The sequence below is a fragment of the Mirounga leonina genome, unplaced genomic scaffold (genome assembly GCF_011800145.1).
Source record: "Mirounga leonina isolate KUSES-001 unplaced genomic scaffold, KU_Mleo_1.0 Mir_418, whole genome shotgun sequence".
In the NCBI taxonomy this organism is placed as follows: domain Eukaryota; kingdom Metazoa; phylum Chordata; class Mammalia; order Carnivora; family Phocidae; genus Mirounga; species Mirounga leonina.
In genome coordinates, this window is record NW_023270739.1 from 25,604,297 (window position 1) to 25,676,385 (window position 72,089).

The following is a 72,089-nucleotide window of genomic DNA, read 5'->3' on the forward strand; positions in this document are numbered from 1 at the left end:
ATTCATAACTGTTAGAGTTTTTAGTTTAATTTTGATAAGAATACTATAATAAATTATAATTATAAAAACTGATTTAAAGAGCTTTCGTGTTTCCAGTTAGCATAGTTCAGAAGACATTTTACCCAGAGATGGTGGGGGTTGATAAGAGATAACACTTTTTAACTTAAGAAATAATAATTCTGGGAGCGCCTGGTGGCTCAGTCGTTAAGCGTCTGCCTTCAGCTCAGGTCATGATCCCAGGGTCCTGGGATCGAGCCCTGCTCAGCGGGAAGCCTGCTCCTCCCTCTCCCACTCCCCCTGCTTGTGTTCCCTCTCTCACTGTGTCTCTCTCTGTCAAATAAATAAAATCTTTAAAAAAAAAAAAGAAATAATAATTCTGAAAAATGAAAGTTGTGTAAAAAATAAGGAAAAAGGTTCAAACTTCAAGTTATAAAATAAATAAGTCACAGGAACGCAATGTACAGCATGGGGAATATAGTTAATAATACTGACCTTCGTATGGTGACAGGTGATAGCTAGATTTATAAGGGTAATCACTTTGTAATGTATATAATTGTAGAATCACTATATTGTATACCTGAAACTAATATAATATTGTATATCAACTACACTTCAATAAAAAAATAAACAAAAATTTAAAAACCTTGCCTACCTGAAAAAAAAAAGAAAGAAAATACTGTATTATCTATAATTTGAACACTTGTAAAACATTATTAATATCGTGGTGTATTTCCAACTAGTCTTGTGTGTGTGTGTGTGTGTGTATAGGCACGCATAAACAGAGTGAAGAATGGGTGTCATATTCTCTCTGCTGCCTTCTGTCAACCTCTTCAGCTCTGAAGTTTATCATGTCTATTAATTTGCATTCCCTAATTCCTATGAGTGACAGGCATCTCAGGACTGAATAAAGACTTCTTGAAGGAAGGAAGAGCAGGTTCTTAGGAAATGTTGAGTAAGAGAAAAGTCAGGAAAACTCAACAGCAGTCACCCACTGAGCGGCAAGAACAGCGTATCAGACAGCCGAGTGGGCAGTAAGTGGTAACAGCTCCAGAGTTGACACAAGACATACCGAAAAAGCACCAGTACCAACTACTGTTTCCACCAGTAGACACTTTGGTCATATGACGAAACAATCATCCACGTGGACTTCCTGTGCTTTCCTTGGATTTAACGTATTTCTAGACTAATTTGACCCAATGAAACTGAATGGCCACACAATATAAATTTTGAGACTATATTTTCTTTACTTATATCTTGACTGGAGCCCTCCTTTGTTCTGGAGAAAGAGCTAGACAGTGGACATCCAAAGATAGGAAACTAAAGTGTGATTTTTGCCCTTCTGGAATTTAGCTTTGTGGAAATTAAATTTGATAATAAATAAACACAAAATATTCAATGAGAAAAAATGTGGAAAAATAAAGCAAGAGGCTTTGGGAAAACAACAACAACAACAATAAGAATTCTAGCTTGGAGGAATCAGGAAGGCCTCTCTGAGCCATAAGTGACTGGTGGTGGTGTTTTGAGAGGGCGAGGAAAGTACATATGAGACGAAAGGAAACAACAGGGGTGAAGGACTTGAAATGGAAAGAACGTGGTACAGTGGAAGAACTGAAAGACTAATGTGACTGAATCTTTGGTGAGCAAGGACCATGGTGGGACAAGGTAAGGTTGGAAAGGCACTAAGCCACAACAGAAAACATATTTCAGCTACATTAATGATTTTTTATTTAATTCCAAGCATAAGAAAAGATCATTGCTTTCTTGTAGCTATCAATGATGTTATCAGAAGATTTTTAAAAATAACAACAGTATAAAATGACACATTTAGACAATTTTAAAGAAACTCAGACCATTTCCTTAAGTAGAAAGATAAATTCTATAGTCCTTTAAATTGAAATTTCCCTAGTTGTATTTAACAGGTTGTCTATATTTTCTCTTGCAAAAGAGAAGCATTTCTGATTTCTTGAGGCATTTACTTAGTATTTTAAATAATAATAAAAAGACTAGGAAATGCAAATCAAAACTACAATGTGATATCACATGTTCAATGGCTAAAATCAATAACACAAGAAACAGCAGGTGTTGGGAGGATGTGGAGAAAAAGAAACCCTCTTGCACTGTTTGTGGGAATGCAACTGGTGCAGTCACTGTGGAAAACCGTGTGGAGGTTTTCCAAAAAGCTAAAAATAGAACTACCCTATGATCAGCAATCTCACTACTGGGTATTTATCCCCAAAATACAAAAACACTAATTCAAAGGGATACGTGCACCCCCATGTTTGTAGAAGCATTATCTACAAGAGCCAAATTATGGAAATAGCTCAAGTGTCCATCGGCTGATGAATGGATAGAGAAGATGTGGTATATATATACAACAGAAGATTATTCAGCCATCAAAAAGAGCGAAATCTTGCCATTTGCAATGACATGGATGGAGCTAGAGAGTATAATGCTAAGTGAAAAAGTCAGTCAGAGAAAGACAAACACCATATGATCTCACTCTTATGTAGAATTTAAGAAACAAAACAAATGAGCAAAGGGGGGGGTAAGAGAGAGAGGCAAAGCAAGAAACGGACTCTTAACTCTAGAGAACAAATTGTTGGTTACCAGAGGGGAGGAAGGTGGGGGGATGGGTGAAATAGGTGTCGGGGATTTGGAGTACAGGTGTGATGAGCACAGAGTGCCGTATGGAAGTGTTGAATCACTATATTGTGCTTCTGAAACTAATATTACCCTGTATGTTAACTACCTGGAATTTAAATAAAAACTTTAAAAAATAATTTAAAAAAAGGCTAAATAGAATTAAATCTTTATGTTTGGGATCTGTATTACCCAATATACCACATAGTTGCTTTTATAAACATTTCACCAATTATTAATAAACTTACTAAAATTCCATTTTAACTCTTTCTTAGGTGTATATTTTTCCTTTTATCATCTATCATTTTATTAATGGCTTCGGCAAAGATATATGAAAAAAACTGAAGTCTAAAATTAAACAACAATAAGAAACCGATGAGGGGAACCAATGAGAGAAAAACAGTGGCAACTTATAAAAGCTGCATTGAATGCTATCTCAAGCTGCAAACATCAGAGTCAAATGAATGTTTGAGGCATAGAAAGAGTGAAAGTTGGATGATGTTTTGGGATGAGAATCAAGGTTGGAGCAAAAAGCCAATTCACCTACACCAGCTGTAAAGTCCAAGGCGAAAAACGCATCATCTTGTAAACAAGCACATGAATTAACTTATTCAGCTCGGGACGAGTGATTTAACCAAGTTAGACAACATAAAGTAACTTCAGCCAAGAGAACACTGGATGTTAACTGTAACAGAGCCAACAAACATCAGAGTCAGAAAACGAGGGAGCAAAGTGTTAAGACTGCTGGCATTTATATATTTATGCAGACATAAAGTTAGAAGTGAGGCAATATTCTGTAGTAGGAACACCATAAACATACTGTGTGCCTCGGTTCTCAGCTCTGATAAAAGCCTCTTTTGATTTCAAATGTTTTTCTTTAGAAGAAAACATTTGCTGAAGGAGACAAAATTTCTCAAATATATATATATATATAATTATATATTTTATATGTGTATATAAAATATATAAACACACACTGTTCTATACACACACACATATATAAATAATATAATGTGCACAGTGTGTGGGTGTTCCCTGCAGATGAATGCAGGGACCCATCCGTAACTAGAGGCAGTAGTAGTAGAGGGGGTTGTAGCCATAGTAATATTTACCTCATTTTAAAACGTGGTCTATCCTTAATCCAGTATGATACTGTATTTTTCATTTAGGTTCTCACTACACCAGGAGAATTCCATGAAAGTGTATACCCCAAGTACAGTGCCTGGGGTCCACAGGCACACCTCATTTTACTGCCCTTTGCTTTATTGAGCTTCACAGATACTGTTTGTTTTTTTTCCCCCTCAAATTAAAGGTCTGTGGCCACCCTGCATTGAGTAACTTTATTGGCACCGTTTTTTTCCAGCAGCATATTTTCTCACTTACTGTCTCTGTGTCACATTTTGCTAATTCTCACAATATTTCAAACTTGTTCATTATTGTATTTGTTACAGTGATCTGTGATCAGCAATGACTAGTCACTGAAAGCTCAGATGATGGTTAGCAGTTTTTAGCAGTGAAGTGTTTTTTTTGATTAAGGTAGGCACATTGTTTTTTAAACCTAATGCTATTGCACACTTGGTAGATTACAGTACAGCGGAAACATAACTTTCACATGCGTTGGGAAACAAAAAAAAATTTGTTTGCCGTGCTTTATTGCAGTGGTCTGGAACCAACCCTGCAATATGTATGAGGTATGTCTGTAGTAGGTACTCCAAAAATAAGGGAAATTAGTGAGGAAATTAATATATTAATATTTTTTTGTGTATGCGAAATGAAAAGGCTGGATTTTTTTTTAAAAGACTGAATTTTTGAAGAACAGTTCTAGACTTACAGGAAAATTGAACAGATGGAGCAGAGATTCCCAGATTATCAACCTTGTACTCCTTTATTATAATATCTTACATTAGTATGGGACATTCATTATAATTAACGAACCAATATCAATACACTTGTTATTAACTAAAGTCCAAAGTTGACATTAAGGTTCACTATTGGTGCTGTACAGTTCTGTGGGTTTTGACAAATGCATAATGTCATGTATCAATCACTATAGTATACAGAATAGTTTCCCTGCCCAAAAAAATCCCTGTGCTTCACCTACTCACCCCTACACATGCCCTCTAAACACCTGGCAACCACTGATCTTTTTACTGTTTTTGTAGTTTTGCCTTTCCCAGAATGTCATATGGTTGGAGTCATACAATATGTCGACTTTAAAGATTGGCTTCTTTCATTGAGCGTATTCAATTTTAATCCAAGTCTTGTTATGGCTTCATAACTCATTTTTTTAAAAAAAATATTTCAATAATATTCCATTGCATGGGTGTACCACAGTTGATCCACTCACCTTTGAAGGATATTTTGAATGCCTCCAGTTTTTGGAGAGTATGAATGAAACTGCTATAAACATAGTGCTCCTAGCTCCTTCCTCCCATCCTTTTCAGCATTGCTATCATTCATTTTTCTTGTCCCTACACTACATTATCCATTGTCCATGCACATTGTCTACTTCTTCCAATAGAGTCCTTAACATATTAACTATATTTATTTGAGATTCTCCATCTGATCATTTCAAATTCTATGTCATATCTGAGTCATGTTCTGATACTTGCTTTGTCTCTTCAGACTGTGTTTTTCTTGTCTTTTAGCATACCTTGTAATTTTTGGTTGAAAGTTGGGCATGATGTATGGGGTAATAGGCACTGATTAGTAATTAGGCTTTTATTGTGAGGTTTTCTGTTAATCTGGCCAAGAGTTGGGTTGTGTTCAGTGTTTTCCATGGCTGTAGGTGCCAGAAGCTTTAGTTTTCTCTAGTTTCCTCATTGGATGTTTTCCCCAGCCCCTGTTGCCTTTGGGTTTCCCCTAAGAATTCTTTCTTAAGTACAGTCTGTGTTTTGAAGTTTCTCAGTTCTAACCTGTTGTTTTTATGTCGAAGCCCTGTTAATATGCCGATAAGGTATTGGGGGGGTATGCATTTTGTATTTCTATAGTTAAATCTCAGAGATTTTTAGTAGACTTTAGTCCCTGGGAATTATGCCTTAGTGCTTTTTTTCTCTTTCTCTTTATGTGGGACAAAGAGGCTAGCAGGAGCTAGAGTTGACTGATTGTCCTTCTGTCAAGCCAGAGGGGCCTCTGGTAGAATATCCTCCCATGGAGAACAGGCCTTTCTTAATATTCCTTTGGGCATACTTCAAAATATTTACTAAAAACAATAGAAGAGTGGCCAGTTTAAGGACATATACAGGAAAGAGAAAAATAATAACATTGACTAGAGTGAAAAGAAATGAAAGTGTGAAAAAAGAGTGAAAAAAGAGTGAAAAAAACAAAATGAGTTTCAATATGATGTAATTGTTATTTTAGAAAAAATGATTACAATGAATTAAATGGAAATCAAAATTCAAAGGCAAGCTAGAAGAGATTTGTGCTGAAATTAAGAATAGTAACTAATCTGCAAGTGAAAACGCATTCTTCTCTTGGAAAGACTGATACAGAAGCATAATTGTCAAGCCATCATTTGATGATGTTACCAAGGCTCAAGGTGTAGAAAACATCTTATAAGTCTCCAGAGGAAAAAAGAAAATGACCTAAACAGTGGAAAATAATTGGTGTGGCTTCAGACTTTTCCACTGCAAACTTTTAGAGCCAGAATACAATGAAGCAATGTCTAGTGTCCTAAGAAAAATGTGACCTAAGAATATCCTACCAAACAATTTGTCCTCAGAGTAAAAAGTTCACAGACACTTTTCAAACATGCAAGGTCTCAGGGACTTTGGCACATATGAAATGTTTTTGGGGAAAAAAAAAATCTGGAAACAGATATAGCTAAAAGCATTGTTATCTGTAGATACACAGAGATAACATTTTGGGTGGTGAGCATTTGGATAGTTATTTTCCCTTTTTCTCAACATGTATTTAGTACTTGAATTTTTATAATGACAAAAATGTATAATTAATGCCAAAATGATAAGCTTTTTAAAAAATGCAACATAAAAAAGGCAAATACAATGTAATAATTCAGAGTCCAAATTATGATTAAAAAGCATTAACAGTGTCTATAAATATTATTATAATTATTATTGATTAAGCATGAGTAATGTGAAAATTATACAAAAACATAGTATTCCATAAGCTATACATGAATCAGAGATTTAATGGTACTACTATAACATCTTGTTTGTCAATGACTTGTTGACACGTTATGTCAATTCTTTGAGAAAACAGATAAAAATAATAAATTTAGGAAAAGCCCTCAGCTCATACAAAATAGGTTTCAGAAAGTCCCGCACTAAAGTTCAAAGACTTTCACCACTCATGATTCATTTGCTCTTCTTTTACTAGTCCTTGCTGGAAACCACTCCTTACCCAGTTCACTGCAGGCTCAGGGGTAAAGCATTCGGCCTGAGATCTAAGTTAGTTCTTTAATTTATTCAACAAATATTTAGTGACTGCTTTCTATGTGCTTATGGACTAGAAATGCAGCCATAAACAAAAGAGATGTATCATGTTTTTGTGAAGATCACATTCTGGCGAAGAAAATAAAGAAGGTAACAATCTCTGCAGGAATGTCAAATAGATATAAGGGTTATAAAGAAGTTGGTTCTCTTTTAGACGGAGTGGTCAGAAAAGCAGGGACTGAAGAGGTGACATTTGAGCAGAGCCTCGAATGAGGTGAGGACTCAGCTGAACAGACACTAAATTCCCTCAACTCCATTTTTTAAAGTGATTAATTAATTGGGGCTCTTGTGTCGCTCAGTTGGTTGGGCGTCTCCCTTTGGCTCAGGTCATGATCCCCAGGTCCTGGGATCCAGCCCCGCATCAGGCTCCCAGCTCAGCAGAGAGTCTGCTTCTCCCTCTCCCTCTGCTTGTGCTCTCTCTGTCTCTCTGTCTCTCTCTCAAATGAATTAATAAAATCATTTTTAAAAAGTCATTAATTAATAATTATAACTAATTATGTGCAGGCAATTTGATCAGAATCAATAGCACAAAAGGTAACATTTTCTTAGGTTACTAGAACAAAGAACTCCCCTCTTTCCCCCTGGATTTTAACCCAGAAAGATGTAAGATATGGACCAGACATAGTCACCTCCTTTGTTTGGACACACTGAGAAGGATGGCAACAAACAGAACTTCTCCGAAAACAGAGAAACTTGTACTTTTCAGTTACTTGGGTCAATAAATCCCCTGTTTCCTAAGTCAGTTTGATTTGGAGTTTTCTATACTTCTATTTGGAAGGAGTCCTAACTGGTATGAAACTCTCAAATTCTCATCAAAATTCTGTACCATATATCTTTGTATGTGACACAAGAAAGTCTTAGCAGAAAGTAAATGCAAAACTTGCTCCACGAAGCCCATGGGCAGTGGCTTAGAAAGTGTTAAGAGACAGCTTGGCTAGTTAGCCAAACAGAAAGATGCAGCTCAAAAAAAAAAAAATAGAATAGCCAAAACCATTTATCATAAACGCAACTAATCCTATATATTTTAGAATAGCCCAAGCAAATCATAGTAGTTTATTTTTTTATTTTTTTAAAGATTTTATTTATTTATCTGAGAGAGAGAGAGCACAGGCATGAGTGGAATGAGGGGCAGAGGGAGAAGCAGACTCCCTGCTGAGCAGGGAGCCCAATGTGGAGCTCTAGCCTGGAACTCTGGGATCATGACCTAAGCCGAAGGCAGACCCTTAACAGACTGAGCCATCCAGCCACCCTCATAATAGTTTATTAAGTAATTATTTATTACTTTGAATTGCTATGCATTTGATTTATGCAGTCAATCATTAATTGATTCATTCAAATAACACTGAGCATGAATTGTGAGCCAATGACTGTTTTAGACACTAAGGATACAATTGTGAATATGACCAGTAAATTTTATGCATCATGGTGCTTATATTCACCTGGGGGAGATCTATCTATCTATTATCTATCTATCTATCTATCTATCTATCTATCTATCTATCTATCTATCTATCTAAAACAGAAAAATATAATAACGGGTTGTGGCAAGTGCTATGAAAAAAATCCACAATTGTAGCATAGGCATTAGAGTGTGATGGAAAGGAAGACGGTCCATTCTGATGGGGAGGGGGCTAAGCAGGAAAGCTCCTTTGAGGTGGTATTTATGCAAAAACATGAACAGTTTAAAAAGCTAGCCAACCATTCTAACATAAAGGGTGACAACACTAAGTGCAACGCTTTGAGGAAGGCGCAATCAGGTGTGATTCAAGAACAGAAAGGCCATTAGTATGCCTGTAGCAAGTGACGGAGGGAGTGGTGCTTGATCTAAACTTGGAGAAGTAGGTAGGTTGTAGTTGATGGGGAGCTTTTGGGGACATCGTGTAAGAGTTTTAATTTTATTCAAAGAGAAATATGAAGCCACTGAATGTTTCAATGAAAAAATATGGAGTTTTACATATTTACATTTTAGATGACCCCTGGCCGGGGTTTGGAGACCAAATGGTAGAAGCACAAAAGGGGAAGCAAGGAGACCTGGTAACGGGCTTTTTTGATTGTCCAGATGAGAGAGGATGGTGGAATGAGATACACAGGAAGTAGAACCAACTTCTGATAGATTAGATGGAGGGAAAGTAGGGAAATGGAAGAAATCTACAATAATTTTAAGGCTCTGGACTGGAGCCAACTGAGAGGGACGTGATATCATTTAGTTAAATACCAAGAGCAAAAGAACAAAGTGGGTCCAGAGCACAATGTGATGGCCCAATAACGGATCCAAATGAAGATGTCAAGTCCAAGGTAATCCATAGCATATAAGAATCTGCAGCTCAGAGTGAACGGTGAGGACAGGAGATGTAAAGCTGGAGGATGTAAACAGAAGGTGGTGGTTCAGTGTTGTGGCTAAGAACTTGGACTTGGCTGCCAGACTGCTTCAGCTTTGATTTTGGCTCTGCCTCTTACTGGTTGAAGTCACTTAACCTCCCCAGACCTCAGTAAGTGAGGATAATAAACAATGCCAGGTGCATTGTGAGCATTCAAAATGTTAGTTAGTATTGACATTATTCTTGTTTTGTTGTAATTGTAGCATGGAAGTAGTGGAGGGCACTCAAGGGAAAAGGATAAATAGAGAAAAGATGAATCATTGGACTAAAACCAGAGGCACTCCAAAATTTAAAGGCCAGGTAGAGAAAGAGGTGGCTGACAAAGGAACAGACAAGGCATAGCCAGTGGGGTAAGAGGAAAACCACAGTGAAACCAAAGTTGGCTGCTAGGACAGCAGTTAAAACAAAGCCAGAAAATTACCTATACGGAGCCCAAACTGCAGGGGAATGGAGAGTGAACAGAAACAGAGCAAGGGGAAATAGGCAATGAACACCATTTGTTTGGGAGTTTTTTTTTCTATAAAAAGGGTCATAAAAATAGGACAGTAGTAAGATGAAAATGTATTTTATAAAGTTGAGGCATAATTTCAGATGTAGAGTGAATCAAGTCTGCAGACACAGCTTTGGAACTCCGCAGTGTTTTAAAATAATTTGACTCTGAATGTCTTTAGACTTACACATGTATTCTCAAAGACACTGCTGTAGCCACCATATTTTTTTTGCATTTATTTACTTTTTTATGTTCAGTTAGCCAACATACAGTACATCACCAGTTTTGTTTTTTTTTTAAGATTTTATTTATTCATTTGACAGAGAGAGACACAGTGAGAGAGGGAACACAAGCAGAGGGAGTGGGAGAGGGAGAAGCAGCCTTCCCGCGAAGCAGGGAGCCCGATGCGGGACTCGATCCAGGGACTCCAGGATCATGACCTGAGCCGAAGGCAGTCGCTTAACCAACTGAGCCACCCAGGCGCCCCCATCACCAGTTTTTGATGTAGTGTTCAACGATGTATTAGTTGTATATAACACCCAATGCTCATCACAAAACGTGTCCTCCTTAATACCCATCTCCTGGTCACCCTGTCCCCCCACCCCCCTTCCTTCTATAGCCACCATTTTTTACCTTCATTCAGTTCACTCGTGTTAGAGGGAATTCCTGCCTGAGTTTTGCCCAGAGTATACGTGTCTGTATGTAGAACTGACCTAGCAGAAAGGGAGATGCTGGGAGGGAGGAGATAATTAGAGAAGCACAGATCTTAAAAAGAGGAAAGAGAATAAGATCCTGGGCAACATTTGGGGAATTTACTTTTAACGTCTTGCTCTGTCACAGAAGGAGAAAACACAGAGGATGCATAAACATGCAGGTAGATTGGATGGCAAAAGTTATAGAGTATTTTTCTGATGACTTCTACCATCACTCTAATGACTTTCTGTGAATAGAAAAGGAACACGGGAAGTTTGAGAGAAGAAATGTTATAAAATAGACATGTTAGAATAGTAGATCTGTTGGCCAGGGTTGAAGATCAATTTAAAGAATTTAAAGTGACACCAATCATTGTTGTGTGTGATTTTCACTAGTAATATACAGCTCCTCAGATGCAGGAGAGAAGAAAGTTGGGAGCAGTATTCAACTAAAGTTGAGGTTTTTCCAGGTAAGTATGATGGAAAAAGAAAGAAAAAAAGAAGAAAGCAGAAAGTGCTTGAAAAGGTATAAATATGATAATGGTACTTCAAATCTAAAGGAAAGGAGAGATGTAAAGATAAGAGATGTAATGAACTATGGAAAAGTGGTGGAGGCTATGGCAAGAAAGCAAAAAGAGAAATGATAATAGTGCCCCATTAGTAGGGTTAAGTACTATTTGGTGATGATGAGCTAGAAGGCATGACAGTGATGGTGAGTAGCTGGGTAGGAACGTGGTAACTTGCCTGCACATGTAAAGCTAAAGGAGCCATCACGCCACCACGATAGATGGATCATGTACACGGAGGTTGGCATCCCTGGAAATAATGACAGGATCTGAGTAGAGGGTAAGAGTGAGCCACGAGCTAAAGTTGACAACAAGAGGTTTGGCTACATCAAGCAGTTGATGACAGGGAGAGGTGACTGGTAGTGAAGCCAAATGCCATGAGTTTCAGAATGGGCAAAATTTTTGAAAGAGTAAAGAGGACAAATCATTTGGAAGAAATAGTGTAAAACCAGAAAAATTGCTCCATCTTTGAGTTATGTGAGTGAAGAATAAAACAAAAAAAAATCAAACCCGCCACAGCAGCAGAAAACTTTTTCGGGAGACAGCCAGATTCTTTTTTTTTTTTTTTTTAAGATTTTATTTATTCATTCGAGACACAGAGATACAGAGAGAGAGAGAGCAGAGGGAGAGGCAGAAGGAGAAGCAGGCTCCCCACTGAGCCAGGAGCCGGACGTGGGGCTCGATCCCAGGACCCTGACTCATGACCCGAGCCGAAGGCAGATGCTTAACCATCTGAGCCACCCAGGCGCCCCCAGCCAGATTCTTTTAAGATAAAAGAAGCAAAGGGACATTTTCCAAAATGAAACTGAGGGCAAAGGAGAGCTTGCAGATGGCAGGTTAGCCTTGAAAGATTCTGGAGGAGGTGATCAGATCAGATGCGGGTTTATGGTCCAAAACTCCAGGACTCCTACTGATGAGTACAAAGTCTCTAAGGCAACATGGGGATTCTTCAGAGGAAGGTAGCTAATCATTTCAGGGAATGGTTTTATGCCTTATAATCAGTGGGGTGGGATATCTACACCCTCTTGTCGCTCTTACTGATGTGGCCTTTTGGGGCTGAAGACAAGGACAGTTGTGTCCGGTCCTCAGAGGGCTCCTCTCTGTTCACCACTCTACAGAACAAAGAGCATCATTGAAAGAAGACCATTCTATTTAAAATTAATTCCATTTATGCAAGCAGGATGACGTTTAATTAATTTTGTTAAGAATTGTAGTCAAAAGGATTTGTAAACTGTTTTGGGGCTTAAAGAGATAAAGCTAGAAAGCCTCAGTTACTATATAATGCACCTCGTCTTAATAACTGATTCCCTGAGGGTTTCTGATAACCAAGCTCAGGCTCTATTAAGAAAATTATCATGAAGCTAAAAGATATTTACCAAGGATAAGAAAGGCCGGACCTGGTAATTAATCCTTCTCACTATTAAATAGAAATTAGGTCCTCATGAGATTGTTACAAATTTGAGCTCCCACAGTTCAACATAGATTTTGAAATATTAGAGAGAGTCCAAAGAAGGCCAAGAGAAAGGACTTAAAAATTATCGATATTTTATAAGGAAAAGTGAAAGGTTTATCTATTTGGAAAAAAAAGAAAAGCTTCAGGAGTGATCATTTCTGCCTCTAATCCTATATTAGGATAAGGAATTTAGTTATTAAATTGTTGTGAAACAATTGCATTAGTAGACAATGTTCTGAAGCCTAAGAACAATGTCACTTAAACCAATAGGTCACTAAAGGATAGTGTGAAAATGTTATTTCTGGAAATAGAATCTTACAGGTTCAGCCAGAGCCTTTCAGAAAAGAAGGGACTACTTAGATGTCAGATGTGTGCAGAGTATTAGATTAAATAATGGAGGCAGATGAAATATTAGGTATTTTCATGGATATCCTATTCATCTATTTTTATCCTAAAGCACCTAAAAGAGCCCAACACATAGTGACAGGTAAACAGCCTTAGGATCTAAGAAACCGAGAGACACCACCGCCTTTTTACCTTCGCCTGCATCCCTCAGATGAGCTCAGTAATCTGGGAACTTGACCCAGTGTGGTTTTCTCTTTATTTGGGTCCCATGTGACACTGGATAGCTTAATGTTTAAGTGTCACCCATCTGTGAATGGAGAACTCCTCTGATGGAGAAAGTGTTGAGAGAGTTAACCACATATAAACTCCTCGAACACACAGTGAGGGGGCATTCCTGTGACAGAGCCAGCGTGGGAACTCGGATTCAGTCCTCTTTCCAGAAGTGCTTCTGAAAGTAGCCTCCATATCATATGACACTGCAAGGAGGCAGGGAAGGCGTCCCTACACCAAGGATGGTCTCTCTGCTGTTGGAGAGGTCTTGGTAGCTTCTGTACTTCACCCAGAATCACTGCTTCCATTATAAATTAAACTGGTCCCAAGAAAAACAATGCACACTGAGCACAAATCATGTAGACATGTGGAAGCAGGTGTGGGTGATGAGGATAATGACTGACAGCGCCCTGAATCCATAAGCAAAGAAGGTTAGGGTGGGGAGGGAGGACGGCAGGGAAGGAGGTGTGGGAGTCCTCAAGACAGACTCTCTCCTCCATCATTGTGCCCTAATACAGTTTCAAAACTCAATACAGCTATTTGCTTCAGGTCAAGGAAAAAGGATTCCTGATGCACAGGTTAGAACCAGACTCCTGGATTTATGGAAAGCATGCCAGAAGCCAGAATGCATGACACAAGTTTCGTCTTCCTCTAGAACTTTTGCAGTGTGAATGGAGGTGAAGAATGGAAGTTTAATATAAACGTATTTTCTCTCCAAATCTGAAATAAAGCTGAGTCTCACAAACCATGCCAGGTACCAGGAGCCTACAACAAATCTTGTATTCTGGGGAAAAATGTTTTTATGTAATTTGATTTGTTTGGCTCTCATAGATAAAAGGGAGAAAAAAGCAGCCTTTCTTTTCTTTTCTTTTTTTTTTTTTTCAAAACACTCAGATCATATTTGTGCTGTTTCAGGACTTTTTTTTTTTTAAATGGGCATGCAGAGGGTTTATTGTTTCATTGCTCTCAGAGCATTCCAAGCAATCAAAATAATATGGATTTTTTTTTTTTTACTTACCCAACATTAAAACAGGTACGACTTTTGCAACCTTTATTGAATTTCTGTTAACATTAATGAAAAGTGACGAGAGCAATTCAAGACATGCAAGGAAAATTATTTCTTATTAGCACAATTCTAAAATATTCATCTATAGTATCACTGTACACATTAACTTTTTCTTAACCTGAGCTTGGTTATCAGTGAAGTAACCTAAGAAGTATATCCATCTTCTTAACTAAAATTAGACATTTCTTAACTGGTTTTCTTAACATCTGACATCTATAACTCGTTGTAGATGAAATATAGTAAAACCAACTTTTTCCATTTAAAATGTTTAAGAGGACACATTGGCAATGAGAACTCCTTTAACATAATTTCAAGAGCTCTATACACTATGTCATTTGGATTCTACTGCTTATTTTGAGTGACTATAAAGTAATTTGGGGTCTCTAAAGACTGAGAGGCATTTCTCAAGGTTGGCTTTTCCAAACAGAAAATTGAGTGTTATAAACTCCACCTCCCACAGACCAGAATTCACAACCATTGGTCAGGGGCAAATATTACCGGCTCTGCGTCCTCAGTCACTCCGTGCCATTTCACCAAGTAGGAGCCAAAGGTAAGTTTTTACACTTGCTTTCTTCTTGGGTCAGAGACTTTTTTTTCCTCCTATAATAACCTTTTAAAAAATAATTCAATTTGTTTTAATATCTCATGGTGAACTTGGATGCAATGGATTGGGTTAAAGTTTGCTATTTTATATTTATGTTATTCTTGGAAAATCCAAAATTTTGAATTAGCCCAAGAATTAATAGCATCCAGTAAAATAGTTGCTCTTAATAGTCAGGATAGATGCCAATAAAATTATAGTAGTTTCCAATATATTCTTAAAGCAAGTGCCCTGACATAGACCATGTTCCTTGCCAGGATAGCTAGGCACTATTGATTAGTATTGATTGAAATATTACACAACAGAAGAAAAAGGGGAGATTTCAGGTGTTTAAAAACATACTGATGATCCTATGGGAATTAGGCATTTGGAATGTCTTTTTAACATCTATATTTTAAAGCTTTATATAAGCATAATTCTCAAAATATCATGACATGGTGTGAAGTGCACAACAAATTCAAAGTCTCAACAAAGACACTACATTAAATACTCGTATAGTCACTTGAAGGAAGAAACATCCTTTTAAAGCTAAACATAGAGAGGTGTTCTTCATAGTTCCAGGCTTTGCACAGACTTTCTTACTGCTGATAGCTCTAGAGGGATATGCACAATGCAAGTAAACTCTGAGAATGTAGACACTTAAAATCAAATACAGAGTATAAAGCGAGAAAAATAATCAGCAAGTGCATAATTACTTTGAACAATGAAAGTTGCCAGAAATGTAGAAGGAAACTATTTTTTCAAGGTTAGTGGTGGCCCCTGTGAATGCCTCCCACTTGAAACGGGAAGAATGATTCCTGGAAGATTTGTAAATCACACCGGTTGATTAAGTAGGACTTTGTTGGTGACTGTGAACAGCGGTTCCAAATGCCCAATCCTGCAAAGAGCCCTGCAAAGGCAGGTAAAATAGAGCCTTGGCTTATCCAGTGTGAATAAAAAAAAAATGATTCGAAGAAAGCATAGGAGGGAATAAAAAGGAACTCTTTGTACTGCTTCTTTTTCTCAGAGGGATTTCATATCCCTCTGCCTAAACCTGCTTAATAAAGACTTTCTTTCAAGTAACTGAAGGTCATTTTGTCTGCTAGTGCATTCAAGTTTAAAAGTAATATTTATCATGAATTCCCTTTTACGTGTGTGCATACGTACAAACACCAGAGGTTCTGTTCTTGAAGTAACCTAAGGAGTGTAACCAAAATACAAAACCTTTAAAATTAGACACGCTTGATAAAAAGTTTTACAAATGCTTTGCTTCCTCAATAAAGGACCACCAGGTAACATTTTTGATAGGCCCAACTTAAATGTTTAAAATTAAACATGAGAGTTTTTTTTTCTTAAACTAAAATGGATTCAAAGGAGCACATACAGAACTAAAATAATTAAAATTATAAATGTTATACATATATTATACATATATACATATTTATACATATATAACATATTATACATATATTATAAATATAATTAAAATTATAAGATTTTGATTGAATCCTCCCAAAAAGCAGGATGTTATCATGGAAAATAAGAATTGTGCTTAACAAAGAATTACAAAACAAAAGAGTTTTTAATCTTATGTGTGTGGAAATCCTCCTCGAAGGAAATCTTGCCAAATAGTATCTTTTAGACATGGATCCTTGATTCTGAGTTTAAAGCTTAGATGGCTATTAAGAATTGAAAGAAAACACTAAGGACTAAAGGGGAAATAATTTTCTTTTCTGTTCTATTCAGTTAAGAATAAGTTTTGAAAAGTATCGCATGAAATATTAATGTGTATGTATATTAAATTATGTATGCATTAATGATAGCCAGAGGCAAGAAGGAAGTAAAAAGGAAAAAAAAAAAAAAAAACCTTCATTATTTTGACTGGAAAAAGCCATAGGCTTGAAAGTGCAAGAAACAGTTATGAGTCCTAGTTAGGTCACTAGCCAACCCTGTTTTGGTTTCCTCATCTGAAAAATGGAGTAACAGTAAAATAGTTCTCCTCCTCCTCCTTCCTACTCCCAGTTGAAGAAAGAAACTTAATGCTTAGTAAAAGGTAAAACTCTAATGCACAAGCTTTTGTGAATAAGTGCATGACAATATTTCCACATCCTATTTTCTCTGTGTTTCTCTATGAAGTAAACTTAATTTCACCGCAATTACACTATCTACGTAAAAACATGGATGGGTTTGTGATTAATTTGAGCATCGTATCACGAGTCTTCCGAATCCATACAATTTCCTGTGTTATGTTTATAAATGATCCGTGTAAAGAAAGCTACCGGCTTGAGTTCCACAGCATTGACATTTATTTATCATTCCTATTTAGTGAAAAATATTCATAAGTTATCATCAATTAAATATTTATACATTTTGGCCTTTTTTGATTAGGAAAGCTTGAAAAATGAAAATGTTGGCAAGACTCATTCTGGGACTTGTCATCTTCAATGCTGCTGGGACTGCTCCAACTCTGGAACCCATCAACTACGACTCAGAAACATACGATGCCACTTTGGAGGACCTGGATAATTTATACAACTATGAAAACATACCTATTGGTCAAGCTGAGGTAACTGATTCCTCACTCTTGAGACTTTTAAGAGCATGAGTATGGGGAATTACTGAGATGCGTTCCTTTCAAATAGATTTTTGTTTATGTATAAATAGAGATATTCTATCTTAGTAATTTCATATGACCCTTCCCTCAGAATGTATTCAATCTGTTGGAGGTTAACATTAGGACACGCTTTTGCTTTCTCACAGTTCACTTCATTTCCTTTATATCTTCTCACAAAATTAAAGCCACAACAACGAAAATAGTTTCTATCAAGTTAAGACAAGAGAAAATTAAAGGAAAAAGCAGTCAGTAAGGAAGAGTGGAAATAATACACATGCAATGATGAGGAAGTTGGGGAAGTTTGGGGCAAAGAAAAAAGATGTGAGATTAACATAAACTGGAAGAAAATAAAAAGAATGCAAAGAACAGACAATGATTTGGAACTCCACTGTATTCCAAGAGTGGATGTGCTTTCTGAAATGACTGATTATCTCTCAGCAGTAATGCAGACATTGGCAAGGTTACAGCCCATTACATAAATCTGATATGACATGTTTCTAATTAAATGTTAGACTTTTTACATAACTAAAGCATACAGACTAATTTTCCTGAATCAGAAAACAAACAGACCTTGAAATGTTGGCATGTAATTAAAGTACAACATTGACAAAAACTAATTAAGAAGAAATCAACCAAAAGAGAAATTACATCACCTATACGGGATCATAACATATTTTGGGCAGTCATTCAAGTGCAAATCTTCTTAGAATAATTACTTTTGATAACTAGGGAAATAAAATATTCAGACAAAAGCATATATTTAAATGGAACTTAGCTATATCTTTATTAAGAGGATAAACGTTCTCATCATTGTTTATGTTGCCTGATGAAATTCAAGAATCAAATTTGCACAATACTTTTCACATCTTCTCCCCAACTCCATTTTCCTTTCCATCTCCCTCTCTTTTGGCTTCAGTCTCCCCTCACCCAGGCCCCACTCCTTTTCTTTCTCCCTCTTTCTCTTTCCTTCTTTTTAGTAAAGTTTTAGGGTTATCAGAAGACCACTGTTCTTCTGCAAACTTGTAACTCTATTTTCCAAGGCCTTATTCACTGTTTGATTCATTTTGCTGTATGTCTTCTATTATGTTAAGGGTATTTTCTGTGGAGTTTATGGTCATTAACACCAGTCTTGTTGTATGTGATCTCTGCATCTCCAATCTAATGCATCAGTGAAGAGTATAAGGAGAAAATTTTTCAGTGATTAACTCATCTGCCCTGCTCCTTTTCCCATCTTGCATAAATATTTTAAGAAAAAAAAAGACTGCATATGTCTGTGCAGTTATCTACCAAACTAAATATTGTAGTTTAAATTTACTTGTCATGCCTCCAAAAAATATTTTATAGGATCGAGGATCAAACTCACAGGTTTGGTGGGTACCAAAAGTAAGTCCTCTGTTTTTAGTAGGCCTGGGGAGTGGACTTTAGGGAGGGCTCAGGCTGCCCTAGATAATATTGTGAAGGAGAGGAGCTTTATCTGCAGACTTCTTTAAAGCCATTCCTTGCTGTCAGAACCCCTTTTTACTGCACATTCTCATGAGATTCTGAAGTTCTTTTTGACATCAAGAAATTTAAGCTAATAAATTGAATCTATAGAAAGATGATTTAGTATACAACCCTTCCTCAGTATTTGCTTATTCTGAAAGAGCAACTTCTTACAAGGTACCAAATATGTGGCATTGTATCCTCTTACCTCGTTCAAGCATCCCTAATTTTCACACTGGCTTAGCCAAACTTAGCATCCTTAACAACTGCGGGATCCAGAGAGCTATTAAATAATCTCTTGTTGCTGATTGAAATAGGTAAGTCCTCCTTGATTTAATAATCTTTTGTGATGAAGTCATCATCAGAAAACCAGTTTATAGATACATGATATACATATATACATATACATATACCTGTGCTATAATGAAAACATAATACATTTGAAAACAAACTATGCATATTTTTTTAACTTTACCAAGTTGGTCCAGTAGCAAAAGTCAATCAGCCAACCCACTCACCCACCACCTATGAAACAAAAAAATACAAAAAAAATGTGACATAATACATAAAATGACATGAGGAACAAAATTCAGAACTTCAGCTTAGATCATAACAAAACATTAATGTTAATATTATTCTTTGTTTACAGACAAAGAATATACAATTCCTTATAGAAGGATGTGAAATAAAGCCAATAGATCTAGTCATGTGAGTGGATTCTAGAATACAGTTACTCATGATATGAGTTTCTTGAATTCAGTCTTGGAAATTCAGATTCTGGCAACTCCTGATAACCTTATTTGTCTCATCTTTATAAATTAAGAGCAATTGTTCTATATGTTCTTGATCCTCTGTGATACTTTTTGTATGAACGCTGGTAACATATCCATCTAGGGGACAGTTGATGAAAAAATTCATAGTAAACAAAGCACATGGAGAATGGTGGGATCAGGTTCTTTAGATTTTGTCCTCAATGCCAAGAGTATGGTTCTGTCTATCTTAGCTTAGAATTTATTTATCATCTATAGAAAAGGCAACCTTATATTTTAAAATTGCAAGTTTATAGAATAACTGAACAATGCTTCTGAAATATATGCCAGTTTCTTTCTTCTAAACTGTAAGACTTGGCATCCTAGCCGATATAGTAGACCCTCTAGACTTTGAATGATTAATCCTTAAGGTCTCTCACTATGAGGTAAGCAGAATTCTAAGATGTCCCCTAAATGACCCATCCACTGGTCTGTCCATGCCCTCTATAGTTCTTAATATCACGGATATATTGGGATATCACTCCTATAATTAGGTTATTTTATATGGCACAACTGAAATTTAAAAAGGGAAGTTATCTTGGTTGGCTTGACTTACACTTGTGCTCACTTTAAAACAGTGTCTTGAGGTCGGGGACAAATTTTGAAGCATGAGAGAAATTCAAGGCAAGGGAAACTCTCTGTTGCTGGCTTTAAAAATGGATGGGTCCACGTAGCAAGGAATGCAGGAAGTCTCTAAATTTTGAGAGAAGCTGACAGCCAGTGAGCATATAGAAACCACAGCACTGTAGATACCAGGAACTCAGAGCCCCACATGAGATCACAGCCCTGGCCATTAACCTTGATTTTGGCCTTGTGAGACCCTGAGCAGAGAACCCAGTCAGGTCATCCCTGGACCCACAGAAACTGTCAGTTAAAAAATGAGTATAGTTTTAAGCTGATAAATGTATGGTAATTTGTCATGCAGCCATAGAAAACTAATAACAATATGTAATAATGTAAATTTTTTCCTGAAACCCAAATTTGAATTATACTGCTGCAAAACTTGCATTTATGAATCCAGTGATTTATCTAGCAATGAGCCCAATCATCCCCTGAATCCCGGAGTTAGAATCTCAATAGAGCTTTGTTGATTTCTACTGGTGGTAGTATATTCATTACCTCCCTAGTGATTAGAAAGGGTCATGAAAGAATTTCTGGTTTTGAAAATCTTATGCAGTAACAGTACTCCTGACTGCTGACTTACGTGATTTCTGATGGTTTAGAATATCCAGGATCTGCTGGATTCTGTTAGGAGGCCCAACAATTCCATCATGATGCTCTATGTTATGTAGCGGATAATGGATAAATTTGCTGGTATAATATAAAATTGTTGCAGGTTTTTACTTAGCTTTTATTTTACTTTAATGGTATTAGTAGGAATTGGATATAAGCCTTAAGACCAAAATATGAACTTTTTGCTTTCTGATGAATATTAGCTAAGCTTGATTGAGCAATTATGTGCTGCATATTATTCTAGGCCTATCACAGGCATTATCTCATTTCTGACAACAAAACTAGGAAGTGCTATTGTTATTTTCATTGAGTAGATGAGAATATTGAGATAAAGAGCAGGTAAGTAACTTAACTAAGATTATAGTTATTAATGACATATAATTATAGTGATATCTTCTCATATCAGAAAATAACTTCCAGAAGGTTAATAAAAAATTATATTATCCTCCCTCTGTTTCCTACCATTTTCCAAATTGTTCTTTTAACTTGATATTTGTTTTAGTTGAACTGAGCGCTGGTGCTCCCACTTTGCTAAAAGAGAAAGAAAGCATTGTTCTATGGGTGAATAATGTAAACTAGAAGTAACCATTATAGACTGTTGACTTACCTAATTACTGTAAGAAAGAATGGCTTAAGTCTAACTACTTCAAAGAATAATTGTAGATAGGCATTCTCCAACATATTATATCTATGGTATGGGCTAGCCAGCTATCTATCTAATCTTTATATAGCTATAGATATATAAAAATCATACATATTTGGTGGCTTGGAATGCAGGGAAACATTTTGCTATTTGCCTTAAAGATTTCATCAGAACAAGTTCAAAATTTGGTATTCTCTGATTGATTTAAATTCAGTCTGTGTTTTTGACTAAGGTAGGTATTTGGTGTTTCTGTTTTCATAATATAGTTTTGGGGTTATTGATTTTTCATTTCTCTTAGGTCTAAGATAAACACTGGCCCTGACCATGAGTTATTTCTTTTACCCAGAAAAGTACTCAGTGGCTGTATTAATATTTATAGAGGATATGAACTACCATTCCTGCAGTAAGTTCTCCTTGGCTCCATCCAATCAGACTGATCCTGCCCTATACTACCTTACATTAGCCTTATATAATTACTTTTACTTAATCTTCAATAGACACTATGAATGTTGTAGTACAGAGCCCTGTGGAGACTTGATTGTATTTAATGTGGGACAGTATGAAGGGCATTTACAATGATAGCATACAATGCTCTTCAGGAGGATATGGAGCAGAAATTTCTCTCAGGCCTCAGTGTCCAAATGGATTGCAAATTTTAAAGAAGTTGCTTATTTTGGGGGGCTCTACATCTTGTAACTAATTGTGCTTGTCATTTTGCTCAAAATCTGGGGCTTAAGTTTTTGCTTTATTTTTTTCTCATTTTACTTATTTATTTATTTAGACGTATTTATTTGAGAGAGAGAGAGAGAATGAGTAGGGGAAGGGGTGGAGGGGGAGAATCTTCAAGAAGACACCCCACTGAGCGAGGAGCCCGAGGTGGGGTTCTATCTCGGGACTCATGAGATCATGACCTGAGCCGAAACCAAGAGTAGGATGCTTAAGTTACTGAGCCACCCAGGCGCCCCTCTTCATTTTATATTACTTTCCTCACCTTTACTTTCTTATCATACTAATGTCCTCATATAGATTGAAGACTGCCACACATGCTTTTAGAACTGCCTCATATACTTTCATAAATAAATAACAGTAACGACTAATAAAGGGATATCAATAATAATTGACCAATAGGAAATTTTTTGAATGAGAGATGCTTTCCTTGTTAATACTCTCCATTGATCTTAAAATTAGCCCATTTTGGGGGGCTCCTGGGTGGCTCAGTTGGTTAAGCGACTGCCTTCGGCTCAGGTCATGATCCTGGAGTCCCGGGATCGAGTCCCACATTGGGCTCCCTGCTCAGCAAGGGGTCTGCTTCCCCCCTCTTCCCTCTCATGCTCTCTGTCTCTCATTCTCTCTCTCTCAAATAAATAAATAAAATCTTTAAAAAAAATTAGCCCATTTTTTTTTCTCTTTCATTAAGAGAACAAGTAGCTAAATTGTTTAAAATCATCTTTATAAGGAAAACTGCCATTTAAACAAATTCATTAAGCTTAAAAAAATAGCTTTTAGAGATGCAGAACCTGTAAGATTCATCAAAGGAATGAAAATTAAATTTAGTGGAGTTGTAGAAATGGACCAAAAACTCAGTGAAGGCAGTTGTATCCAGTAACAGTTGAACAATGGTTTCTTTTCAGTTGCCATCATGGTAATATGGTGCCATGAAAATAATTTTAGAATAAATGTTGATGTCCTGTAACACTAGAAATTGCTTAAGTAGAATCAAATTAATTTTGGGCTACCTACAGAATGAATGTCCACTATACATAATGATACATAAAAAGTATTTTTAATTAGGTTATCTAAATATGATAAATTGGTATAGAACTTTGGTAATGCTAACAATTAGCTTATTTCAAAAACCATCTCTGTATTTTCTGGACAAAAAGTAATTAAATTAGTAATATTTTTACTATTTACTTCCTCTGATGATGAAGGCATGGAATACTTTTATCCTTATATTTGAAACAATGTCTCACTTTGACCAGTTTATATAATACATTTTAAAGTTTCAAACTTGGGGCACCTGGGTGGCTCAGTCGTTAAGTGTCTGCCTTCGGGGTCATGATCCCAGGGTCCTGGGATCAAGCGCCGCATCAGGCTCCCTGCTCAGCTGGAAGCCTGCCTCTCCCTCTCCCACCCCACCACCCCCAGCTTGTGCTCCCCCCTCACTGTGTCTCTCTATCAAATAAATAAATAAAATCTTTAAAGAAAATTTAAAAAATAAAGTTTCAAACTTACAGTTTGCATATAAAACACTTTTTATTGTTAGAAGTAACTTAAACTCAACCTGAATTAAATGTTCTTTTCAGAATTTGGCAACAAATAAAAGCTAATCTTCCTCTTCACTCTCTCTCTTCACCAAAGACACTCTGGAAGAAGGGAGGGAAGAATTTTGCTGATGAGCTTTTAATATGGTTGTCTGATTGACTTACCATGTGCTTCTTTTAAAAACAGTGTTAAACTATTTGAATGTTATTTTAAAACTATTGGAAAGTTTTAAAAAATGTAGCAACAAACATATACAATTATATAAGCCCCTCAGGAAACAAAAGAACACTGATTATCTTTGTCAGTGACTTGTTTGTATTTGTGTTAGACCTTATTTATGAGACCACAAACATAAGTTAAATCTCATAACTGTCCCTTGAAATGATAAATTATTCTATTATTATTATTATTATTATTATTATTATTATTATTATTAAAAGCAACTGAGGATCAGAATTTTGCCCAAGGTTATTCAGCTAGTTAAGTTTCAGAGTAATATTTAAACCAGATTGTTTTAATGCCAAACCAGAGAGACTTTGGCATTAAAAGCTTCCATTATTTTCCTTCTTCTTCTCTTTAATCTTTCCTTCTTTTAGCTGTGTCCAATATTAAGCTTTCTTTCCTCTGAAATTAAGTAATTTGATTGTTAGGAATCAGAAAAACAAGAATTTTCAAGTGATTATAATTAACACAATATCTAAGCATCTGTCTTAGCTGTCAAAGTATTTAAGGGAGAGAGAGGTAAGACAATCCTTCTGAACTGAAAGCTACTTTGTGAAAAATGTGGGGCTTGAGCAATCTGCACCAAACACATTTCTTCCTCATCCATTTTCAAGATAAAACAGAAAATAAGATACAGCTTTCATTGCCAGTCTTCATGGTCACATTCTTTGAGATAATTAATATGGATCACTTAAATCAATTGGAGCACTAGGCTCATGTTTAGAGAAGAATTCCATTGCACTTAAGATACCCACATGCCAGTCTATGAAACCCTTAAGAATACATCTTTAGTAACCCGGTTGATATCTCAGAGCCTTTTAACATCTTTCGGAGCCAACTGTTGACATAATGGTAACGACAAGGAAGAGCTTCAAGATTTATTATCAACTGTGTGGGACAATTTTGGAAAAAGATAAATTTAAAATTCCATTCTGTTTAACAAATACCTTAGTCTGTGTTAGGGTGAAAATCCAAATAACATTCTGGATTCCCTTTTTTTTTTTAATGAGAAGCAGACCTATAATTTAAATATTATCTGCTGAAGGCCTGGGCTTATTGGTTAGGAACTGACCGACAGAGTGAGCATCCTAATCCAAGTGAATATATCGGTGAGGACATGTGTTTCCCATCCTGACTTTGCCTGGGCATTTAAACTATTAAACCACACACTACAAAGAATAATCAAAGAAACCACTGGCAGTGGGTGTTTCTCACGTATACACCTGTTTCATCCTTAAGAAGTCGTTTGTCACAGTGTTGAGTGACTGGGTCCTGGATTCCTACTCCCTGTGTTTGAGTCCCAGGTCTGAACACCAACTGTGCAGCCTTGGAAAATAATACAACCTTTCTGAGCTTCAGTCTCCTGGTTATAAGCTACCTTATGAGGATGAGGTAAGATACACTTGTTAACTGCTTAACTTAGAGCTTGGCACATGGTAAATGTTTCATAAATGTGAGTAGCTTTATCATCAAATGACTCATTCAATCAATAGCCACTGAAGCTGATGTACTGCACGGTGGTCAGGGAAGCCTTCGTGAGAGGGATGGGATTTCAGCTGTAATTAAGGCTAACTGCACCTGGCATGAGTTCATTTTATATCTGCCTTCCAATCTTTTGCTGAGAGCCAAGAATTGTGGCAGGTAGATCATACCAGTTCTTCTCTGTCCCTCAGTACCTCTCAGTCTACTCATCTTAAAAATATACAACTTCAACACAACAGAGGAAGTGAAAAAAGATTTTATATATATATAAGATCTGTAGTTATCTAGTGACACATAAGGCTTCTATGAATTCTGTCACAAAATATATATGTGGAGAAATTATGTCCCCAAATCTGTCCTCAGTTGCAGACCTGACAGCAAATCTGAGAAATGTTATTTTACTTGTGTGTTTATTCACCACAGTATTTAAGGCTACTTACATGAATAAAAGCTATAATGTGTACAGCAATAGATATATAGATACATATACAATAAATATAAATGTAGATATAGATAAAATAGAATCTGTATACAGCAGTATCATCTCATAAAATAATTTCTAAAACTATATAATATAGTGTATATTGTGTTATGTTCTCCATAGTATCACATCTTGTATTATATATTATTAATTATGTATTATTTTACATTATGGCATGGAAAATATAAAGAAAGTGAAGCAAAGAAAAAAACAAGAGTTGCAAACATAATATGAAGCCAGGAGTCAGGTACATATATAAAAATGCATATTATTTTGTATTATAACACATATAGATACATATAATACTGAATTTTTTCTGGGCAATAGGTGTTAGATTTTAAGGGACCCCATAAAGACTCCTCCTAACTCACTGCCTAACTTCAGACCAAGTTGAGTAACAGAAATGAGACAAATAGGGTTCAAAATATCTCCGTTAATACTGATAAAGGCCTGGGTTGAAATATACAACTTAGGTATGAAGTGATTATGAGCATCCTAATATGAAATTCCAGAAGTAGAAATGCCATCAGTCTTGGGCAACGGTGGTTAACCACAGTCCTCAGATGAGTGCCTGATCCAGTAAATTTTACTGCGTGGAGGGACAAAATTATATTTCTTGACAGGGAGGAAATTTTCCCCAAAAGGGAGGGTGAACCACTTAGGCCTAGTATCTTCTCCCACCCACCAATTAGCCTAGTCATTCTTCCTCAGGAAGAGTGAGTAAAGGGACCAACAGAGGATGCACCCTCCCCCCAGGATGGCAGCCTTTAAGCCATTAAGCTTAACTATTAAGTTCAATAGAGCTCTTCCCTTCAACAGAAAATGCCCCATTTTTAGGACAGTCATGCTCCCGCCTTTATGAGCCATATCTCTATGCCAACCACCACTCAGGTGTCCTCTGACAGAATGTAGATTTTAATCTCAGAAGCTCTAAAATAGATCCGAGAGCATCAGTGAATTTATCTCAAAGGCCTTCCTGTACCTGAGATTGACATTTTACCCCCAGTTCTATGTTCTACCTCAAATTATATCAAGCCACATTAATAATAGAGCTTAGGAAAGACTCTGAAATGAAATTAAGCGCTAAGTAAATATACTCTGAAAAAAACAACTCCAGAAACATAAAGAAAACACAAATATGTATATATTTCCCCTACTTCTATGAAGTTTTTGAGGAAAAATAAGACTACAGATTAACCTCTCCTGCACATTAAAGTCTGAACTTGTTTAAATCCAAAGAGATTACAGTACAAAATCAGAATTGCTTGACTTTGATTTAAAAATCCAAAGAATAGACAGTCCAAAACTTCCTTTTCCTAATTCCTTTTGCTTTCTCTTGCCTGGGTCAAGCTGGACTCTCATAATGGCAATATGAGTGGATTCTTCCAGGTACATGTGTAGTTCCTTCAGAGGCATATCTTTTGTTATTAGTTCATTACCAAGTGTCCCATGACCTTAATATTAAAAAGAATGGAGCATTGGGTTGCCTGGGTGGCTCACTCGTTAAGTGTCTGCCTTCGGCTCAGGTCATGATCCCAGGATCCTGGGATCAAGCCCCGCATCGGGCTCCCTGCTCGGCGGGAAGCCTGCTTCTCCCTCTCCCACTCCCCCTACTTGTATTCCGTCTCTCGCTGTCTCTCTCACTGTCAAATAAATAAATAAAATCTTTAAAAAATAAAAATAATAAATAATAAATAAAAAGAATGGAGCATTAAGTGCACACACAGTATTATCACAAAACTGACCCTATTTTTTTTAAGATTTTATTTATTTATTTGACAGAGAGAGACACAGCAAGAGAGGGAACACAAGCAGGGGGAGTGGGAGAGGGAGAAGCAGGCTTCCCGCCGAGCAGGGAGCCCGATGCGGGGCTCGATCCCAGGACCCTGGGACAATGACCTGAGCCGAAGGCAGACGCTTAACAACTGAGCCACCCAGGCACCCCACAACTGATCCTAAAGAACAAGTTAATCCTGAGTCTCCAAAATAATTATTCTGAGCAAAAGTATATTCCTTAAAACCAGCACATATTGTGGGCAGACACTCAGGAAGAGACTTGGTGGTACCTAAGAAAAATTAGGAGATGGAAAAAAAAATCCTGGTTTAGCCTCATCCAGATGTTGGTCAGCTTATGTCTATTGTCCCTAGTTTGCAGATTTTGAGCTCAAACACTTGGAGGAATCTTCCATCAGGAGTTAAATTATGGCACTGTTGTACTGTTCTTAGAGTAGCTATTCTCAAAATGTAATTCCTGAACAGACAATATCAGCACCATCTGGGAGCTGGTCAGGAATGCAAATTCTCAGGTCCCACACCAGACCTAATGAATCAGAAACTCTAGAGGATCAGTGATCAGGGATTTAACTCCTCCCATTCTGATGGACCCGTTGTTTGAGTAGCACTGAACTAGGAAACATCCTCTAATATAATGGCTCTTTTCTCAGTGTAGCATTTGAGATAGTCCTGATTTCCAGAATGTTTTCAAAAACATATGATGGCGGCCAGCCCAGTCACCAGGTCAATCAGAAGTTTCCTCCTCAACTCAAAGCCTTTGAATGTCTATTTTCCGGCTAAACCCTGGGTTTCTGGCACCTGATGCTGCCTTGTGTATTCACTCAGGTGACAGATGATCTTGTAAGCAAGAATTTTCAGCCGTGGGATTCTTCAGCCTGAAAGCTATGTCATGGCTTTTCCTTGGCTTCCTGCTCTGGAATCCAAGAAATTTACCTCCCAGAGAGCTTTCCCCTTTTCCCCATTTTTTTTTTTTTTCAACTGGAGCATCAACCTCAGCAGATTCTTGAACTGAAGCTATCATGAATGTTTGTAAAGACTCTGGCCCCTGGGAGCCTAGTGTAAAACAATCTTTCTACCACATTCTCATCAAGACTTTACTAACCTTTTAAAGTTCCAGGACTTAATTAGCAGTTCTGTCTTCTACATCCTATTCAGTGGAGTACATTTCCTCTCTAGCATGGTGGTTCTAAACTTTGGCCACATATTTGAATCACCTCTAGAGTTTCTAGAAATCCTAATGTCTCAGCCACACCTCAGACTATTGAAATCAGAATCTCTTGGGATGGGCCCAGATTAGGTGTTTGACTTCCCTCAGCTCTTCTTTTAGTGTCAGTTGCTATTTTTTTTCTGAATTATTTTAATCTGCATTTAATTTGGTCACCATACTGCCCTAGGACTGTGTGCTAGATGTATGCCTTCTCATTTCTTTCTGGTCCAGACTTTTGCTTTTCTAACATAGTCCTGTAGATTTTGTCTTGTGGCATCTAACATAGGGACAGATTTAAAAAAAAGGGGGGTGGCAGCTGGGTAGCTCAGTTGGCTAAGTGGCTGACTCGTGATTTCAGCTCAGGTCACGATCTCGTGTGTCATGAGATCGAGCCTGAGTTGGCTCCTCGCTCAGCAGCGAGTCTGCTTGAGATTCTTCCTCTCTGCCCCTCTCTCCACTCACACTCACTCTCTCTCAGATAAATAAATAAATCTTTTTAAAAAATTAGTAAATTAAGTGCACCTGGGTGGCTCAGTCTGTTAAGCATCCAACTCTTAATTTCAGCTCAGGTCATGATCTCAGGGTCCTGGGACTGAACCTCTGCACTCAGCATGGAGTCTGCTTGGGATTCTCTCTCTCCCTCTCTTTCTGCCCCTCCCACTCTCTAAAGTAAATAAATAAACAAAATCTTAATTTAAAAAAAAAAAAGATTAGTAAATTATAAATCTTCCAGAAGTAACATTGTTCAAAAAATTTTTGGAACTCTTCATATTTTCGAGTTGAGTAATCTTGTCCTGGACATGTTCTCCTAAACTAAGATTGAAATTGACCTGTTATTTTCCTGCCTAACTCTCTTTTAATATGCCTTTCACTGGATCTTCCCCAATTCCACAAATTCATCATTTTAATACTCCTAGGACAAGTTCTGGTTAACCTTGTCTTGAGTCTGCCAGGAATAAACAGACTTGCCCTGTGTTTGTTAACATCCATACCCACAGGCATGGAAATAGTGCAAGGATTATTGCTTGGTGATGTTGTCACCCAACAGGTTCTACAATCACTGGCTTTGGATGTCAATGCGGCCAATATAAGATACAGATAGAGGAGCTCTAAAGGATAATCACAGTGACATCATGCCAGACTCTGCTCACATTCAATGTGGGCTTTAAAGTAGAGGGCATGGTTGCAAATATATATTATAACTTGATTTCTTAACATATATGAGAAGAAGAACAAAGAAAAATATATAAAAGATATTGAGGTTGGATCGAATTTTCTCAGAAGTGTGTTCTCTTTGGAGTTATGATATCAAAACTTTGATTAAATATGATAAATATGAAAGAAATCAAATTCAGGACATTTAAGATAAAAATCCTTCCACTAAAACTATATTGAATCGATAACATATATAAAGACATAAAAGAAGTTAAAGGGAATTGGTACATTTTGGTACTGAGCGAGAAAAGGAAGATCATAAAATCAAGGATTTTCAAGGCCCATTAACTACTATTCAGCAGCCTTCAATTGGCAGGGTCATTCAATCTTAGTAATAATAGCAAAACCTTATGGTTGTCAACAAATTTAAAGATACTGATCCCTTGAAAAACAGCTCTTCCTTTGCCTCAGCTATTAAAGAGCTGACCTACCTAGAGTCCTTTGTCCTGGTTCTATGGTTATCAACAATCTTTTGATCATAATTAGCTTCCCAAGTGATACTGCAGAGACTACAGATAATATATTGGTGGCAGTAGTAGGATTCAGGTTAGCTTTCTGGTTTAGTACAGTTTTGGGATTTCTTTAAAGTAATTCTGCCCCTAAAAGATAAAGGTTTCTAAATTTGTAAAATTTTGTAAGGCTTTACCATTGAAATTGGACAGTAGAAACAAATTAACATACTAATTATCTCTTTCAAAGGCAGTTGGCTATTAGCTGGTCCTCCCTGGGACATCCTCTATAAATGCACATATTTTCCTATTCAAAATGTCTATTATTACCCTCTGATAATATATACATCATCATCATCATCACCATGAGTGAATAGCAATTTTATGCAAAGAAGTTCTACATATTAAAAGGCATGGTTTATTATGCTTTGTGAATCAATAAAGTCTGTATTAGAAGGAACAATTTGCTTTGTGTTAGGATAGGAAAGATTTCAATTTTTTAAGTTTCAACTTAAAAAAAAACTAAATTTCCCCCTCCAAAAAAAAAAAAAAACTATTATAAGATAGTTCCAAATCTCTTGATTTTCAGTCCAACTTCTTGTTTTCAATTATTGTGATTGACTCTCCCCCTAACCCTATCCTCATGAGATTACTGATTTCAGCCTTCACTAAATTGTCTTTCTGGTGTCCTTACTTGGGGAGCAAAGGCAGTAAGGGGAAAGGGAATGTGAACTGGCTTTGTTATTAGATAATATTTCTAAAGCCTTTGCCAAATTCTCTACCAATATTATTTGGAGACATTCAATTAGAACTAGATGATACATTTTGTGAGAACCAGGATATTGAAAATCTATTAAGTTTCTGGAGCCTAACAGAATGATGGTGAATGGAGACCTCAATAAACTAGGATAAAACTGAAGTAGAATTTTTTTCTGGCAACTAAAAGTGGAATATTGCCACATTTTCTGACAAAAAGGAAAGGAAATGAGAAAATAAACATGTGAACAACAAAATACTGTGGTCCCAGAAGAGACACACACTTAAACATTACATTAAATACAAAGAAGCATTACCATTTAGAGTTATGAATTTATGATGAATCCCCATCTATTAGGATAGATTTTTAAAAACATGAAAGAATTCACATGTTTTCATAAATACATCCTAGCAAGTCAATATCAAATATTATGATTGTATGACTTTGGAAGTAAATAGAAAGCCATTAACTAATTTTGATATTGGACTTATAGACATTTACTCATTATATAGATTTATTAACTCTGATTTATATAGATTTGTTAACTCTGATTTAATCCAGTTTATAAAATACTCAGCCTTAAAAATAAATAAATTGAAATAATGGTGAATTCACTCAGATGTGAATTATTTCAGTAAGTACTCCACCAAATAAGCAAGACCAAAGAACAGTTGTTTGTAAAAAAGAAATCAGAGAGGATAGAGTGACAAAAAAACAGGCATTTATTATTTTTGTTCTAATGTCAGTGATATGTGCTAGGTAAATCAACCCATAAAAGCATTAAGAATTGTTCCCTCAGTATGAATAAGAAATGGATAAGAAAACAAAAATTGAAAAGATGTATATTAGGGCAAGTTACATTAGCACCTGTAACAAACAATTCCAAAATCCCAATGGCTTTGCACAATAAAAATTTATAACTTGCTGACGTGACTGTCCAATGCAGGTCAATAGGTTTACAGTCCTTCAAGTAGTTATTCAGGGATTCAAACTTCTTTCGTGCTAGACCTTCACCATCTTCACCTTCAAGGTCACGCTGGTATCTTCTGTTGACAGATTGAGAAAGGATCCTTGCTCCTCACTAATTTGGACCAGATGTGCGGCATTACTTCCTTTCCCATTCAGTTGGCTAAAACTAGCCACATGACCTAAGCCAGAGCCAAAGAAAGTGGAAAATGTACCGGAGCTGAATGCCCAGGAGGAAAATGAAACTGTGGTGAATACATGGAATTGTCTTAGCCATCATGTTTAACCAGACTAAAGTTTCATTCTGACATAATACTTATTTCTCATGAAAGTGAGAATTATAACAAATGCTACTTGAATTTTACAACCCATCTTCATCAATGTTATGTGATATTTTTCATACTTGTCAATATCAGGGGAAAGACTGAAAGACTGTCAAGTGCTCCCACCGGGTAACATGGCCTTGGTATGGTCTTCATTCTTCAGGATCAGCAACTGACTAACATAATCAGTGATAATCAAATCAGATTGTAGGTTGATGAAGGATGCCAAGCAAAAATTATATGAGGCTTAAAATTTGTACAAGAAAGTCCATTTATGAATTTATAATGTGAAGGCTGTGATGATGAGGCTCTCTTCCATGAACTGGAACCCCTCCTTCTCGGAACGCAGTACCTAAGAAGCTAGATTATTCAGCAGAAATTTATTTGGCTGAGTACAGAATAAAAATTAGGTAAATTAAGCAGTCTTATGGCAGCACTAATTAGATTCAAATCCTGGCCTTACTACTTAGAAATCATGTAACCTCTGACAATTTATTTGATCCTCCTATCCCGAGTCTCAGTTTACAAATCTATTAAATGTGCACAATTACTGCACCTTCTACAAAGAGTTATTCTGATAATAACATGTGAATCAATGGAAAGATCATAACAGTTTCTCACATAGTGAATATTCAATTCATGCTAGTTATTTTCATCTAGTCCCTGATGAGATCCAATAAAACTTCTTTTGATACCAGAGATGATCTCTTTAGTGACTTTTGTGTATATTCAACAAATTTAATATTTCTTTTTTTTTTTAAAGATTTTATTTATTTGACAGAGAGAGACACAGCAAGAGAGGGAACACAAGCAGGGGGAGTGGGAGAGGGAGAAGCAGGCTTCCAGCCGAGCAGGGAGCCCGATGCGGGGCTCTATCCCAGGACCCTGGGATCATGACCTGAGCCAAAGGCAGATGCTTAACGACTGAGCCACCCAGGCGCCCCATTAATATTTCTCTCCTTCACACAATGCTGGCCACAATAATAAACCATTCTTTCCTGAACTTGATTTTCATTTCACCCTCTTCATTTTATTTTTTCTTTCTTCAGCTGTACTATTACCACTAGTAAGTCAAGAGTCAGGAAGCTGTTCCCAAACACTTGGGAGGAATGGTTTTTTTCCTGTGCATTTTTAAGATCAGTTTTATATCATGAGAACAATCTGAAGTCACTTCAATTTCTTGGAATGGAGGCCTCACTGTGACTCTATCCCAGACCCTATTAATATTTACACTAAAATCTGCATTATTTTTTGTATGCTAATAGGGACAATTATATCCTCATCTTTAAGTGAATATCAATGAGTCAACAAGAATTTCAGTGTATACATGCTTTTACTTTCTTTTTCTTCATGGATTTACTGTATTGTCAATAAAGCTGTTAAAAAATAAAATAAAATAAGATTGGGGGAAAAAAAATGAGGAATGGAGGGAATTCCAAGCAGAACAACTCGTACATATAAAAGTCTTATAGAACAAGGATAATAAGAAATTAAAGATGGCGGGGCACCTGGGTGGCTCAGTTGGTTAAGCGTCTGCCTTCGGCTCAGGTCATGATCCCAGGGTCCTGGAATCGAGCCCTGCATCGGGCACCCTGCTCCGCGGAAGCCTGCTTCTCCCTCTCCCACTCCCCCTGCTTGTGTCCCCTCTCTCGCTGTCTCTCTCTGTCAAATAAATAAATAAAATCTTTAAAAAAAAAAAAAAGAAAAAGAAATTAAAGATGGCCAGTGCAGCAGAAGAGCCCATTGATATGATATGGAGGAAGGAGACACTAGAAGGGCCAAGCCATGCAGGACCTTGTAAGTCAAAGTGTTTTGGATTTATTTTAATAATGATAGCAAACATAAAATAAAAATAGCAAAAATATAAATAGCAAATAATAATAGTAAATTTCCATGGCACTTACTATATGTTTTGACATTTTCATCCTAACACAGCTGTACCATCTACTAGTTATACCAGGATTTTACAGATCGAGAAACTGAGGTTCAGGAGATAAAGTAACTCACCCAAGGTCTCAGAGGTAGGCTAGAGTCAAGCTCACCTCCTCAGAATCCTTCCTCTTAACTAATATGTTTCTGTGTTTCTGCAAGGACACTGTTCTGGTGGCTATTAAGAATAAAAATCCAGGGGTGCTTGGGGGGCTCAGTTGGTTAAGCATCTGCCTTCAACTCAGGTCATGATCCCAGGGTCCTGGGATCAAGCCCCGCATCGGGCTCCCTATTCTGTGGGGAGCCGGCTTCTCCCTCTCCCTCTGCCGCTCCCCCTGCTTGTGCTTGCACTCTCTCTCTGTCAAATAAATAACCAAAATATTTTTTAAAAAGAATAAAAATCCATTTAAGGATTTTAAGCAGAGGTTGACATGATTAGCTTTGCCTTTTTAAGAGCTTATTCTCATTACAGAGTGAATATATAATGGAGGAGGTGCCAACTTCCTGTAAGTAAACTATTGTTGTATTCCCAGCAAGACAGGGTAGGACTTAGATTATGGTGATGGTGGTGGACACAGGAAAAAAAAAAAATGTATTGATAGATGTTTGAAAATAATACTGACAAGTAAAGTGGACATAATGATCATAATTTAAGTGTGAGGCTTGGCACATTCATTCTGGCTGATTAGATAATTATAAAGACTGGCAAACCTTCCATCATTTACAATTTCACTCTTTCATTCAGTGATCTTTGCATTCATTCATGAAGGTAGGTATCAAACCTGAGTATCCTGAACTCTTTCATAGCTTTCTTTCTGTTATTGCATAGATGACATTTTTGTTAAGTTCCTTATTGGAAATTTAGCTGCAGATTAAGTGCTGAGACCAAAAGATATCAAAATATTAGAAAAAAAACACACATTACGTTTTATTAGTCAAAACACATGCTTAGGAGCAGAAAATGCCTTGTGACCATCCTGAACAGGTATAAGGAGCATGTTCAAGAAGAAGTCAGTACTGACAGGGTTCCCTGGCAAAGGGTAGCAGTCAAGAAGAAGTATGACCGTTGTTTCCAAACGCACTATTTTTTCATATTTTTACTCTGAAATTAAGACAAACATATTAAGTAGACCCAATGGTAGCAATATTGTCCTACGGGTCATTTAGATGTGTTTTTTGCTAAAAGACAAATGGATTTGATTAAAATTATTTATAACCAAATGTTACCACTTAAAATGGGGCTGTGTACTTTTATAGAAAGACTTTTCTGTGGATAACTCTTCTGATTATTGGAGAATGGAAGTCTCAAATCTTTTGCAGTATTCTTAAATGATATAAATATTGCTGGTAAAAGTCTCAGTCACATCATCTGGTGCAAGAAAGGTAACTGAATCATTTTCTACTGAGTGTCCTGATGTCTCCAGGGAGCAAAAACTTTATCTAAGACACCTGAGGGTCATGTCAACCCCTTTTCCCCTGAGATTGTACTGGGGTGCTAGGTTACTTACAAGGACTGATGGCTGTGCGGGGTGCAGAGGCTGAGGCTGGCCTGATGACTCTTCTTGGCACTATGATTGCTCCAACCTGACATCTGCTGACACTTCCCTCTACCCAGGTCACTGTCTTTGGGCTATGCATTTGTCATCTCTGGTGCAGACATACTCTTTCACAGGCATGGAATGTACTCCTAAATACAGTCCACCATGACATAAACTATCTATAGCTCTAAAGCCCGGTAGGAAGGGGATAGAAATTGACTACTACAAACCAGGCAACTCAGAGATGTGCCCTGCTGGTCCCATGTCAAGAAGATATGCAAGCGCAGGGATGGCTAAGTCCAAAGCCATGGGCAGGAGTGATCCTTTGTATTTACTGTTTGCAAAATTCAGGTAAATATAATAAAGTGGTTTAAACATTTTAGTGGGGAACAGGTCAGAGTAAAACAAGGAGGTAAAAGGAGAAATAACGGAGGAAAATTCAGGAAGAATGAATATTTATATCAGAGCCTCGGTTATATTTGCATTTGAGGATTGCCAGTTGTAGCTTGAGAAAAAGGGGCAGGGATGTTTTCTGGCCATTTGTGTTTATCCCCAAATTTAGGTTTCTGTAGCATAAGCATAAAAGTCAGCCACATGGAGAGCCAGGTGCTCATGCTTTCCTGCCTTCCTCTCTTTGTATGCATTGCCTCACAACTTCCATATCACAGTATGGAAATTGTTAGAAGAAGGAAAAAAAAAAAAGACAGAAGCCTAAACCATTTCTATCCAATAGTGAGAATAAATGTGTTTGCAACGCAAACAGCTTACCAGAAACAGCACTTTGAGTTTATAGTTCTGGGATTTTGCTGAGCTGAAAAAGCATTCCTTTCCCTTCGTCTTCAAAACTATTCAACATTCACATTTTATTAGCAAGTAAGCATGAACAAAACAGGTTCTGATAAACACAAAAGCTGTTTTTGTCTCGTTATATTGGATGACAAGTGAGATCTTACAGCTTCACGTCAGATCAGTGGAAAAACAATTATCTGTAGAAAGTATGTGCAAACATTTTTCCTGCAAAGCTAAAGATTCAAGGCGACGTGTCTGGAATGTGTTTCTCCCTTTAGGCTGCCTCCATTCCATGAAACATCTGTCTCCATTTCCGCTCTTCCTGGAGCCTCCTTTTGGTCTCTGCAGGTCTATTCCTTCTAAATCTGCTTAATTCTGATCCTGCAGATGGAAACCGTATGTCTCCCTGTTTAAGGAAGTGTGCCCAATCTTCTCAAGTGGAGATTTCTGACCAAGTTTTACAAAATCTTCATGTATGGCTTCCTAATTCACCAAATACAGTATGAGTTGCTTTTGGTTTGATTTCATGCTTTAAGTGATTCTTATGAGTAATTCTTATCAGTAAAATCTCTGAAATTAAATATAAAGCTGTGAATTAGATATATTTTGGACAAGCAGTTTTAAAATTGATTTAATAAGTACTTGTTGATCACCTATTATGCCAAAACCTTGAGGTACAAATATAAAACATGTAACATAGAGTGTACCATCTAGTGGGCTTGGATAGGCAGAAAACTGATGGAGTCATTAAAATACAGTGTAGGAAGGGCGGAAATGGGGAGACTCTACAGAAACATAGAAAGAGACACAATTCAAAAGTGTGAACTGACAAAAGAGTTTATCCTTTAAAAGGATAATTCTCATTTGTGAAGCAATGTATTCAAATTTATTTAAAAATGATATTAAATAATAAACATATCTTAAAATATTGTGATTATCTAAAACATCTCTCTAAAATACTCAGAAAATATCTGGCCTAGTTATGTATTTATTTTACACATAAAATTAATACTGTGCATGTCATTTTGACATTAAATAAATTAGAAGGTAATTTGTGTGGGGTTTTTTCCCTGTTTAATAAATGCAAATGAAGTGTGGGAAGGATCAAGCAGCCCTATCAGGGTGGTAAAAGGAGAATCTGGGATTTCTGGGGATGTCATGAAGAAAGTATGCCCCCAAAAGTTGGTGCTGCATGTTGCCAACAAACTGTCTTGAGCAGATTTCCTGCCTAAGGTGACAAGGTTGTCAGGGAGGTAGACATTTATTAAATAATACAGAGGAATAGACATTGAGGCATGGGAAGGGATTTGAGAGGAAGGAGTTATTCTAAATGCAAACAGTGTTCTTAAGAGCAGTTACTCATTACCTAAAATATGCAAGAAGAGAAAACCAAATATAATCTAAGATACAATCCCCGAAAAAATATTTGAGCATTTTTTTCAATTTTAATAAGTTCCCTCTATTGTCAAAGCTTTCAAAAAGGTCAATTTAACAAGCCCAAATATTGTTGGTAATACTTGTTACTCAAAATAATATTGAAAGTATATGAGAAATGGCACATCATAATCAAATCATATAGTTTTCGTATCTCCATATATATTTTTCTTTTGGTAGAAAGGATGCTTTACAGTAAAACAATTGGAAGAAGTGTAAATTGTAAAAAACAAAAACAAAAACAAAACCCACAAAAACAAAAAACACACACAAACAAACCCAGAATATTTGAATCTAGGAAACCAAGGATTAAAAGGACTCAAAGGAACATACACTTTAATTTCTTAATGGTTGTTATCTTCAAAAGGGATGGAATCAGAGCTTCAGGGTAAAGGGCCTTTGGGACTTTATTCTGCACACTGCTGGGTTAATTTGAGTCTTCTACAACAATAATGCATTCTTGCAAAGCTATGTATTTACAAAACAATAACTGAGGTTTTTAAAAAAATGAATAAACATGTAAGAATGTTTGAAAAAGCAAGATGACCAAAAAAAAAAAAAACCCCCAAAAATATGGGCATTGGAAATTATCACTAAGATTTGAGAAGCAAAATTAATTAAAACCAACAATAACAGTAACGAACCACATGTGCTCAGCCAGGCAAGCGGGCCCTGCAGTGTTGCACTTCAGAACACCAGCGACCTCTTGTGGCCAAAATTGATACTTTTAAAATTTGTGTCCCTGCCTCATAGGATGGGTGATTAAGAAGGTTGCCTGATGAAATTCTGTTTCTTTTTCAGATTGAAATAGCCACAGTGATGCCTTCTGGCAACAGAGAGCTCCTTACCCCACCCCCACCGCCAGAGGAAGCTGAAGAAGAGGAGGAGGAGGAGTCCACCCCCAGACTGATCGATGGCTCTTCTCCACAGGGGCCTGAATTCACAGGGGTTCTGGGCCCACACACCAACGAAGGTCAGGTCCATCAAGGCTGATTTGAATTAAGTCCACTTGGTCCTACCTCAATGCCACAGGCAATCCACATGACCCACAGAGAGAGTTTTGTCATAGGATCTTTGAAGCAGGAGATATACATGTATTTTGTATCCAAATATAAAGCAGTTTTAATATTCAGCTTTGGCATGATGGAAATGATCAAATAACCAAAGATTTGGGACAAAAATATTTATCTAGCATCATTACTCCGAACCTCTGTGGTGGAATGCATTTCTAGAACAAAGAATCCACTATGCTGTTAGCAAGATGAGAATCTATGTCTGTCAGAGCCGGCCACAGCAGTTCAGGGTGGTAAGGTAATGATGGCTGATTTTGATGACGGGAAGAGTGGTGATATTTTACACTGACTGGGCACAGACTATCTGTGGGTCACAATGCCCACCTCACATTCTCTCATTCGACTACTACAACCTCCGTGTAAAGGTCTTAGGTCTTTCTTACTGAGCAAACTAGCTCAAAAATGGTAGGAACTTGTCAGAGATCACATAGCTGTTAGTTTTTCACAAGGGGCTTAAAGTGAGCATGTTCTGATTCTTGTCTGTGTACTTATTGGAAGATAGACTTCTTCTCATTCAGTCATCGGGAGCAGCCGAGTGGAAGGCATTCCATAATGCTGGAATCCATCTTGTACAGCCGGATGGTGATCTAAACCAGAGCCTTTTAGTTAATGAGAAAGAGTTCCTGATGCTAAATAGGATTCTATGATCTGTCTATATTTCTTCTTAAAATTTTTCAGTGTCATCCTTGGGGGTACTCAGATGGACTCACACCAGAAAGCTTTCCCACACAGAGAATGGCATAGCGAGGGGGTGTAGAAAAATGAGTAGAATTCCCATTGCAAAAGTTTATGAGTACAGAGTTGAAGTGTCTCTGTACTCTAAGCTCTGGAGATACAAAACTTATCCTTAAAATGACTACTGTTCTCATGGACTTTTTTATCTAGTACAGGGAAACAGACATGCAAACAAATGTAGAGGCAATAATATGTTCCAGATAATATGACAAAACTCTGTACAGAACATACTGAGAGAACAAAAGGAGGGCATTCAAATGCCAGCTTTGGGACTTGCTGGATACACAATCTGGAGCAAGGCATTCAATATTTTTTGCGTTAGTTTCCTCGTCTAAAATATGGGATAATAAATAATAGATCTTACTTCACAGAATTGTTGTAAGGATTAAATGAATGAATTTAGTGCCTGACCCATAGTAAACATAATAAATGTTAGTTATTCTCATGATTCTATTATTGATAAAAGAGTTTATTTTTTTACTCTCAACAAATGTTTCAGCGTACAATACAATTTTGTTAACTCTAGGCATTATGTTGTACAGCAGATCTCCAGAACTTAATCGTTTTGCATAACTGAAACTTTACAGCTGTTGACCAGCAACTCCCCATCACTCCCCACCCAGCCCCTGCTAACCATCAATCTACTCTCTGCATCTACCAGTTTTTAACTGTTCACCAATAACTTATGTAAAGAGTTGTCTTCTGTAAAACGCTGTGTATATGCCAACCACTAAAGTGTTTTACGTATATGAACTCTTTGAAGAGTCAAAATGATACTACGTACTAGGTATTGTTATTTCCACTTTACAAATAGGAAAACTAAAACCCCAACATAGTGTAAACGTTGTCCAAGATCGTGGAGGTGGTACATAGCAGTGCTGAAATGCAAATAGAGACCACTAAACCCTAAGCCAGTGTCTCTAATGGATACATCAGAGATTCTTTCCACATAGTTAACATTCTATGGAGTAGAACATTCTCCAAATAAAACCAAGGAGATGCACATACAATAGAAACAAATATAAGTGCCCAGAAGAAAGTTTCCAGTAGGGAAAGTAAATATATCTAGAACATTATTAACTTTTAAGTAATTTCAGATCCGTCAAAAGTTGACTAATCTGGCATCATTACCCATACTCAGGTCTATTAGCCAAGCCAAGGCACAACAGAAAAACATAATGCTCAATCTTTTCAAAAGCTTTAGTCGAAATTATAGCTCAAGAATGTCAGCTTTGAAACCATATAAAAAATCTATGACTTTAGGAAAAAAAAGCTATCTCCAAAGTAGTCTGAGGGTGAGTAATGAAGTTAAAAACTTTAATTAACATTTTCATTTCCGCAAAGCATCGCCAGAAATTCTAAACTTTTAAATTTAAATCTTTTTTTTTAAAGATTTTCTTTATTCACTTGAGAGAGAGAGAGTGAGCAAGCAAGAGAGAGAGAGAGCATGAGCAGGGGGAGAGGGAGAAGCAGACTCCCCACTGAGCAGGGAGCCAGATGTGGGGCTCAATCCCAGGAACCTGAGCCAAAAGCAGATGCTTAACTGACTGAGCCACCCAGACGCCCCTAAATTTAAATCTTATATATTCATCAAAGTTAAATAGCTTGGAAAGAAATATTTAGAGCATTAGTTATCAAATTATCATATTTTTTTTTTACTATTAATACAAATTTCTAAAAACAACATCCTGAAGCCATATAAAGTAGACTTGGGTTATGAATGGAAAAAAGAGAATTAAATTATAACTCTTGTGAATATATATATATAAATTACCCTAAGCATTATTGCTAAATTAGCAAAGCCATGAATATATAGAAGACTCAAATGCCTTACTTTTTAAAAATTTTATAAGTGGCAAATATTAATTTATAATGATTTGAAAAATTGGCAAGTGTTAAGTATTTTATAGCTTCCCCTTAAACTGTCTTTCCTAGATTTCCAGTCATAATATAGTTTTCATTTCTGAAGCTATTATTGTAAATAACTTTCCTACTTAATGATAGCAAGAAGACCTTAGTAGGTGCATTACGGTTTCTTGATCACAGACTACAAATGGATCCTTCAACTCAGGCAACCAAGTATCCTGGTTTGCCTGGGAGTGAGGGGTCCCACCATGGGGGATTTTCAAGGCTAAACCCAGGAAAGTCCCAGCAAAACTGGGATGAACTGAACACTGAGCAACCGCAAGAAAGTCCTTCCATCACTTCCATCTAGTTTCCTTCACGGCTCTTTCACATCCTCTGCTTATCTCACACCTTACCAACCTTCTTCTCTTCCTCCCTTGAGTCCTCAAGCTCATCAGAGAGCTGAGCCTCCTACTCCACAGAGAAAACGCAATCTTCTGGTCAGCAGCTTTTCAGTCTTTCTGTTTTCAGATGTAATCTTTACCTACATTGACATGCATGTGCCTTATCCCCCTCCCCCCATTACAACAAACTGTCCTCTACATGGAGGATGTGATCCTTCCCGCTATGCTTCTGGTCCCATTTCCTACTGCCCTCTCAGGATCCTTTTGATATTCCACTTCTCCTACTTTGGATCTTTTTCTTCAAATTTCTCCTGCCTCAGTCCATTTACACACCGCATATATATCTGCTTATACCTATCACCATCTCTCTCTCCTCCTTCACAAACCTCTCAATAGCATTGTCTATATTTGCTGTAACTATCTCTGTACCCCAACTCCCTCCTCAATTGGCTGTTAATCTGGCTTCTAGCCCCATCACTCCACAGCTCTTACTGAAGTAGCCTATAACCACCACAAGGACTAATCCAAGAGATATTTTCAGTCCTTAACTTACCTGACATCTCAGCAGCCTTAGAATGTTTTCTATTCCCTTTTCCGTCAAACTCTCTCTCTCCATCTGGCCTCCTTAACATCTCCCCATTCTCCTTCCTTCCTTTCCTTCTGGTCATTGCTTTTCTGTCTTCCTTAGAAGCTTACTGTCCTACAGGACCACTAAACAGAGCGTGAAGGAGGTGTACGTATATGTGCGCGTGCATGTGATAGAGAGAGACAGACCTGTATGTTGAGATATAAGCCAGCCTCACAAATACCTTTTGGATCTGTTGCCTTTTCTTCGACCTGTCACCATGACCCCAGCCAAGCAACCATCATCTTTTATCTAGATAACAACTTATCTCCACTCTGCCTACTTGCCCTCCCTCAGTCTTCTACCACACCTTCAAGAGGAATGATTTCTTTATACGCAAACCCGATCATGCAGTACCCTGCCCATCCTTAGCATAAGGAACAAAACCTGCAATAACACAGCCGATAAGGCTTCTGTATGGTATGTCTCATACATTTCAGCGCTCTCTGTGCTATAGTCGCGTGGACCATCTTTCAGTCCCTCCAAAGTGAAGGGCCTTGGCACATGCCGCTTCCTCTGCATGTGTACTCTTCACTCCCCCCCCGCATGGTCAACCCCTTCTGTTCCTGCAGATCTCAACTCAGTTATCACCCTCTCAGAGAACCATGACTGTCAGACTGAGTCAAACTCCCCTATTTTGTGCTCATACATATCATGACATTTTGCACAGTCATCATTTTATTTGTGCGATTCACATTTATCTTACATAGAAGATCATAAAATAGAATTGTGTCTCTTTGCGCTCCTCGCTCTTTCACCAGCTAGCACAGCGCCATTTACCTAGAAAGGACTCCGTAACTACATATTGAGTGAATTCACATTAATGATTATTACCCTATCTTTTTCTTGAAGCAGATTGTTCCAGCGGTGTGTTTAAATATTGAACCAAAGACCTAATAAAAATATTATGTGTGATGCTGTAGTTTTACAAAAACCACAGTCTTAATATTTACATTTGAAAAGAGAATTTCTAATAAGTATAAAAGCAACAACCACACTGTATCCACTCGGTAATTTAAAATAAATTTTAAGGGCGCCTGGGTGGCTCAGTCGGTTAAGCGACTGCCTTCGGCTCAGGTCATGATCCTGGAGTCCCTGGATCGAGTCCCACATCGGGCTCCCTGCTTGGCGGGGAGTCTGCTTCTCCCTCTGACCCTCCCCCCTCTCATGTGCTCTCTCTCAAATAGATAAATAAAAATCTTTAAAAAAAAAATAAAAAAATAAAAAAATAAAATAAAATAAATTTTAAGACAGTACAAAGAATCTACTAATTATTGTGGCTGCTTTAATTGGTACATTTGACTTTAATTTTGATTTACAGAAAACTATATGAGAAAATATGAAATATACCAGGAAGGCCTGTATGAGACCGTAAACTTATTTAACAAACATCTAATCACATTATTTCTTACAAGTTGCTTTTGTTACTTACATATAGTTATTTGCCTCTACCTTTTAGACTTTCCAACCTGCCTTCTGTGTACGTGTATAAGTACCACCGTATACTGTGATGACCATGAACTCGATGCTATTCCTGCGCTACCCAAGAACACTGCTTATTTCTATTCCCGCTTCAACAGAATTAAAAAGATCAACAAAAATGACTTTGCAAGCCTAAGTATGGATGACAGCACTAATATCTTTGTCTTCTTTACAGACTTTCCTAAAATTGTTGCACTATAAAATGAAACTTGAATATGAAAATATGGCTCATAAATCAACTATTTTTTCTTATTTAAATATTTGAAGGTTTACTTTCATTATGTGAAAAATGATTGAGTGTTAAAGTTCATTATGAAACTATATAGTTGATATTTTCAAATACTATATTTTCAAGAAATAGAATCATAAATATGCATATTTTGTAGACTAGAACTCATCATCATGTCATGACATTGAGTAAAAGTCATGGTCATATATTTACGAGGATTTGGGTTGTTTAAATAGGCTTCCATTAAAGCACAATTCCTTTATGATTAATGCATACAAGCCTATATTCTGACTTTATAATGGTTGCCAACTTAGAAGAATTTTGGTACTTGTCTTTATAAAGTGTTTTAATCATTTGAAAATTTCTTTTTAATGTCTTTGTGTTTTAATGCTAATGTATCTATAACTATTAGAAAATATAGCAACCTGTCATCACTGAGGAAAACCTTTTAAATAGTAAAATCTAGACAAAGTTTATGAAGAATGTAGGGAAAAGACCAGTTATTTTAAATATAATGTGTCAATACCTTTGTTAAAGTTATGCTTTCTTACAAGTACATAAATATGTATAGTATTAGGTGGAAACAATTAAATTTTTATATAGAGTAGTTAGAAATAATTATTTCATTAATTGCCTATTGCTAATTCACTTCATATTTATATTTGCTTTTACGTGGGAAAATTTATCTTCATATTTTTATGTGAGCAAAACATATTCAAGAGTATTTAACTATTTCCTTCATTTCTCCTTCTAGATGATTTAAGAAGGATCGATCTGACATCAAATCTAATATCTGAGATTGATGAGGATGCATTCAGAAAGCTACCTCACCTCCGGGAGCTTGTCCTGCGTGACAATAAAATAAGGCAGCTCCCCGAACTGCCAAATACTTTGACATTTATCGATATCAGCAACAATAGGCTGGGAAGGAAAGGAATAAAACAAGAAGCATTTAAAGTGAGTTTTAAGTTTGGATATGGAAGACTCTCATCCTTCCACCCCATTTACCGTCAATGACGAGCATTTTTATTTCCATAAGGAGATTCAATTTGATGAGATTTTTACCTTCTAAAATAAACTATACAATACTAATGTATCAAGCTTTTGGGAAATACTGCGTTTTGGTAAGTTCTGAGGCTGGTCAAACATCAAGAACAGAGAGCAGAGCTTGCATAAGGAGTGAGGGGCTCCCTGGAGTGCAAGTCTCTAAGGAGCACCTGGAAATGGTGTCAGCCAGACAAACTGCATTTTCCAAGAACTCCACTCAAGGCGAATATTCTATGTGGCTTAAAGGATGACAACTTGTGCAGGGTGTGGATGGTGCCTTGAGGTAGAAGTCTTTTAATTACCTTGTAAAAAGAATGGATTTGGTTAATCTTAGAAATTCTGTTTTCTAAGTGAAGAAAGCAATTTTGGGGCTAGACGGTCTTGCTTAGAGTAACAGCATAGAGTATGAGAACACTCACCAACCAGCTTTCTTACCCACTCTTAACTGTATTCAAGCTGCTTTTCTAAATCTCTGTTAAACACATTTAAAATCCTGTTTGAAGGGACACAGGGAGAGTGCAGGGGGCTGTGTGGACCAATTAGCACTGAGCAATGGCAGAAGTCCTATTTCTCCACCAGCTCTCCTATAACCCTGGTAGGCGACGGAGCTAGGACACCTCATTGTAGCCTGCCAAGGGTCAAAGTTCAGTCTCCCCATTCAGCTTTTGTTGGCATGGGTGGTGGTGAGTCACGGTTTGTTCTATGGTGGTTGGCTAGAGTAGACCTGTTATTGTCTAAATGTTTTTTTTGGTCTTGCTAGGCTGCCCTTTTCCTGGTACTTGTACTAGAGAGAACAGGATTTTGTTGGAGAGAAATTCCTTTTTCTCCATCCCTGTAACACGAAGGCCATTCTTCCTCTGCCTTACCCAAATCCTCCAAATCCTATGCAGAATGTCTTCTATGTGAAGACACTGCCTTGCTTATACAGAAAAAATTAAGAGCGGGCAAAGCAAGGTTCTTTGTAGAGATTGAGAAGCACTTTACATTTTCATCAAGAAATATTTGCTTACAGTTAATTTTTCCAAAACTCATTTGACTTGTCTAGTGACCTGGAGAACCAATCTGCTTCATCTTTGCAAAACGAGACCTTGACAGGCGTGTGTTATTTTACAAATAGTTGCATGAACAGGGAATGGAAAATACAATTGTGGTGCCGCTAATTTCCACTAAGTCTCTACATTTGGAATGTTTACAGGATATGTATGATCTCCATCACCTCTACCTCACCGATAACAATTTGGACCACATCCCTCTGCCACTCCCAGAAAATCTACAGGCCCTTCACCTTCAGGTAGGCTTCCACCAGTAAAGTATGCCCAATAGCTCCATGGAAAACAAAAGCAAAGAGGAGGAAGTCAGGACACTAAAACTGTTTATAAATGACCTGTTGACACACTGTCACCATTTTTCTTCTTTTTCTCCTCTCACTCACTCGATCAGAGGGCAAGGTTTTTGTACATTCATGCCTGTCTATACTGATTTACTGACTGACCTCAGTCTTTAAAGATTTTCAGTCTTTGTCAAATCATAATGCATCTTTCTGGCACCCAAAATTACTTTTGAAAAAAAAAAAACTGAAAACTTCATCTGCTGAAGAAATGTGTAAGACTTGGAAATGGAAAACAAAAATGGGAGAAAGAAAAATCTAATTAATTTCTAGCTTTCAAGAGAGGAAAAAAAATGTCAATTTTAGCTTTTAATTTTAGGTTTTATGTATTGAATTAAATTCAATCCTAGGGCATTCCTATCTGCTGAGAGATGACAGACTTCCATCACTCTGGATTAAGAAAATGTGTTTCCAATGTGTTTTCTAATTCTGAATTAAATTTTATTACTATTGTCTGTGATAATATTGACCCCACAAAGTAACTGCATCTCTGATATTGTATTCAAACACAGTGGGCTTGTGTATACAATACAACATTTTAAAAAAAGTAATTGGCTTCATATTCCTTATTCTAAGGTTTAAAAGGCATTAAGTGCACCCTTTAAAAATCTCCCTTCTCATGACTACCTCACCAATATCCAGTATATAGCTGTTTTAAATTTACATTGTCTTCAATTTATATTTTTAATACTTATATAAAAATCCCCAATATTGATTCATTTCAAAATGTTTGCCAAAATATAGTATAGTAATTAAGAATGAAGGCTCTAGCAAAAGCAGTTTCTCTGGACTGAAATTCTATTTCTAATACTATCTAAAGATTGGAAAAAATATCTGAGCCTCCCCGCACCACAGTTTTAGATTATGAAGTGAATAGTAGTTACTGGAACATGATAAGTACTTACATGTAAGGCACAGTTATTATTAACAGCAGGTACCTATTACCTATCAAAGGGAGTAGTACAGCACCTAGGCACTAAACCTTTTATTCCTCGTGGACCCTTTGTAATGAGAAGAGGGTCAAGCCATCAGAAAGATATAATGATTATAAACATATATGCACCTAACCATATATAATTATACACTCATATTATTGTTACTAATCATTATTACATTATTATAATGATTATAAACAATATGTCTCAAAAATGTGTGAAGCATAAACTATCAGAATTGAAAGGAAAAATAGACAATTCAACAATAAGTTGGATCTTCAATACTCCGTTTTCAATAACAGAACAACCAGTCATAAGATCAAGTAGGAAATAGTTCAAGAACACCTTAACAACATCTTAAAAATTAACTAGACTTAACAGTCGTCTACACAGCATTCCACCCAACAACAGCAAAATATACATGGTTCTCAAGGGTTCAATGAACATTTTCCAGGATAGGTCATATACTAGGTCACAAAACTAGCCACAAAAAATTGAAAAGAACTGAAATCATGCAAAGTACTTTTCTGATTACAATGGAACTAAAATAGAAATCAACAACAAAGAAAATTTGGAAAATTCACAAATATGAGGATATTAAACAACACTTGCCCTAATAAGCAATGAGTCAAAGAAGAAATCTAATAAATCATTTAAGCAATGCCATAGGTAACAAAATTGATATACAAATATTAATTGTATATGTATAGACTAGAAACGAACAATCTGAAAATGAAATTAAGAAAACAATTCTATTTATACTAATCACAAAATAATAAATCACCTAAGAATAATTTTAATCAAAAAAGTACAAGATTTGTAGACTGAATGCTACAACATATTTGAAAGCTTTCTGCGCAGCAAAAGAAACAGTCAACAGAGAGAAGAGATAACCTATAAATGGGAGAAGATATCTACAAACCATACATTTGATAAGGGGTTAATATCAGAAATATGTACAGAACTCAAATAACTCAATAAAAACATCGATTAAAATATTGGCAAAGGACCTAAGTAGACACTTCTTAAAAGAAAGCATACAAATAGCCAACAGGTATATGAAAGGATGCTCAACATCATTCATCATAAGGGAAATGCAAATCAAAACCACAATGAGATGTCACCTCACTGAATGGCTATTATCAAAAAGATCAAAGATAACAAGGTTGACAAGGTTGTGGAAAAAAAGGGAACCCTTGCGTGCTATTGGTGGGAATGTAAGGGGTACAGTCATTATAGGAAATGGTATGGAGGTTCTTCAAAACATTCAACAGAACCACCATATGATCGAGCAATCCCACTTCTGAGTATATATCCAAGGGAAATGAAATCGGTATCTCAAAGAGACATCTGCACTGTCATGTTCACTGCAGCATTATTCACAATTGCCAAGATATGGAAGCAATCTATGTGTCTATCAAGGGTGAATTTACCTTACCATTTCCTATAATGACTGTACCCCTTACATTCCCACCAATAGTACGCAAGGGTTCCCTTTTTTTCCACAACCTTGTCAACCTTGTTATCTTTGGTCTTTTCGATAATAGCTATTCAGTGAAGTGGCATCTCATGTATACAATGGGATATTATTCATTCTTTAAAAAAGAAAAAAAATTTTTTAAAAAGAGAAAATTCTGCTATTTGCAACAACATGGGTGAGAATATTATGCTAAGTGAAATAAGCCAGACACAGATGGACACATGTTGTAAGATCTCACTTATATGTGGAATCTAAAAAGTCAAACTCAAAGAAGCAGAGAGTAGAATGATGCCAGGACTTGGGGACTGGGGGATATGGGAACATGTTAGTCAAAGAATATAAAGTTTTAGTTATTCAGAATGAATAAGTTCTGGAGATAAAATGTAATACAGCATGGAGACCATAGTTAAGAATATCCTATTGTGTACTTGAAATTTGTTGAGAGTAGATCTTAAGTGTTCTTACCAGAAACACAAAAAAGGTAACCGTGGGAGGTGATGGAAATGTTAATTAGCTTGATTGTGGTAATCATTTCACAATGTAAACATATATCATAACATTATTCTGTACTCCTTAAACATATATAATTTTATCTGGGGAGAAACAGATCTAAATAAAGGACAGACAGTCCATATTCATGGTTTGGAAGATTTAATAATGAGATGGAAATACTCCCCAAATTGATCTACAGATCTTTTGTATAGAAAGTCACAGGTAATCCACTAAATTATTTGAACGAATAAATGAGTTCAGCAATGTGGCAGGTTATAAAATCAATATAAAATATCAATTGTATTCAATACACTAGCCATGAATTAAACCACAATGAGATACCACTTCACATCCACTTGGCTGGCTAAAATAAAATAGACAGATAATTACAAGTGTTGGTTAGGATGCAGAGAAAATTGGAACACATATATTGCTGGTAGGAATCGAAAACGGTGCAGCTACTTTGGAAAAGTTTGACACTTCCTTGAAATATTAAACATAGAGTTACTATAAACCCACAGTTCAACTCACAGGTATATACCCAGGAGATCTGAAAACATATGTCAACACAAAACTTGTTTGCAAATGTTCATAGAAGCATTATTCGTAAGAGTCAAAAGTAGAAAAAAAATCCAAATTTCTATTAACTGATGAAAGGATAAAAATGTGGTATATCCACACAATGGAATATTATCAGACAATAAAACACAAAGAAGTACTGATACATGGTACAAAATATATAAACCTTGAAAATACAATTCTAAGTAAAAGAACCCAGCCACAGAAGATGATCTATGATTCCATTTACATAAAATATCTAATATAGGAAAATCCATAAAAACAGAAGTAAATTAGAAGTCACCATGGGCTAAAGATAGGGGAAAATGGAGATAGGGGGGAGTAATTGCTAATATCTACAGAGTTTAACATGTTCTAAAATTAAATTATGGTGAAAAATATTAATTAAAAAAATTAAAAAATTAAATTAAACTATGGTGATGGTTGTACAACTCTGTGACTATCTTAAAAACCACTGAACCATATACTTAAAACGAAGGAATTTTATGGTATGTGAAATATACTCAATAAAGTTGTTTTTAAATATGTATTTCTGGGCCCTGCTTATCTTCCTGATAGTTGCTCACTTTCTCCCTCACTCTACTTCAGCCATGTTGACTCTTTTCCCATTTTTTGAACATTCCAAGGTAATTACTCAGACTGAACGTGGTCTTCTCTCTCCCTGCAATGTTCCTACCTTGGCTCTTTCCATGCCCGTGTGTTGTTATTCCATTCTCAGCTCCACTGCTCTCTCTTTAAGATAACTTTCCACAGTTACCGCTCTTCCTTTGCAGTACCCATCAGTTTTAGAAATAGCTTTTTCTTTACATTTGTTTTCTCACCTCCATATTTTACATTTCTACTACTGAAGTCCGAGCTGCTTTAGGGCAAGCCTGTATCTACTTTGTGCTTCAGTGATTTAATCCCCACAGCTTAGAAAGTGCCCAAGGCATAATGATCCCATAACATGCATCTTTGGATAAGAGAAGGAACAAAAGAATTAAAATGGGGATGAAGCAAAATGGACTGTGTTATTAATCAATAATAAGCATATGTTATATTTTGCCTTATCATTTATTGTTCATCTCTTTTAGAATAACAACATTTTGGAGATGCATGAAGATACTTTCTGCAATGTTAAAAATCTGACTTATATTCGTAAGGCGCTAGAGGACATTCGATTGGATGGAAACCCTATCAATCTCAGCAAAACTCCTCAAGCGTACATGTGCCTACCTCGTTTGCCTATTGGAAGTCTTGTCTAATTTGAGATAATGGTTAGCATTTTGATGCCCACTATAACGGAACAATTCTTACTCCTCTCTTCAAAAACAGAAACTCAGCATGATACTTTCAATTGTATTCTAAAAAATGATATACAACTAGAAGTTTTAAGATATGATGACAATTTAGCAAGTTAAGCAAACACCAGGTGAGTCAGGAATAAAACCAAATGGTGTACAGTAAGAGCAAAAATAAATGATAACAAATATTTCATAGGTACTCTTGTAAATCACATGTAACTTGCAAGTTTTAAGGATTTATATCCCATATAATTTCAAGTTAAGTCTAATAAAGAAAAATACAGAATGAACACGTTAGGTGTATTGCCAAGATTTAGATGTTTTTAATTAAACTTTTCTATTCCTTTTTTTTTTATTTTACTAAGGCATGTTTCTGTTTCCCAATTTATTAATGAGAATGAAGGAGAGAATAAAAGAATTTGAAATTTACAATGGCCTTGTGGGAAAATATTCATTATAATCACAACATGCAAATAATCATATCCAACAATATAACACATAGTTTCAGTTTTTGAATAATATTTTATCACCTTAAAGATCTGACAACTCATTTTAGACCCTTGCCTAAATGGCAATTTATTGGTATATCTCATAAGATGGAGGTGCTGTAGGAGGACCCTACACTTGTCTCATCCCTCAAACACAACTAGATAACTATCAAATCATTCTATTGGTATATTTCTGTGCCTGTGAACAGAACAAAATTTAGAAAATGGAAAAGAGACGATGATATGATCACCACACTAGGGAAGAAGCTAAGGAATGCCTGCTAAGGAAAGTTGATCTTTCTAAAATGTATGGTCATCATACAGGGACATGGTTACAAACTGAAAAAAGACAAAGGAACATACAATGAAAGGTGATATTCCTTCCAGCTGCAAACCTCAAGTTCTACTCCCGAGAAATAACTAGGCAATGGTTTCTTGCATGCTTTTGTGAAAGTTTCCATGAGAAACAAAAACTTGTACGTAAGCCATTTCCCTTTTTTTAAAGATTTATTTATTTTAGAGAGAGAGCGAGAAAATGGGAAGTTTTCTGTTGAAGAGTGTGAGCAGGCAGAGAAGCAGGGGGAGGAGGGGGAAGGAGGGGAAAGAATCTGGAGCAGACTCTGTGCTGAGCATGCAACCCAACCTACGGGGCTCAGCAGGGCTCAACGTGGGGCTCAATCCCACGACCCTGAGATCATGACCCTGAGATTATGATCTGAGCCAGAAACCAAGAGTCGGATGCTTAACTGACTGAGCCACCCGGGTGCCCCAAACAATTTCCCTTTTTTATACAAATATACATGTGCAGGTGTTACACACATACACATCACCAACATGGATTTTTAAATACAAGAAATAATCACTCTTCTAAATCTTGCTTCTTTCACTTAAAAATATTTCTTGATGATTTTTCCATATCAGCACATACAGTGCTACTGATTCTGAAAAGCACATATCAGCCCATTACATGAATGAGCATTTTATTATTTTTTTTATTTACACTAAAACTGCAAAGACTATCCTTGTGTAAACATAAATAGCTTTGTGTACATGAGAGAGTACATCTATGGATAAATTCATAGAAGTGGAATTCTGGGTCAAAGAGCATATTATTTTAAATTTTAATAAATATTACTAGATTGGCCTTCAAAGATGTTATACCCATTCACACTTTCACCAACAGTGTGGGAGAGTGCATGATTCTGTACAACATCACTAAAATGGTTTAATATCAAACTTTTTCATCATTGCATAATCTATTTCTGAATTAATCTATTAAAGTAAAAAAAGGGACAATTGGTAATTGCACACCTCTAATTTTTAAAAACATACAATATATATTTTTATTTTCAACTATCTCTTTCAGGCAAATATATTTCTTCATCTATATTATCTGAATTTTTCTCATTACTCCATATCATCTGTCAGATGCCATTATTTGTAGATACTAGAGCTAAATCCCGAATTTCTGTAGTGCAGTGATTGAAGAGAATTGTTCTCATGTTTCTCCACAGTAGATGCATACTCATTTCCTTGTTTCAGTTTAAAATACAAATACTGATATGTTTGTCATAATGAAAAATATCTATTAATTTTCTTGAGACCTATGGGGAAAACTAACCATGCACTCATTTAATCATTTAATCATAATTAATCATAATATCCTATACCTCCAAAGGTGTAGGATATTCTATGACCAACAGATGGCGCCTATCTTTTTGGTTTCTCAGTTATAAAACTTAAAAAAGAATAACCATCAACCCATCATTATAAACCAGTGATATTAAATATGGAATTTTCATTTTGACTTTTTAGATATACTCCCTCATAAATACAGTATCCTGAATCAGACTAAAAGTAGAATTCTAACATTGCAACTACTGAGTTTTCTATTGTTGCCTTTAAAAAATTGGCACAAAATCAGCAGCTTATTATCTCTCAGTTTACGAAGGTCAAAAGTCCCATGTGATTCAACTGGGTTCTCAGCTTAGCATTCCACAGGTGCCAAGGGCCAATAATGATTTTAGAGACCTATGAAAATGTTTTCATTTCTTTTAACATAAAAGAAAGCAAGATAATAATAATGATGATAATGAAAATAAATATGGAGTAATGAACCTAGCCTGGTTTATATTTACCCTTATTGCAACAAGTCATAAAATAGAATTTTTATTTTTATTTTTTTACGGAGGAAGGGGCTCATGAAAAAGTCATAATGAGGCCTTACCCACAGGAACCTCACTGATGATCTTAGATCTCCCCGCCAATAGTCTGGAAACCACTCTGTCCTCACAGCCTTCCCTGAACACTGTTATTACAAAATTGAGGGGTTGTAGCAAAAAGTGAAGTGAATTAAAATAACGGGAGGAAAAAGGGCATTATTACGTGAACATATAGGGCCAACTGACATGTTCCCAGGCGTTATGGCTTCCTACTCACAAGACTTCTCTGCAGATTTAATTCACCATGATTTCTAGAAGGACAAAGTGCTACCATAGCCCTGAAAATGTGATGACAACATTTTAGTATTCCTTCTAAATGCATCCTATTTCCGGGGCCATTTCCAACACCTCACATTCTTAATTGAAAGCTCTAATTCTAAAACTGATCCCTGATTAAATGCTGTACTTTTTAATAAACTTTTTTTTTCTTTATTCAATTGTTACACATGTTTATTTTTCTCAAATATTACAGGTCATTTTTCACGGTGGGGGGGGGAAGCACTTCATTCTGTTGCCCATAACATAGTGTACTTTAAAATTACTTATGTTTATTACATTTCCATGCTAACAATTCCTAATTAATCATTACTAACGACACGTTTTTCAAACGTCATGACTACAATACATTAGGTTAATTCTCTGAAAATCCTGAGTAATTAAAAGGTTAATAATATTTTCAAAGGGTGATAGTGAATAATACCTACACATAGTACTATTATGGGTGCAACATTCCCATCCTCCTTAAATCTGCAGAAACTGTCTTTGTGGTTACCTCTTTACAGAGTTAAATTTCTCTTCATAATTTACTTAAGTGACATGAGAATTCATTAATGGAGAAGTGTCACAATGTTACTCCCTGATGCACAACATGCCTCACCAATTTTCCAACTAACCCCACAACTTCCCAAATTATCAAGAGAAAGAAATGAGTTAATTTCATCTCACTTTTTGAAAAGCTGGGAAGGTTTAATACCTTGTATTTAGCTTCTATGACCAACAGATGGCGCCTACCTTTTTGGTTTCAAGTGACTGTACATGGTTATCTTCAGAGTTGCAAAAGGCAAGTTTTTGAGAGTGTATAAAATGCATTCCGTTTATTTATTTTTTCATATCCCATAGAACTTAGCTGGTTACAAAGATGGATCTAAAAAAATATTTGTTGAATTTTATTTATCTGACCAATTTCTCAGGTATATCCAACTTCTCTCTAAAAAATTTTATTTATAAGTTTAATTAGCTGAGCCTTGCTTTCCAAAAGCCAATTGAAAAACGTTAAATCTAATACATATACCCAATTACACTGCACCAGAATAAAGGGTAATTAACATTGGCAATCTGGAATAGTTTAAATATGCCATTCTTGATAAATATAAAAATGAAGTACCTATCTTCTCATAGTTTGTTTTGTATAGGGTGCTCTTGCTGACTGAATCTTGAATGAGTTACTACTGCCATCAAGTGTTAGAATTCATCCTTTTCAATTCACACAAATGCACAAAAAAATAACACCAAGAGAGTAGTGTGTTTTCAACTTAACAGTTTAATGTCCTATGTAACATAAAGCATAGCCTAACCTATGCTGTCATACAGCATTTAATGGAATTTCAAAATGCTGCATGCCATTAAAATCTCCCAAATAAAGTCCTAACTAGTTACTATGAAGGACATATTGAACTCAAGTTGGTCTGTGTGGTGAACAGACTCTAAGGTAATCCCCCAGTGAACTTCCTACTTCTTGCTATTCATGTCTTTGTGTGACCTTCTCCCCTTGAATGCTGCTAAGACCTGGGTCTTGCTTCTAACCAATAGAACAGGACAAAGATGGTGGATGTCACAAATGTCCATGTCAAGCCCATACTATGATACATACACACGTGTGTGTGTGTGTGTGTGTATTTTCATTGTGCTACGAAGCACTAAGGAGATCTGCTTTGCTGACTTGATGGAATGAGCAGCCCTACTGAGAAAGCCCATGGCAAGGAAGTGAGAAGAGTCTCTAAGAATGGCTGTGGACCCCCAGGACCTATGGGTGGCCTCCATATCTAAAGGCATTCCCCCAGCCAACAGACAGCTAAGAGGCAGGGCCCTCACTTATATAGCCACAAGGAAATAAATTCAGCCCATAACATTTTCCCAAATGGAGCACCCCAGATGAGAACCCAAGCCAGCCAGGTGCCTTGACCTTAGCCTGGTGAGACCCTGAGCAGAAGACCTGACTAAGCTTTTCCTGGACCCCCCAACACCTGAAAACTCTAAGATAATAAATGCATGTTATTTTAAGTAAGTTTGTGAGAATTTGTTACACAGCAGTAGAAAACTAATACTACATACTAAAACATTTCATTTTGCAGTATTTAAAGAATATGGGCCAATTAAAAGAGGTCTTTAAAAATTCCTTAATTGCATTTCTGAAAGTTATGTTTAACACGCTATGGTGGTAATTTTCTTGGGTGATTTGCCAGTACATGACCAATTTGAATTACAATGTCAATCTACCGGAAAAAAAAAACTAAAAATCATAAATCATAATTTTCCGCTTCTCTTAAGAAGAGTAAGGATGGAGCAAGAACAATACCTTGTTAACGTTCTTTAATAAGGAGAATTAATACGAAATGTATGTCACCATGGAAAAAAATCGTACAAAAACAATGTCTTTAATTATCTGTGAGTTAATCCCTTTAAAACAAAGAAGAAATTGATGAGAATTCCACTACAGCAACATGGTCAATTTCTAACGTTCCCAATTAAAACCCAGTATGTATAACACATATGTCCTCAGAAAAATAAATCTGCAGTATCAGCATTCCAATTTGAATTAAGCAGAGTAAGGGGAGAGTAACCACCAAATGTGTGATTCTACATCCAGAAAGGGACACTGGGGTCTAAAAGTGTCAGTATTCTGCACTTTGAGTTAAGCAGGCTTGTCTCCAGCAAACCACAGAGCAAACAAAATTGAATGAAGCCTGTGGAGTCTACAGGTCCCATGGCAATGGTTGGAGTCCTGATCCAAGATCCCCCACCCTGTTCTCAATTTTCAACCAGGAAGGCATAAATGACCTTTGCAGACTTCGGGGCTTTCCCACATTTACTTCTCTGTCATGTACAGGAGGCCTGCATAGACTCGGGTTCCCAGTGGGCAATGTTCCATTTTCCACAATTCCACTCACCACAGGAAAGCAATAAAAGGATATACTCTGGGATGGTTTTCTCTAGGATCGAGCCTGGTAGCTCGTCCTTGATGTTTCTAATAAGTGGGACAAGAAAAGGGGACAAGGGCAGGGATGCTGATTTTGGCATTACGCACAGGGTTGGTTATCTTTATATACACTGTACCAACTTCTCTTAAAGTCCTGAAGTATTTAAGTATGACAATGATGATAGCTAACGGCTATTGTGTGCTCGTGGGGTACCCACACTAGCTGCTTTAATGAAGTACCTTACTTAACCTTTAACGTAACTCTATGGAATAGGCATTGTAACTGTATTCTTTTTTTTTTTTTTTTTAAGATTTTATCCATTTATCTGACAGAGACACAGCGAGAGAGGGAACACAAGCAGGGGGACTGGGAGAGGGAGAAGCAGGCTTCCCGCGGAGCAGGGAGTCCGATGTCGGCTCGATCCCAGGACCCTGGGACCATGACCTGAGCCGAAGGCAGACGCTTAACGACTGAGCCACCCAGGCGCCCCGTAACTGTATTCTTGATGTGGGTTAGGAACCTGAGATTTACAGAGGTTCATCATAGCTGAATTGAAGTTGAAGCACATTTTCATTAACAGATTTCAATTCTTTTTGAGCAGTTTTAGGTTCACACTAAAATGGAGTAGGTTTCCCAAATAGAGAGATTTTCCATGTAGTCCTTCTCCCCACTCATGCAGAGCTTCCCCCATTACCAACATCCGCGCCCCCCAGAATGGTACTTTCCTTTCAACAGATGAACCTACACTGACATATCATCATCACCCAAAGTCTACAGCTCACATTAGGATTCAGGCTTGATATTGTACATTTTATGGATTTGGATGAATGCATAATGACATATATCCACCATTATAGTATCACTCAGAGGAGGTTCATGCTAATTTAAATCAAAGTCCATATTCTTAACCGTAATGTTATAAAGACTCCCAGTGTATGTGTTGTCTGATAGACAAAGCGACCCACCAAAAGACATAATTGGCATATTTGTATTCTCAAGAATAAACCCACTGTATACATCCTGGTACTATTTATTTAATCAGTGGACATTTGCATGCTATGCTACAGTTAGCAAAGTGTTTCCCCAAAGGATTTCGTGTACTCATCACAAGAGTCCTACTTAAGGTAGATGGGCAGTATAGTGCAGCTACGTGGTTAGGAATTTGGTTCGGGGGCCAAAGAGGCTTAGGTTTAAATACTAGCCCCAGGGCGCCTGGGTGGCTCAGTTGGTTAAGCGACTGCCTTCGGCTCAGGTCATGATCCTGGAGTCCCTGGATCGAGTCCCTGGATCGAGTCCCGCATTGGGCTCCCTGCTCCGCAGGCTCCTGACCCTCCCCCCTCTCATGTGCTCTCTGTCTCTCTCATTTTCTCTGTCTCAAATAAATAAATAAAATCTTTAAAAATAATAATAATAAATAAATAAATAAATAAATAAATAAATACTAGCCCCAAAGTTCCTTGTCTCCACGACCTTGGGTATATTAACCTCTCAATTTCCTGATCTGTGAGGCGTGGTAACAATGCCTACCTCACAGAGCCTATAGGTGTTAGGATTACGTGCCATGAGCCCATGCTTGCTGCAAGGACACGCAATAAATGTTCGTGGTCGTGTCTCACGTATGATGTACTACAACCCCCAAGAGTTTGAAGAGTGTGCACAGGCCATAAGGTAAGGAGTGGGGCCCAGTTTTCTGCCTCTAGGGCCTTTTCCTCTATCCCCTCGACCTCCAAAGGTGTAGGATATACGTTTTCCAAAATACAAGTTCTCCCCCCGCTTCCAAGGGGTTCAGCTAAAGGTCCATCATCTTCATCCCCGCACCTCCAGGTGGCACAAAGGTTTCAAATTAACTGCCCCAAACGTTGTCTGAGTTGGGAAGCACAATCCCAGCCTGGGGCCCTCTTCCCCTCTCTCAAAAACTGCGTCACAAGCCCCCTGCGAACATTCACGGGGCACCTCGTTCCACCCGGAACCCCCCTCCTCGCACAGGGAGAACGACCTCGGCCCCAATTGGCTATCGCCCTGGGCAACCCAGGACGCGGTGGGCACGCGGGGGCTCCGGCCGGTATTTAAAGGCTGCCGCTGCCCGCGCCCCCTCAGTCCCGCCAGGACGGCGACGGAGAAGCGCCTGGGTTGGGAGGGAGCAGCAAGGTAACGCGCAACCCCTGCCTCCCCGGCTCCCAGCCCGCGCCTCCGCCGAGGCGGGTGTGTGTGGGACCCGGGAGCGGGTCGCACCGTGCGCGCCCACCAACACCTTCCTCCCCCACCATCCTTACCCAGCCCCAGTCCCGCCCAACCCACCTGGGCAAGACAACTTGGGTGCGAAGGACAAGAGATTACGAGGGAAGAGCGATCGAGCAAGCGGAGAAGAGGGAGAAGAGCGCTCCTCCTGGAGAGAAAGGCGCCATCCCGGTAGCAGGCACGTGGCGCTGCGCAGACTGACGAGGCTCTGCAGAGCTTCGGATCTGGCCAACCGACGACAGCTTCTGGGACGCTTCCATTTAGACCTCCGGGAGCTCCCTGAACGATGACGCAGACCCTCGACAAAAGGGAGGACCCTCTCAACCTGGGCGGCGGCTGGGCGTCCTCCGCCCCGTTACGAACCTGGTCTACCTGCCACCGACGGCGCAGGGGCGCTCCGATAGACAAGCGGCGCCAGCGCTATGGTCCCAAGTCTGAGTACGAGCCCCCCAGGAAGCAGCCGAAGCAACAGCACGGTCCGGGCCCTTGGTTCCAACCACCCCGGCGGCCCTACTGGGCCGTGTGCTCTAACTGGGGGCGCTGGGGAGGGCCCTGGCGCCCACCTCCTGCGGGATGCTGGAAGCCTCCCGGCCGAGTGCAAGTGATCCGAGTGTTTGGTCTGCACCCGTTCTGCCCCTGCTGCTGCTCCTGCTGGCGCGGGCCCTGGAACCCCGGCTGGGCGAGGCCCCCCGGCAGGAAGAAGCGCTGGGGCCGCAGGGGCCGCGGCCTGCGCCGCCACCCTCGCCGCTCCTTCCCGAGGAGCCCGCCCGTGGATCTGAGCACGCTGCTGCGGCCAGTCAACCTGTACGGGTGGCGGGCCCCCGGCATGCGGGCGCCGCGGAACACCACGCAGTTCATCATGAACCAGATCTACGAGGACATGCGGCAGCAAGAGAAGCTGGAGCGCCAGCAGGAGGCGCTGCGGGCGCAGCAGGCCCAGGCGCGCGGCGCGGCCGCCCCCGAGGGCTCCCCCGGGGACGGCGCGCCCCCCAGCGGCGGCGCGGAAGACGCGGAGCCGCCCGAAACTTTGTACAGCTTCGTGCAGAATCCCTCTTGGGTCTTGGGTCCCGACCCCGACGAGGAAGACCAGTCTCCAGCCGCACAGCTCGGGGAGGAGGAGGACGACGACGAGGAGAAAAAGGAGGAGGAGGAGTGTGACGAGGAGGAGCGTGACGAGGAGTGTGACGGGGAGGAGGAGGAGGAGAGCGAGGAGGAGGAGGAGGCAGAGGCCGAAGATGAAGGGGAGGTTGAAGAGGCTGACTGCGTGGATGTGGAGGAGGGGGAGGAGGACGAAGAGGAAGAGGAAGAGGAGGATACGGAAGAGGAAGAGGAGGGGGCGGAGGAAGAGGAGCAGAGGGAGGAAGAGAATCATTTACCTCTGGAAATGCCTCTATCATTCTTAGTGGGGGCTGAGGAAGAGAGAGAGAACTTTATCAACTGTGCTTATTTAAGCCCCAAACAGATAATTCCCAAAGTGCCACAGGAAGCTCTCCTCATGGTAGAGGACATTAACTGTTAGACCTCAGGAAAGGGATTGAGAATGGGAGGGAACTGATTTGAGGCTGAAATAGATTAGCAACTTACTAAAAAAAAAAAAAACGAATTAAAAAGTGAGTTCCATTAATAAACATACCTATGTAAACCCCTTCTTTGGCCATTATAAAATGTTTAAAAATTGGTGTGTTTCTTCATGACTACGGGTGGGGGAGGGGGAGCTTTCAAATATAATTTAATTGGAAATGATTAAAGGCCAAATATTTTATTACTGCAGTTTGAAGAGTTTCATTTGGTGTTTTCCCCTCTGGACACTTGAGATTTTTTTTTCTTTTTTTAATTCTGGCGATGCTGAATTTATTTATTTATTTATTTATTTATTTATTTATTTATTTATTTAGTAACAAATTTATTCATCTGTCTGCTTAATGAGCTTGGAATCCACAGATATTTTGACTGTTACGTGCTTAAGAAGCACATGCCATGGCTATTGAACGCGTATCAGTGCTCTTAACATAATGGTGAAACCACTGAAAAATATTTTTCCTTGTAGATTCTCCACCTTCAGAGTTCATTTTTGAGGGTTGTATTTTGGTAACCCCATTCGCAGTCTCTTGTGGCATCGCTCATTTATATTCCTTGTTCCACAGTGCTATGGATCTTCCTCAGAAGAACATGAAGTTGCTTCTGTGGAACTGGTTATCTGCCATGGCCTCAACAACCCCATAAATCCATGCATGAGAGGATTCCCCATGGTCAGAAGTCAACTTGTACATCTAGTTAAAATCCAAGGTAACTGCAAACAGTGGAACATAGCTTAGATTTCGAAGCCATGTTCCTGGATATATTCCTTGTCATAAGTTCACAGGAACCATAACAATAGTTTTTGCAGAATGGATTTTTTTTTTTTTTAAGGATTATTGGCCTTTGGGGGGTGGAATATCTTATTTCTTTCCCAGTTTGTCTTCCTTAGAAAGGAGAGTAAAACAAAGATGTGTAAGCACAAGTATGTGGGAGCTAGTTTCTAATGTCTAAACAATTACCTATGGAGAATGCATTACTCAAAGCAATAGCTTTCATTCAGACATTTTTAGGAAGTAATAATACATTTCCTCCTGGGCACTTAATTCTCATAACTTGATAAAAGGTTCCATCCATAGCATATTTCCAGGCTATCCCTAGATGAAGAATTTGAACCTACTTTCTCAAAAATTACATTTTTTGACCAACTGTACTTCTTAAGTATAGTTTGAGCCGCAATTTAGTATTTACTTGGTGAAGAGAAGACTGTATGGTGATATCTTACCTGGATGTTGCTTTTTACTCCTATATCCCAGTGTACTGCAGCTTTTGGGGTGATAAGCTTAAGCTCTTGGAAAATAAAATTAAAAAAAAAATTAAAGTGTTAAATGAAAGTACTCTGTTTTTCACTTCTTATTATTGAAACATAAGAAATCTATTCAGCAATACTTCCGTGGTCAACAGGATGAACAGAGGTAACAGCTAACACACTGTAGGAATGTTAAAATGATGCTGAACACTCCAAACTACAGCAGTGGATAACCAAACATTTAATAGTACTCTAAAAGATCATGACTTTCTACAAGATGCAATTTCTGAGTGACCTATAAAAGTGGTTTAAAACTAGCTACCCATAGTACTATTACTATTCTAAAGTATATATGTAGGGGGAAGCCAAGAGTCCTGCTCCTGAGACTGGTCCATGAATCCTTGCAAAGCGTAGCTCATAAATACTTTATCCAAGACAAATATTCACTAAGTCATAAGTATGTTCTCATTAAGGATTTAGGGTTTCATTTAGGATTTCATTTCTTCATAATCACACCTGGACAATTCTCAGTTTATTATTACAAAAGATTCTACTTTTGCCTTAAAAAAAAATTTAACACATTAATTGCCTCCACAGGCATAAGGCTTTCTTCACTAGCCCTTGTAAAGGACATGAGCATGAGCAGTTCCTCAGGAGTTCCCTCTACTTCCCAACAAATAGTTACTGCACGACTAGGGGCCAAACAATGTGAATCGTGATAAGGATACAATGGTGCAAAAACAAAATCCCTACTCTCAGGTTGCTTCTAGTTTAGTAGAAAAGACACGTTAAATGAGGAGGTAGACAAATCAGTCACTGCAAGCAATGCTAAGGAAAAGCATTGCTATGATCATAAGTATAAATCACAAGGAAACCCAAGAGAAAAACTGGGGATATTAACTGTGGGTGGAGGGAACCATGCGTGAGTCTAAAGGCTGGGAGCAGCTTGGTGCCTTTAAGGAACTGAGGACAGAAATACAAGTGTCCCAAAAGAGCAGCCAATGAAAGTGACAGAGGTAGGCAAAAGCTCTCTTATCTGTTCATTTCTGTGCAACTCACATCGTCTGAAAGACACCAGCAAAGATTAATGAAGGAAGAAAATGATTAGTCATAGATGATTCTCTATCTGAACTCTTTGTTTTATTAGCCAGATATTGTGATGGTCCCTTTAATATGAAATAAATTATGCTGGGGGTGGGGGAGGATGGTCATCCCAGTAGATCCATCATTAACACTTTCCAGACGCCTCCCCAGCCACTATCGTCTAATGACAGGGTCGTAGGGATTGTTGCTTAGCATGCTTGGAGCTACCGAGGAGCTACCATGGAGAACCTCTGCACAGCGTGTTCAGGACAACTCGATGATTCAGTAGTATCAGTATGAACTCGGAATAAACCCAGTCTTTAGTTTTAGAGTCAAGTGTACACTTGAAGAAAACACAATTTTCCGAAGTATGCTCATTATTCTTAAAGTCAATTCAAGCTTGACGAGTGAACACGGTGATAAAGAGGTGCCACGTAGCCATTTCTGTCAAGAATGGAGGTATTCTTTCCTTTGTCAGTGAGGAGAAAAACAACATCATAAATCACAAATATGTTTAAAAGGCCCAGGCTTGATAAGAATCTTTGCTGTCTATTCTCGAGTGTTTTTAAATATAGAGACTTTGGTAATTTTCCTTTTCTAGTGACTGACAGCATTACTTGATTTATCATCATTACTTTGTCTCCACAGTAACTCAAAGGGACTTTTTTTTTTTTTTCTGTGAAAATATTAGTCTTCTAAGGATGGTAAATCCATTTGACATTTAGAGATCAACTCTGAATTCTGAGTATGGTTTCATAAAACTTTTAGCATCTGCATATGAAAAAAGTAATTCCAACATATTTAGTTCCATTAAAATAAACACAAGAGGTGACATAACCAGTTTCTTGCCGGCCACACAAAACCTAGAAAGTCTGGGAAGAAAATAGTACCAATATCTTCTCATACGTGTTCTCGGGACCTGGAAGTAAATAGGACTAAGAAAACATCTTCTTTAATTTTGATTTTAGCAGCATAATAAAATTATATATGCAGCTTTATTGTTTGTATTTAGATAGGTTTATATTAGTGTAATAACCATAGAAAATTACTCTTAATGCTTCCAAATTCCTTCGGCCTTGGTTATCTGTGTTTTTAAAGCAAAATCAGAATGTGGCTGCATATTGCCTGTTTCAGTACTATCGTTTTGCATCTATTTACTTTTAATCAGTTAATGGAACATAGCCAGACATCAAGGTCAGCTGACGGAAAAGAAGAATTTGGGCATCTGTGTGTGGTCACAGCTGCAAAAGAGACTCATGGCAGTCGTCACTCGCCTTGGGTCTGTTTCCTCAAATATACTTGTCATACTCCATTACCGCTCAGACCTACCATGAAGATCAAATAACCCAATATTTAAAAAGTGCAGTATAAGGACGCCTGGGTGACTCAGCTGGTTAAGCGTCTGCCTTCGGCTCAGGTCATGATCCCAGTGTCCTGGAATCGAGTCCCGCATCGGGCTCCTTGCTCAGCAGGGAGCCTGCTTCTCCCTCTCCCTCTGCCTGCCGCTCTCCCTGCTTGTGCCCTCTCTCTCTCACACACAAATAAATAAATAAAATCTTAAAAAAAATAAGTGCAGTATAGACGGTACATCATTGTTAATCATTATATGCTAAACTACACCTTATAATCAAAATCATATGTGTTTCTGAACATCAGATCACTTTAGATTCATTAACGAGGCTCAGGAAGTGTCATCTCATGGCAATTCTGTTGGACTAAGATATCTAGATATTTTAGTTGTTAGCACTAACATGAACCCCACCTTGCCTTAGACCTTCAGTTTTGGCTCCTGGTAAAAGAGTGTGCAAATGCAGTGGTCTGGTGCCTTGATATTGAAAGTGTAGTCCACGGGCCACTCAGTATTGATACTATCGATGCCCAGCCTCTAACCCACACCTAGTGACTTGGAATCTGCTTCATAGCAAGACCTTTAAGTGATGTGCATGCACGCGAGAGACCTAGAAGTTCTGTGGTTGAGGGGTTTGGGCCATCACAGGGCCCTCGTGGGAAGTTAATGATCAAGATCACGGTCTGTGGTTCCAAAACTTCTATTATTTACTACCTGTGTGACCTTGGGCACGTTACTGAAATTCTGGCTTCTCATTTTCTTCCTCTGTAGTATCTACCTCATGAGATTGAATGAGATTTTGAAGACTAAATGGGTCAATACTTACCAAACACTCAGAATAGTGATATTTAATACCTACTAGTTATCAGAATAAGCATTCAGTAAATGCACAGATGAGACCATTGACATATTATATGGTGTCTAAAAGTCACTTGTTAAGTAATCAGAGCAACTGTAAATGTAAAACCTCACAAGATAATTAATAAAATGACTCATGGATCTGTCTCATTTCCCCATGGATAACTGATCAGATACATTACTTTGAGCTGACTTACCATTGTGCAGGGCTATGAAAATCAGTTAAATCTCTACAGCTAGAACTTTCTGTTCTTTATCATCTCCCCCTAATGCCAGGTCAGTGATGTTTCTTTCTTTCTTATGGCTGATATTAATTCCTTAATAGCTAGTGCTAAGAATTATCCACTCAAGTCAGGCTCATTCTTTTTCATACAGGCAATGCATCTTTTCAACATGTGTTTTGATGTAATGCTTAAAGAAGTTTCTATCTTATGCTAAGCCTAAAGAGAGTGAAAATTCCAATAAATATTAAATACCTGCTATAAGCGACCTACGTGGAACACATCAGCTATTCAGAACAGAGATCTTAACATTTCAAAAACCGTGTAAGCATATGCAAGATTCTTAACATGCATTATCACATTTAGACATATAGCCACACTGGGAACCAATGTTTTATTTTCCTAATACAGATGTAGGACCTGAAATTCAAAGAAGTAATTGTTTCAGGACCCAAGTCCTCTGTTCTGAGTTTAAAGTTATGGGCCCACTGTATTATTGGAACATCTCTCCCCGTTGGCTTATTTAAGACGGCCTGTGTAGGAACAAAATTTCCTTTAATAAGCTTGACCTAAGTTCCAAGGAGAGGAGAAAAGATTATAGTCTCTTCAATGAGGGGTTGGTAATAATGGCACCTAAGGAAGAGATACTAATATTCCTGTCTCAACTATCATTCTTAGTAGTAGTTTAATAGTTTATGTAAGTCATGTGATGACAATCTTAGGAACTGTTAATTAGTAATTTTATATATATATGTGTCAACATACACATATTTAGTGGGAAATAAAACACCTGATTGGGATAATTTATAGTTTTAGATGTTGTGTTGCTTCTCATCTATAATTAAACTATAATCAAAATTTTATTTTAGAAAAATATTCACAAGAATGGTAGGTAATTTTGTAGGGGTGTAAAATCCCTGGGTATCATTCATGATACTATAACATTATTGAAGGTTCTGTCTTATACTATTAATATTAGCACCTTCTGTTGTTTTCATGTGGCTTTGAGCTTTTTATAATGGTTGATACTTCTGTTATCATGAAATATGTGGGTATTCTCTCCTATGAATGGATTTAGATTTTTTAGCATGTCACTTTTAGTTCTAGTAATTCAAGGCTTTTTACTGGTGTTAATTTAATTTACCAGTTCTCACAAAAATCACTATTAGACTTCATATGATATTTACCATTAATAGCACTACCAAAAGCGAAATTATAATGCTGCTATATATAATCGTATTTTTTTGTTGTAACTTTCTTTCGATTGTAACATTCCCTGAGAGGTAATATAAAATGACAAACTGAAGTCAGGACTAAGTGGATCTACATTCTCCCACCCCCAGTGGATTTCCCAAAGTCAATGTTCATCTTTTATTTATTCTTTAAAAATAAAAAATATCAGGGGCACCGGGGTAGCTCAGTTGGTTGGGCAACCAACTCTTGATTTTGGCTCAGGTCATGATCTCAGGGTCATGAGATCAAGCCCCGCAGAGGGCTCCACTCTCACTGGGGAGTCTGCTTGAGATTCTCTCTCCCTCTGCCCCTCCCCCTGCTCATGCTCTCTCTAAAATAAGTAAAAATAAATTAAAAAAAAAATAAAAATAAAGCATGTTTTCCTTTTCTTAAAAATAATTGGTGAATTCCACACTATTTCCTGCAATAAACCCATCGCCTTGAAGTATATAGCAGGACAAATACAAAACAAAGTTAAACTAACTTTCCTTTCTTTCATTTACTCTTAGTTTTGCCTTCTTTCAGAACATGTGCTCTTCAACTATTAATATATAGGTGCCACCTAGTGGCAAAGGAAAAACTTTTAGATGTGAACTAAGGATCACAGTGTTTCTGTTGTGTTTACAGATGCATTTGGGGGGGACACACGTATATTAATACATAGAAAAGGAATATTTTAAAGATGTTGGCACAAAGCACCATGTTAAGATATTTGTATCATTTATTTGGATGTGTTACCAAATATCTCGGTGTTTAATAATAGTAAAATAGGTCTTTTTGACCCATGAAACTAAGCCATAAATATAAACTACCAAAGTCTGTAAAAGAAAGAAGGAAAACAGACCCACGAGACTCTTGGATTTCCATGGATTATTATTTTTATACTTATAATTTCATACTGATAAGAAAATTATCTAAATTATTACTGCGATAAATCTATGTTGAATTCCTTTTGGCATTTATACCACTAATTAATATCAGCAATCTGTACTGACAGTATTTGTTTTGATTTTAATATCAACAGCAGAAAAGACAACAAATTTGGAATTGATCTTTATGCTTAAATTTTAAATCCAAATTGCTGAAGTAAACAATGCCTTAAAAAATACCTTAATCCTGAGAAATAAAAATAAGAGTATGTGTCCATTGGCCTAATTTTATTTATTTTATTTTATATATTTTTTTAATTTTAAGTTTTTATTTTAATTTCAGTTAGTTGACATACAGTGTTATATTATTTTGCCTAGTTTTAAATGAAAGACTTGTGATAGTCAATTACCTCCTGGGACTTGAGCATCATTTAATTTATTAATGATCACAGACACTAATTAGAGTACAACTTATTAAGGAAAGAGACAAACCTGCTTATTTGTTTGTCTGGCATCCAGAGGATAATTAATATTTTTATTACTGTCCCATTTCCAGCTCTTTCCAGCTGCTTAACCACTTCTACTGGGAGCATAAATCAGTGCTAAGGATTGGCTCTGCCTTAGCCTGAGAAGCCGTTTCCACATTTACAACTTTCTTAGTAATGCGTTCATCAATTGCTCCGAGCACCTCCAGAAAGAGCAGGTACTCCTGCTTTGTACTTCCTTCACGCTCCCCTCATTGATAATTCCATTATCCTTTTTTTTCTTTTTCTTTTTTTTTAAATTTTTTATTGTTATGTTAATCACCATACATTACATCATTAGTTTTTGATGTAGTGTTCCATGATTCATTGTTTGTGCATAACACCCAGTGCTCCATGCAGAACGTGCCCTTTTTAATAACCATCACAAGGCTAACCCATGCCCCCATCCCCCTCCCCTCTAGAACCCTCAGTCTGTTTTTCAGAGTCCATAGTCTCTCATGGTTCATCTCCCCCTCCAATTTCCCCCCCTTCATTCTTCCCCTCCTGCTATCTTTTTTTTTTTTCTTCTTAACATATATTGCATTATTTGTTTCAGAGGTACAGATCTGTGATTCAACAGTCTTGCACAATTCACAGCACTCACCATAACACATACCCTCCCCAGTGTCTATCACACAGCCACCCCATCCCTCCCACACCACCCCCCACTCCAGCAACCCTCAGTTTGTTTCCTACAATTAAGAATTCCTCATATCAGTGAGGTCATATGATACATGTCTTTCTCTGATTGACTTATTTCGCTCAGCATAACACCGTCCAGTTCCAACCACGTCATTGCAAATGGCAAGATCTCATTCCTTTTGATGGCTGCATAATATTCCATTGTATATATATACCACATCTTCTTTATCCATTCATCTGTCAATGGACATCTTGGCTCTTTCCACAGTTTGGCTATTGTGGACATTGCTGTTATAAACATCGGGGTGCACGTACCCCTTCGGATCCCTACATTTGTATCTTTGGGGTAAATACCCAGTAGTGCAATTGCTGGATTCTATGATAGCTCTATTTTCAACTTTTTGAGGAACCTCCATACTGTTTTCCAGAGTGGTTGCACCAGCTTGCATTCCCACCAACAGTGTAGGAGGGTTCCCCTTTCTCTGCATCCCCGCCAACATCTGTCGTTTCCTGACTTGTTAGTTGTAGCCATTCTGACTGGTGTGAGGTGGTATCTCATTGAGGTTTTGATTTGGATTTCCCTGATGCCGAGCAATGTTGAGCACTTTTCCTGTGTCTCCATTATCCTTTTAAAATTATAGTTAGTTTTCTGTAGTTCTCTTCTGCCTAGAAAATACCCCAGAGCAAAGAACCGATTTCCTATTTTCAGTGCAGGCTCTTGCATATAAGAAGCCCTCAATACATATTTTTAATATTATGAAAAAATAAAACGAAATCTATGAAATGATCTCTGATGATTAGGTAGTTTTCATAGGGAAGTATGACTTATTCATGATGTGTATACTAAAACCATTTTCAGCAAGAAGCCTGGAGAACATCTCTTGCACCCTAAACTCTATATCATACAATGGGCAGGTCCTTGTGGACAGACAGATCCCTATGGGAACTAAACACAAAGTCCTTTAATGTAACAAGGAAGCTCGTGGCTCTAGCTTGTTAGGCCACAGAATCATGAATAGGAACAACCTTGGTAATGCTCACAGCAACAATTCTCCTCTTAAAGGGCACCTGAAAATACATCTGAAGTTTATCATAACTCTGCAGTTTAAAGTATCTGGTTTGAAAATTTAAACACTTATTTTAGGGACGCTTGGGTGGCTCAGTCCATTAAGCGTCTGCCTTCAGCTCAGGTCATGATCCCAGGGTCCTGGTATCGAGCCCCACATCGGGCTCCCTGGGTGGCTCAGTCGGCTAAGCATCTGCCTTCGGCTCAGGTCATGATCCCAGGGTCCTGGGACGGAGCCCTGCATCAGGCTCCCTGCTCTGCGGGGCGCCCGCTTCTCCCTCTCCTCCCTGCCGTGCCCTTTCTCGCTATCTCGGTCTCTCTCTCTCAAATAAATAAATAAAATATTTTTAAAAAAACACTTATTTTTGCCATGGTTAAAGTAGCATTGGCCAGGTCCTTATCCTGTGCCAGGACTGCTCAGTTAGTTTAGCAGTGAGGAAGCTGAAGCTGACGGCTGCTGAATGGCTCCTGTAGTCAAGGGTGCAAAGCTAACAGATGACTGAAGTTGGAAGCCCTGCACTCCTTGTATCATTGCTCTACTCCGTGAAATGGGGGGGAGGGGAGTATGATGAAATTTCAAATTCAGTTCAGATTATTCAAGGACATCCCTCAGAGTGAACATCCAAAGTCAAACTTCCGCAGTCACACTGCATATTGCAATCCTGTCCTGAAAAAATGCTGAGTCTCAGTAATTGATGTCCAAAGGTTCTGTGATAAATTATTTATGGGATGAGACGTTTTTAAAGAGAGCCAAGCAGCAGCGTGCCAAACTGTGCTAGAATATTCACATCATTAGAGCAGTTTCCTGGCCCCTTTCCCTTTTCTTCTAAGGTGAAAGTAGAAAGCACATTCTGATTGCAGAATTCTTAATTCTCTAAATGAGGAATCGGCTGTCACTAATGGAAGTGGGTGGGAATGGAAAATTGTCAGCGGCTGACGGGGTAAGAACCCGAGGGCTGTTACTGGTAGGGGAAAATATAAAATACGGTGTAAAAAATAAAAGCTGTAGCCAATATCAGGAGGTCAGTTGAAAGCTTTGGGTATAGTCAAGAGTTCAAGTGTAAAAACTGAGAAAGTTTCACCATAAGGAAAGCATCAGGAACTAGAGGAGGCA

The 72,089-nt window shown here is 37.7% G+C and overlaps 2 protein-coding genes across 2 annotated transcripts; both read left to right on the plus strand.

Annotated features, from left to right (window-relative positions):
- Positions 1–14,860: 14,860 nt before the first annotated feature.
- On the plus strand, positions 14,861–52,347 carry EPYC (epiphycan). The gene is made up of 7 exons (XM_034987858.1): positions 14,861–14,904; positions 17,323–17,500; positions 39,368–39,539; positions 44,708–44,866; positions 45,714–45,916; positions 47,202–47,297; positions 51,953–52,347. Exons 2-7 carry the CDS (start codon positions 17,336–17,338, stop codon positions 52,121–52,123), a joined length of 966 nt encoding a protein of 321 aa, XP_034843749.1. The 5' UTR covers positions 14,861–14,904; positions 17,323–17,335; the 3' UTR covers positions 52,124–52,347.
- A 7,850-nt stretch (positions 52,348–60,197) lies between these two features.
- Positions 60,198–61,826, plus strand: CCER1 (coiled-coil glutamate rich protein 1). The gene has a single exon (XM_034987283.1). It carries the CDS (start codon positions 60,594–60,596, stop codon positions 61,824–61,826), a length of 1,233 nt encoding a protein of 410 aa, XP_034843174.1. The 5' UTR covers positions 60,198–60,593.
- The last annotated feature ends 10,263 nt before the right edge of the window (positions 61,827–72,089 follow it).

Excerpts from the sequence above, each read along its gene's own strand:
- CCER1 (XM_034987283.1), top strand. The coding sequence starts at position 60,594 with ATGACGCAGACCCTCGACAAAAGGGAGGACCCTCTCAACCTGGGCGGC.
- EPYC (XM_034987858.1), top strand. The coding sequence starts at position 17,336 with ATGAAAATGTTGGCAAGACTCATTCTGGGACTTGTCATCTTCAATGCT. Across the intron at positions 17,501-39,367 it reads TACCTATTGGTCAAGCTGAG|ATTGAAATAGCCACAGTGAT; the intron begins GTAACTGATTCC and ends TTTCTTTTTCAG. Across the intron at positions 39,540-44,707 it reads GGGCCCACACACCAACGAAG|ACTTTCCAACCTGCCTTCTG; the intron begins GTCAGGTCCATC and ends TCTACCTTTTAG.